The sequence below is a fragment of the Papaver somniferum genome, unplaced genomic scaffold (genome assembly GCF_003573695.1).
Source record: "Papaver somniferum cultivar HN1 unplaced genomic scaffold, ASM357369v1 unplaced-scaffold_0, whole genome shotgun sequence".
Taxonomy (NCBI): Eukaryota; Viridiplantae; Streptophyta; class Magnoliopsida; order Ranunculales; family Papaveraceae; genus Papaver; species Papaver somniferum.
In genome coordinates, this window is record NW_020618823.1 from 993,674 (window position 1) to 1,065,762 (window position 72,089).

General features: G+C 37.6%; 1 protein-coding gene and 3 long non-coding RNA genes across 6 annotated transcripts; 3 read left to right on the top strand and 1 right to left on the bottom strand.

Moving 5' to 3' along the window:
* Positions 1 to 8,014: 8,014 nt before the first annotated feature.
* On the top strand, positions 8,015 to 11,641 carry LOC113325837 (inositol-3-phosphate synthase). The gene is made up of 10 exons (XM_026573704.1): positions 8,015 to 8,349; positions 8,513 to 8,581; positions 8,711 to 8,846; positions 8,932 to 9,179; positions 9,267 to 9,493; positions 9,575 to 9,690; positions 10,185 to 10,361; positions 10,471 to 10,659; positions 10,752 to 10,814; positions 11,182 to 11,641. The coding sequence occupies exons 1-10, from the start codon at positions 8,162 to 8,164 to the stop codon at positions 11,299 to 11,301; spliced, it is 1,533 nt and encodes a 510-aa protein (XP_026429489.1). The 5' UTR covers positions 8,015 to 8,161; the 3' UTR covers positions 11,302 to 11,641.
* A 5,761-nt stretch (positions 11,642 to 17,402) lies between these two features.
* On the top strand, positions 17,403 to 19,400 carry LOC113325896. 3 transcript variants are annotated; one of them, XR_003348155.1, is made up of 5 exons: positions 17,403 to 17,662; positions 17,738 to 18,090; positions 18,225 to 18,371; positions 18,489 to 18,560; positions 18,880 to 19,400. It is a non-coding gene; the product is annotated as an uncharacterized LOC113325896 (long non-coding RNA). The 3 variants fall into 3 exon arrangements; XR_003348154.1 differs by having other exon boundaries at positions 18,892 to 19,400; XR_003348153.1 differs by having other exon boundaries at positions 18,489 to 19,400.
* Positions 19,401 to 21,335: 1,935 nt separating this feature from the next.
* On the top strand, positions 21,336 to 24,534 carry LOC113325833. Its single transcript, XR_003348138.1, has 3 exons — positions 21,336 to 21,621; positions 23,554 to 23,638; positions 24,381 to 24,534. It is a non-coding gene; the product is annotated as an uncharacterized LOC113325833 (long non-coding RNA).
* Positions 24,535 to 48,291: 23,757 nt separating this feature from the next.
* Positions 48,292 to 49,211, bottom strand: LOC113325888. The gene is made up of 3 exons (XR_003348151.1): positions 49,151 to 49,211; positions 48,701 to 48,750; positions 48,292 to 48,405 (listed from the first exon to the last, which is right to left on the bottom strand). It is a non-coding gene; the product is annotated as an uncharacterized LOC113325888 (long non-coding RNA).
* Between the last annotated feature and the right edge of the window lie 22,878 nt (positions 49,212 to 72,089).

Genomic DNA, 72,089 nt, shown 5'->3' on the forward strand with positions numbered 1-72,089 from the left:
TGGTGAAGATATCAGCGTATTGATGTTCGGAAGGAATGTGTAAGACACGAATATCACCAATACGAACCCGTTCACGAACAAAATGGATGTCAATCTCCACATGTTTTGTACGTTGATGTTGGACCGGATCACCAGACATGTAGACAGCACTCACATTGTCACAATACACTAGAGTGGCCCGTTGTAACGGCATATGCAACTCAAGAAGTAAATTCCGGAGCCAGGTTGTTTCAGCCACAGCATTAGCGACACCCCTGTATTCTGCTTCAGCACTTGAGCGAGACACCGTTGCTTGACGTTTGGAAGACCAAGAGACAAGATTGTCTCCAAGAAAAATGCAGTAACCGGATGTTGATCGGCGTGAGTCAGGACAACCCGCCCAATCAGCATCAGAATAGGCGGTAAGGCCAGAGATGTTCGAAACCGAGAGAGACAAACCATGATCAATAGTGCCCTGAAGGTATCGAATAATGCGCTTAATGGCTTGCATGTGTAGCTCCCGAGGGTCATGCATAAATAAACATACCTGCTGAACCGCATAAGAGATATCCGGTCGAGTGAAAGTGAGATATTGTAACGCTCCGGCCAGACTACGATATAAAGTAGGATCCGAAAGTGCTGGTCCAGAAGTAGCACTGAGCTTAGAGTTCGTGTCAACCGGAGTTGCTGCTGGTTTGCAGTTCGTCATGGATGCACGAGCAATGATGTCCTTTGTGTAGAGTGACTGAGATAAAAACAACCCTGAGGAAGAACGAGAAGCAGTAATACCCAAAAAATGATGTAACGGGCCAAGATCAGTCATAGAAAATTCCAGTTTCATCAGGTCGATAAACCGGGCTAGGAGAGCATCAGTAGAGGCAGTGAGTATGATGTCATCAACATATAGTAATAAGTATGCAGTTTCCCGGCCGGACCGGTAGATAAATAGAGAAGGATCACAAACACTACCCTGAAAACCACAACCTGTGATGAAAGTCGCAAACCTCTGGAACCACGCCCGAGGCGCCTGTTTGAGACCATAAAGAGATCGGCGAAGACGACAAACATAATCAGGTCGAGCAGGGTCAACAAATCCCGGAGGTTGATGCATATAAACTGTCTCAGATAAGTCCCCATGAAGGAAAGCGTTCTTAACGTCCAATTGGTGAATCGGCCAAGATTTTGATGTGGCAATGCTGAGAACGGTACGAATGGTGGCAGGCTTAACAACCGGACTGAAAGTCTCAAAACAATCAACCCCAACCTGTTGCGATTTACCATTGGCAACAAGACGGGCTTTGTATCGCTGCAATGTACCATCTGCATTAAACTTGTGACGAAATAACCACATGGAACGAATAACATGAGATCCAATAGGTCGTGGTACTAGATCCCAAGTGTTAGTTTTTAACATAGCAATAAACTCATCTCGCATGGCCTTGGTCCAGTTGGGATCCCTAAGAGCATAAAGGTGAGATTTTGGCAAGTTGGAGATGTGCTGTGGTGTCTGAACATTGAGGTTCAATCTGTGAATGGGACGGAAGATGCCACGAGATGCACGAGTGACAGGACGAGAGGAGTTGGCTGAAGTGCCAGGATGAGTAGAAGAAGAAGGCGTGACTGCCTGGATAGTGCAGTCAGGCGCTGAAGTGGTGCAGTCAGACGCTGTTGCAGGCATTGAAGATGGGCAGACAGGCGCTGTTGCAGGTGCTGAAGTGCTGCTGTCAGGAGCTGTGGAAGCTGACTGCTGCTGTGGGGGGATGTGGAGATGAGTAGTGCAGTCAGACGCTGTTGCAGGTGTTGAAGAGGTGCAGACAGGCGCTGTTGCAGGTGCTGAAGTGTTGCTGTCAGGAGCTGTGGAAGCTGACTGCTGCTGTGGAGGAATGTGGAGATGATGTGCTGTAGTAGAACGACGATGAGGAGGTGTGTAGAGCTGTATTGCAGGAGAAGGAGGATGTGTAGTGGCGGAAGATGGTGGAGCAACGTCAGGGCGTTGCTGTGCAGTAGAGGAAGGAATTGATGTAGCAGCGGAAGTAGGCTGGACAGTAGGATTAGAAGATGTTGGGTAACAGAAACGAAAGGGAAGGAGAGTGGAAGATGGTGTAGAGGAAGAGTCTTGACAGTTTGATGAAGTAGAGACAGTGTTCTTGAAGGGGAACACGTTTTCATCAAAGGTCACATGACGAGACAAGATGATTTTGTTAGTGGCTAAGTCGAGACATCGATAGCCACGGTGATGGGTTGGAAACCCAAGAAAAACACACTTAGTAGAACGAGGAGAAAGCTTATGAGTAGTGGTAGCGGAAAGATTGGGGTAGCAAAGACAACCAAAAGTGCGGATATGAGAGTAGGTTGGTTGACGTTGATAGAGAATGGACACCGGAGAAGAGAAATTTAGGATTTTGGAAGGAAGAATGTTGTGGAGGTAGACGGCCATGTGTAAGGAGTCGGCCCAATATTTGGGAGGGATAGATGCATGAGACATAAGTGTGCGAGTGATGTCATTGACACGACGAATCATTCGCTCAGCTTTGCCGTTTTGAGAGGAGGTATGAGGGCATGAGAAACGGAAAACTAACCCATGTTTTTGAGCAAATTCATGAAACGATGAGTTGTCGAATTCACGACCCATGTCACATTGAAAAGTTTTGATTTCACGTTCGAACTGAGTTTTGACGAAGGAACGAAATTCCAAGAACTTGGTATAAACTTGGGATTTTAATTTGAGAGGAAAGATCCATAGATAATTTGTGAAGTCGTCTAACAAGATAAGATAGTAATTAAAACCGGTCTCAACATGTAATGGTGAGGTCCATAAGTCGCTATGAATGATATCAAAGGGAGCAAAGGTAACAGAATTTGATTCAAAAAATGGCAGACGAACATGTTTACTAACTTGACAAGAATGACAAAGTTTGGTAGACTGAGTTTTATTACATTGAATGAAAGAGTTTGCACGTAAATTATCTAAGATAGCTGTCCCAGGGTGGCCGAGACGGCTGTGCCAAATGTCATGAGAGCACACGGCAAGGGATATAGGATGAGACAGAGACGATGTTGAAGGTGATACGGCAGAGGCAGTAATAGGATAAAGCTCCCCGGAACTGTTACATCGAAGGAGAATCTTCCTCGAATGCAAATCCTTCACAGAAAAACCAGACGGATCAAATTCAACAGACACATGATTATCAGTGGTGAATTTACGAACAGAAACCAAGTTTTTGATTATGTCGGGAGCAACAAGAGTATCTTTGAGTTTTAGGGTGCGGGACGGAATATCTATGAACTTGGTACCGGAGGCAGTGACTGGAATACTGTGACCATTGCCAACTAAGATGGAATGAATATTACTAGTGTTAAAAACAGTATTCAAAGTACCTGAATCCGCAGTGAGATGCGATGTAGCACCGGTATCCATATAGAAAGCATCGTCAGGTGAGTATAAACTCATGGAGCTGTATGCTTCGGCAATGTCGCTTGGTTGAAGATATTCCGTGGATGGAGTAAAGTATGCCTGTGCACGTCCAACGCCAGATGTTCGACCGCGTGACTGACCAGAACGGCCACGGTGATGGAAGGAACCGCGGCTGGAAGGTTGCTGCCAATGTGTTGCCGGAGGTGCTGTAGGATATGGACAAGGTGGTACTGCCCACTGTGGTGCACCGTAGAGCTGATAAGGGGACGGAGGTGTTGGCAGCAAGGGTGGTTCGGTGGCTGGTGCAGATGAACGATGACCACCACGTCTGGCATGACCACCACGCTGTGAGCGCTGATTGTTACGCTCTGTGGTTGGAGCTGCAGCTGCAAGAGCCGTAGGTGCAGACTGTGATTGCTGTTGAGAGCGTCGAATCTCTTCGGTACGCAGCTGGGATCGAGCGGTATCAAACGTCGGCATTGATTGTTGGATAAAAGAGGCTACCGTGTTGTATTCCTCCGGAAGGCCATTGACAAGTTGGATCACAAGGCGTTTGTCATCCATGGGAAAGTCAAGATCAAGTAATCGATCGGACAGGGATTTTAGCTTATCGCAGTAATCATCAATATTATTGCAATCAATAAACTTAAGATTGACAAACTTACGTTCAAGAGTCGCGGCGCGGTTACCTTTGTTGTCTTGAAAGAGTTTCTTAAGATGATCCCAAAGCTCTTTAGCAGTTTTGCCAGATTTGAGGACGGTAAGCATTAAATCCTTGGCCATGGTGGAGAACATCCACTGTCGACAGAGAGCGTCGAGTTGGAGCACGGTGTCGGCGTCAACATCTGCAGGGGGTTTGTCTTCATTGATGAGAAAAAGAAGGCGATGAGCTTGAAGATGGAGTTCAAACAGAAAAACCCAAGATGAGTATTCGTCCTGTTTGATGTCTAGGATAATGGGGATTAGGGTTTTGATGTTGTTGATAGCAAACGCCGGATGGATTGTCTTTTTATCTCCTGCCATTGTTGATTTTGGTGAAGAAGGTGAAGAAGAAGAAGAAGAAGAGGATCGGCTATTAGGTCGATACCATGTTAGGGTTTTTGGTATAATGCCTTCCCCTCTTTTGAGAGATAATGGCCATATATATTATTATTGTTTTGGTCAATTAAGGAGAATATCCTGTGACCGTAAATAAGGTAGAGTATCTTCTATTAACTAGAAAGTTGGAGATGCATTATTGGGGATGACCATGTGGTCTTCATTGCGCCAAAAATTGAATGAATTTTCTGCAAATGAGAAATTCATCATGTGGCCTTTCTTTTTCTTACCTTAAAATGGAACATGGGACCCCGTTTCTGAAATGAATCCAAACAAAAGAATGAAAGTTGATGAGACACACACACAGAGATGGATGGTTCTCGATTAATGCTGTAGCTTGAATTTAAACCCCATGGTTTCACTTGGCAGATTACCTTGAACTATTTTTACTATACTTACGTTAAGATCATTTTAACTAAAGCAGATTAAAATCTGCCATCCTTTCAGTGGAATAAGATTCATGAGGGCTGCGCGAAGTCATAACAGCTGATGTAATGTCGCAAACATGCTGATGCTAAAGTTGCAATGGAAGACTAATAATATCCTGTTTGTTCGGGTCTGACTCGTGATTCAGCATCTGACTCGGATTGACAAAACCAGATTCAGATGTTGTACCACAGTCATACAAGTCAGTTGAGTCAGAAACAAACAACCTGTAAGGATATTCGGAGAGCGAGGTGGGATTAGGGATGGCAATGCGAGCTGATCCTTGCCTTGTTGGAAGCTCTTATACGTTTTATTAGGCAACTTGCCGGATTGGCGGATTGCAGCAATATGGGAGGGGATTTACGAGATAAGTTGCGAATCCAACAAGTAGTCAGAGTGTAAATTCGCGAGGAATGAGTCAAGCATATTCTTCCCTTCCCAACAATAGATCAACCCATCACGTTTTTTCAGATTTCTTATGGCTATTTTATTATTTATGCGAAACGAAACGTTTAGACAAGTAAAACAACCACCTCCTTCCCACGTTATAATGTTATTATTAGGAACCATGTTTTTTTTTTTTGGGACCATGGTTTTTTTGGGTAAAGACATTAGAAATAAATCTAGGTCACCCCTTATCTAGATATTTATGTTAATACCTAAATTATCCTCTGATTAATTTTGGGTGGTGATTAGTTAGTGTTAATAATAGTTAGTGTGATGATTAGTGAGATAATTAAATTAAAGATAATTAGTGAGATTAAAAAATCAGATGGTTTTTTTTAAAGAAGTAAAATTATTGAGAGAGTAAAGTTAGAGAAGATGAAGAAGGAAAACATGAAAAACGATGGATTTTACCAACCACAACCGGAAGAAGGGTATTTGGGTACCCAGGTAGGCTTCAAACTTAGATAATGTTGGTTGAATTGCTCCAAACTTTCAAAAAATGAAATTTTTTATGTAGATTTGGGCCAGTTCGGTTACCATATGTCAAGAACATGTAACCGAACACACCTGAAAGTGTAGTTCGGTTACGTTTTCCAAACACACAGGTTATCGAACTCGCTCGTTAATGGAGGTTTAGGTCGTACAGTGTAATGTTCGGTTACCTAGGATAAAATGGTAGGTAACCGAACTTTGAACTTAACAATTTATTTGGGTACATCTTGTGTGTTCGGTTAGTTCGCAAAATTCAACGCAACCAAGTTCCCAACCGAACTGCAGGTTAAAAGTAACCTAGTGTTAGAAGTTCGGTTGGTTCGCAAACTTCAACATATTTTGCGAATCAACCGAACTGGGCTTATATATGCATATATGCAATTAGGCAAACGTTTGGTTACTACTAAATTCATTTCTTGGCGAATTAGGTAGAGTTCGGTTACGAAATTTCAAAGGTAGAGTTCGGTTACAAAGAAAACTTAACATTTTTGCGAACGAACCGAAATTGTGGACTTCTCATTATTTTCGTAAACTAAAGTTCGGTGATATCCTTATTTTGCGAAGGAACCGAACTTATGGACTTGTGTTGTTCTAATACAAGGAGTTCGGTTAAAAGTATTTTTTTGCGAATCAACCGAACTCTGAGTTCGGTTAAGAAAAAATTAATTCTTGATAACCGAACTTTTGTCTGAAAAAAAACCCTCCATTAAACCTCTCTGCAACTTCCATTTTCAACTCATTTTAATGATTACTTCTCATTTATTCAACCAAAAACGAATGACAAGTAATGGGTTTGTGAGAATATCTTTGTTAATGTTTCAAATTAATCTATATATATATATATATATATATATATATATAGTGGTGGTGGTGGTTGGTGGTGGTGATAATCGGAAGTGGTGGTGGTGGTAATCGGCGGTGGTGGGCGGTGGTGGTGGTGGTAATCGGTGGTTGGTGGTGGTGATAATCGTAGGTGGTGGTGGTGGTAATCGGCGATGGTGGGAGGAGGTGGTGGTTATATATATATAGGTGGTTATCGGATTGGTTTTAAATTAAATTAGGTTAAGGATAGGTTAGTCATTTCAATGCTTTAGGACATCCCTTATAACTATAGGGATGGTGGCCTAATAAAACCATGGTCCCCTCAAAAAACCATGGTCCCTAAAATATAAATACTCCCTCCGTCCCACTATTAAGTGACCTACTTGAAGTTTGCACAAATTTTAAGACAAGAAAGGGAAAAGAGATTTTTAATCATTTTTTACAATTATATCTTTATGGATAATAATTAATGAAATTTTGAAATGATTTATCTCTCAAACTACACCACGGATGTTCGCAAACTTTATACCATTGAAAAGCATTTTAAAACACCTACGAAACGAATATAAACATGCCTATCAAATGATGCATATTTTTATATTTCTTATAATCAATTAAAAGGGTAATTTTAGAAATATCTCTTTGTTTAGTGATATAGGTCATTTAATGATGGGACAAAATTAAAAACCAAATAGATCACTTAATGGTGGGACGGAGGGAGTAGTTATTATTAAGTAACCACTGAACTTTTACCTAGTGGCAATTAATCGACTTGGGCTTAAAAATCAACCAAATACGTAAATTCCAGTTCATCAGCTCGCATGACATTCATCAGCCAATATGTGTCCGATCACTGAAAGAGAAAAGAAACAACGATTCAGCAATCGTGTAGGTTTCAAGTGGCACCGTTTTATTGAGAAACTGATTAGATAAGACCGATACTAGAAGAAAACTACTTGGCACTTTCATGAACACTGCTTGGCTTGGCACTACCATGTGTCACATTCTCTGCATTTTCTTCCAGCACTTTCTTCACTCCTCTAGCTCACACAGTACTCCCACTCAACCAAATATACGTGGCACTCCTTCCACCCTTACCACGTGTAAAAGCCCCTCCACAAATGGCCCCACAAACGTAAAAAGTTACAGTTCTTGTCATCGATACGTGTGGTTATGTGGTTAATATCGCTACCGTTTCAACTCTCAGAGCTTTCACTTGCATGTCAAAAAAGATTCCACACAGTTCGGTAAAAAAACTGATTACACCAGTTATATGGCTCCAGGTGTCATCATCTCCTTATTTTTTTCATTATAAATATTTGTAACTCTGAACCATGAAAGATTCATCACACACAACACAGAGAGGTGGATAGATAGAAGCAAGAGAGAATTTTTCAGAGTGATTTTTCTGTGGTTACTCCTATCTTCTTCTTCTTCTTCTTCTACATTTGAGATCGTGGGGCTTGTTTGATTTTCTTGAAAATGTTTATTGAAAATTTCAAAGTAGAGAGTCCAAATGTCAAGTATACAGAGGAAGGGATTGAATCTGTGTACAATTATGAGACAACTGAGCTAATCCATGAGAATAAGAATGGTGCTTATCAATGGACTGTTAAGCCTAAGTCTGTTCAGTATCAATTCAAAACTGATACCAAAGTTCCTAAACTTGGGTAATTTTTTTTTTACAACTGATTGATTTTGGTTTTGTGTATATTTTGAAATCAAGGGTTTTACTAGTATGATGATGAGGATGTCTTTTTCTCCATATTTTGATCTTAAAATCAAAGGGTTATTTTAATTACTGATTTTGTTTGTCATTTTGATGTTGAATAGTGTTATGCTTGTTGGATGGGGTGGAAACAATGGATCAACACTTACTGGTGGTATGATTGCTAATAAAGAGTAAGTTCTTTTTTGCAAAATCTTTTTCTTTTTTGCTTTGTGATCTTTTGTTGCATTAGTCTTTTATTAATACTGTCATAATCTAATTAAGAAAATTGGGTTTTTTGTTTTTGTTCTTGTTGTTTATAGGGGAATCTCTTGGGCTACTAAGGATAAAGTACAACAAGCAAATTATTTTGGTTCACTCACACAAGCTTCAACAATCAGGGTTGGATCTTTTAATGGAGAAGAAATCTATGCTCCATTCAAGAGCTTACTTCCCATGGTAATTTGATTACATAAACCCCATCATCAATTTTGTTTTGTTTTGATTTTTAAGAAATGGGTTTTAATTGAGGGTTTAATTATAGGTTAATCCAGATGATATTGTGTTGGGAGGATGGGACATAAGTGACATGAACTTAGCAGATGCTATGTCCAGGGCAAGAGTATTTGATATTGATTTGCAGAAACAATTGAGACCATACATGGAATCAATGGTTCCACTTCCAGGAATTTATGATCCTGATTTTATTGCTGCTAATCAAGGCTCTCGTGCTAATAACATTATCAAAGGAACCAAGAAAGAACAAGTTCAACAAATCATCAAAGATATCAGGTATACCCCAAATTAAAATTTGATTTCAACTTTTAAGCTACAAATTTGGTTTAGTCTGGTTCTAATTATGGGTTTTGTTTAAATTAGGGAGTTTAAGGAAGCAAACAAAGTAGACAAAGTTGTTGTACTTTGGACTGCAAACACTGAAAGATACAGCAATGTAATTGTTGGTCTAAATGATACTGAAGAAAGCCTCTTAGCTTCTGTTGAAAAGAATGAAGCTGAAATATCACCTTCAACTTTGTATGCTTTGGCTTGTATCTATGAAAATATTCCATTTATCAATGGAAGCCCTCAGAACACATTTGTTCCAGGTTAATCTCTTTGCTTTCTGACTGACTAAACTTGTTTATGTTTTGAGGTTATTGACATGGGGTTTGTTTAATGATTTGCAGGGTTGATTGATTTGGCAATTAAGCATAATACTTTAATTGGTGGAGATGATTTCAAGAGTGGTCAGACTAAGATGAAATCTGTGTTAGTTGATTTCCTTGTGGGGGCTGGTATCAAGGCAAGTGTAGTACCAACTTGTGTCTTTAAATCTCTTTAGAATTTTTGTCCCTAACCATCATGTTTTGTAGATTTTTAGTGAATCAAATATCTTGAAACTTAAAAACAAATTTAGATTTTGGGTTATAGTGGTGTTAAAATATTCCAACTTGTGAACTTGGATTCTTTTATCGTACTTGGTTTTTAATTTATGGGCCCCCAAAGATATTCCAACTTCATGTATATAATAGACTTTTGTCTTCTTTGGATTCATTTGGGACCATTTTTTGGCTCATGGGGTCTAGTGTTATGAAGTATTGGATGCTGATACTTAAACTTTGAACTCCCAATAACTTAAACTGCTCTAAGCCAAAGGATTAAGTTTCATTAAGTTAGAATTTCAGGTCTCTAGCGTGAAAGCATCATCGTGCACCCCATATTTCTAGTAATAAACGCCTATTGTTAGGATTGAATTATTGATTTATTAACGTTTTTTTTTTTTTTTTGGTGATTCAGCCAACTTCAATCGTGAGTTATAATCATTTGGGAAACAATGATGGGATGAATTTGTCTGCGCCACAAACATTTAGGTCAAAAGAGATATCAAAGAGTAATGTTGTGGATGATATGGTTTCAAGCAATGGTATTCTCTATGAACCTGGTGAACATCCTGACCATGTCATTGTCATTAAGGTAAAAAACTAAATATCCCCGAGTGTAGAGAAAAGATAGATGTGTATGCCTTGTCAGTAATATGGTATTAACCTTGTTTATATTGTTTGTTTGTATATGGAATGAATAGTATGTGCCATATGTGGGAGATAGCAAGAGAGCAATGGATGAATACACCTCTGAAATATTCATGGGTGGAAAAAGCACAATTGTTATGCACAACACGTGCGAAGATTCACTTTTGGCTGCTCCAATTATCTTGGATCTGGTTCTTCTGGCTGAACTCAGCACCCGTATCCAACTCAAGTCTGAGAAAGAGGTTTGTTGTTTGTCTTTTAAAAACATTTCAAGTCATCTCAAGGACTTGTTTGGCTGAACTAATTTTCAATTGGAACTTGTTTGCTTATGCAGGGGAAGTTTCACTCCTTCCATCCCGTTTCTACCATTCTTAGTTACCTCACCAAGGCCCCTCTTGTAAGCACCTACGACTCTTTTTAAGTTTTATGTTTGTGAAATAATTGAGTTTAACCATCTAACTTTTTACAAATGAGATTGAACTTCAACAGTACAAAAATAATGCATCTGTTATGTAGTAAGGCTTGTAGGGTTAGAAAGGCTCAAGTTTGCTGATGGTTGTACCCTGCATAATTGGTTATTGCATTGACTAGCAACATACAAGTGTTATGCTAGTTACCTAGTACTGCCTAACAGTAATTGTTCACACTAGTTGAGTAACATCGATGCTGTGATGCAAGTAATGTGTGTACTATCATACTTTCTTGGTTCTTATCTATGCTATGCCATTTGAACTGGATATTGATGTTCTACTGGAAATTTACAGGTTCCACCAGGTACACCAGTGGTGAATGCTTTGTCAAAGCAGAGGGCAATGCTGGAGAACATCATGAGAGCATGTGTTGGTTTGGCTCCAGAGAATAACATGATCTTGGAGTACAAATGAATGGTTGCAATTGAATTTAGAAGTGGTGTGTGTGATATGTACTGTAATTGAAACTAATGTAATCACACTGCTCACCTCTTTAGCTGTTTAATGTAATTAGGGGGGTTTGGGTTTGTTGTTTTAGTTTGTCATCTTCTCCGGAAGGGCCAGAGAATTGATGTAGCAGTTCACAAGATGGATATCTTATGGTCTGAACTTAAGTTTAGGAGTTTGGGTTTCTATTTAATGGTTGTCATATGTATGCACTTTTCTCCTTTGTTTTCTTTAGGGTGTAGTAAAGACCAAGTGTTCTCCATCTGTTTGTCTACATTATGTTGATTCCTCCTCCATCTGCAGAAAGCTTTTCCTTGAATTTCTACGGGAGGCATTGGTTTAGTCTTTTAGATTGTCCCGAGTGTTATAGAGTACATCTCAAGTACTAAGCGAGCTGGTTCCCATTTTTTAGTTCTTTTACTAAGAAATCAATTTCACAAGTTCGAGCAAAACCAAATTGGATGCAAGTTTTCTAAGAACGATTTTTTGGGACCATGATTTTTCCGGGGACCGTGATTTTATTTTGGGTAAAGACATTAGAAGTAATCGCTTGGATTATGATGTGGTCGGGCTACATATATTGTCGGGCTACATATATTTTGTATGTGACCCCTCTTCATATTTTGACGCGTACTTATATTAAAGACCTGTCCCTTTAAATCCTCGTAATTGTTTTACCTTTTTGAGAAAAAGTAGGAAGTTAAGACAAAAAGTTAGGTGATTTATTTTTTTGAGAAAAAATAAGAAGTTAAGACAAAAACTTAGGTTATAAACTGTTTTGGAGAACAAAAAAACCATGTGTCACTATTTAAAGATGGGGTTTTGTTAACTTGTATACCCGTATACATGTTAAGGTTTAATAAATAATTGTTTAATGGTATTGGAAATTGTGTTTTTTGTCTTATTCTACTAGAAATTGGTAATTCTTGCACTAAAAACAACAAATCATGTCCCAATGCAAAGAATTGTTGTTTTCATTGCAATAAAACAAACAAATCTTGTTTCCAATGCAAAAAAATGTTAATTTAATGCACCTTAACATGTATACGGGTGTACAAGTTAAGAGGACCCTTAAAGATTGGCCACATACTTGAATGATGTGGCCCGACCACATCGTAGACGCACCGAGAAGTAATTCTAGGTCACCCCATATCTAGTTATTTATTTAATACCTAATCTACCCTCTTAATTAATTTTAGGTTATGATTAGTGAAATAATTTAGTTAAAAACAATTAATGAGATTAAATTAAAAGATGAGTTTATTATTAGTTGAGTAGAATTATTGTGAGAGTAGAGTTAGAGAAGATGAAGGAGAAAAACATGGAAAATAAAAAAAATATGCAATTCAACCCCTTTGAGTATTCAAGTGATGAAAACTCATCTGATTCTTCATCTCTATCCTCTCCTAAAATATTTGTTAATCTTCAAAATGATCTGGATTTGGCTTATTTCTTAGATGGTGATTGTATTCTTCCCCAAAATGAAACTCAAGATGAAAATGATGGATTTTATCAATCACAACCGGAGGAAGAGTATTTGGGTGAACAGGTATGCTCCAAACTTAGATAATGTATGTTGAATTGGTAAAAACTTCCCCAAAAATGTAAATTTTTGAACTGGATTTTGCACAGTTCGGTTACATTATATGAAGAACATGTAACCGAACTGTTCTGAAGGTGTAGTTCGGTTGTATTGTGAGATGAATAAGTAACCGAACTCATTTGAAGATGTAGTTCGGTTACTTTATCCAAACACGCAGGTTACCGAACTCCATATTGATGGAAGTTCTGAGATGCAGTGTTATGTTCGGATGGTTCGCAACTAACCGAACTTTACGTAAAAATAAAGTTTAACTAAGTGTATACAGTTCGTTTGGTTCGCAAACTGCATGTACCAACTATCTAACCGAACTTTGTTTAATAAGTTCGGTTGTTTCGCAAACTTGAACCTAACAGCATAACCAACCGAACTTAACAAACAAAAAAAATATGAAGTTCCAGTGTCTAGTTCGGTTATCTACATAAAATACAAAGTAACCGAACTCTGTTCCTGTTGCGATAAAATTCACATGTTATCGAACTTTGTTCCTTTTATTTCGGTTGCTTTGCAACTTGCTTAACCAACCGAACAATGAGTTCGGTTTTCCCGATAAAATTATTATGTGACCGAACTTATTTGTGATTGCATTGATGTTGTTACATTTCTTGTAGATGGAATCCCAACCTATACCAATGCATGATCAACCTTCTCCGATTGGTATGTTGTTCGAAGATACATCTACTCACTATGCGAATGAGTTGGTATTTGGTGCGAAGAATTGGGCTAGAGAACATGCCAAGAGAGTCAATTGCGTCTTGGTTTTGAATGGAAAAGAAAGCAACACTCGTTTTGAAATGGTTTGTGAGAGAAGTGGAGATCCCGATGTTAGTCACAAGAGGAAGGGTTATGAGTATAAAGGAAAGACGACGAGGAAGAACACAACGTGCTCAAAGAAAATCAAATTTCCGTTCAAGCTAGTATTTAGCAAGAGCAAATTAACGACGAAATGGTTTCTAGCTATGGATAAGGTGGTAGGTCGTCATAACCACCCTCGTCCGGATGATCTTGAAGGGCATGCAATGGCCACAAGGCTCACTCCTCGAGAAATGGAAAAAATAGCCGAGTATAGGAAATTGTGTATTCCACCTTCCACAATGCTTCGCTTATTAAAGCAAGATAACCCGGGTAACGTATCATCTTTGTACACCATTTACAATGCAATTGAGACGATTAAAAGGAATGAATGGAAGGATAGAAAAGTAATGCAAAAATTATTTTTTTTGTCTCAAGAGAAAGGCTACGCGGTTCAAAATAAGGTAGGCCCGGAAGAAGAAATAACTCATCTCTTCATTGCCCATTCGAAGAGTGTTCAATTGGCTCAATCATTCCAAGAAGTTCTTATAATGGATTGCACTTACAAGACAAACAAATACGAGATGCCATTATTGAACATTGTTGGTCGTACGTCGACGAAGTCACCGTTTACCGTTGCTTTTTGTTTTCTAAAAGACGAGCAAGAACCAAGTTACACTTGGGCGCTACAACAAGTGAAGGCGATCTACCAAGATGATGAGATCCCAGGGGTTATCGTGACGGACAATGACGTAGCATTGATGAACGCAATAGAGAAAGTCTTCCCATTAGCGCATAATATGCTTTGTACATTTCATATATGGTGCAATGTGATGAATAGGTGCAAGCCTCAAATTTGTCCACCTAAGAGGAAAGGATTGGAAGAGATAAGTAAGCTACCGGAAGATGAACAAGCGGATGCAAAAGAGGAATTCGATAAACAATACGCCATAAATCACGCTAAATAGGTTGCCTTCTCCGGGGAATGTGAGGCATTGACTTGGTCTCTCACCGAAGAATAGTATTATCTAAATCTTGCCGAATTTACAGAACATTGTTCTAGCCCCGAATATCCGGAGGATATAATAACGTATGTGGTGGAGCAATGGTTGGAACCGCACAAAGAGCGCTTCGTTTATGCTTTTACCAACAACTATAAACACTTTGGGAATCAAGCGACAAGTTTGGTAGAATCGGATCACCACCAAAAGGTAGATGAAAGGTATCCGTTTCTGGATAAGCCCTCTCGGCAAATGCAGTAACAGTGACAACATCAAATTTTTGGTGCGCATGTTGTATCCCGTTCCATAGTACACAATCAAATACCGCCAAGCGTACCTCATCACACTCATTTTCTATATTTCATACCTTGTTCTTTTGACGTTTCAAAACACGAACATCATTTTTATGATCCTAAAAAAACAACATCGTATCTTATATACTAATATATATGGAAAAGAACAATAGATGTCAAAATATAATAAAATGACTGAGAAATCTAAATCTTGAAGGTTAAGATTGAACCATACCTTTGTCGCAAAGATCTTGGTAACCCATGAGTTTTTGTAGCCCATCAATACCTCCCCGCCATCTCTTAGAGTACGATATGTTGGATTCTTTGGCGACAAACACAAATCCTTATGAGGAATGTATGAATATCTAGCACAAGGCTTTTTAGGCGTCTTTCTAGGTCTCTTTACCAATATGTCTGCTTGTTCCTCTTCATCCGAGTCCTCCTCTGATCCATCATCATCCTTATCTCCATCTTTGTCTCCGTCTTCCTCATCTTTTTCACCCTCATCATCTCCACCCTCATTTCCTCCTCCTTGAGCTAGTTCATCTTCTCCACCTTGATTATGTTCTTGACTGCCCATCTCTTCCACAATCTCTTCATTAACTTGTTGTCTTATGTTGTCAACATTATCTCTATTGACACCATCTTGGATGACCACACCCGGTAATGACCCACCTCCATACTTAGCATTTTTGGTTCAACGCTTACCGGCACCACAATGTACTTTGCCTCGAGGCGTGGCAGTTCTCAGATCTTCCAGTAAAGGTTGTTTTCCTCTAATCAAGAAAACAAAATATATTAGCTTAACCGATAAATGATTGATTAAATCAGATGCAACATAAGGGTTCTCAGCATAAGATTCGGTTTGAATAGGTTTTTTGCGAACACACCGAACTCTACATGTGTGCAAATACTGAAGAGTTCGGTTTGTCAAGGATTTTTGCGAATAAACTGAACTCAACATTGGTCACTAATAGTAAAGAGTTCGGTTTATCAAGGTTTTTTGCGATCAAACCGAACTCCACATGTGTGAAAATACTGAAGAGTTCGGTTTGTCAAGGTTTTTTGCGAATAAACCGAACTCAACATTGGTAACTAATAGTGAAGAGTTCGGTTTGTCAAGGTTTTTTGCGAATAAACCGAACTCCACATGTATGCAACACAACATAGTTGGACAAGTTCGGTTAAATCGAAACTCAACATATAGGGAAAAATAGCATAGTTCGGTTATATTGAAATTTGTTTTTTTTGGTAAAGTTCGGTTACTAAATAGTTCTAGAATATTATGCGAACCAACCGAAAAAGATAGCTTAGTTCGGTTACACAAAAACTCAAAATAGCGGGCAAAATTGCACAGTTCGGTTACAAGTGGAAAAAAAATTGTTGCAAAACTGGTGAAGTTAGGTTAGAAAAAGTTTTAGGTTTTTTTGCGAACTAACCGAACTGGCAGTTCAGTGACCCGGTTTTGAATCCTATAAAACCGAACTGTTCTTCGTGTTCTTCCTTTCAGGAAGTTCGGTTAACAAACTAGGGTTTTATAGAAATTCATCCTAACGGAACATCGCACTGTAACTCCCATTCGAACACTATTTTGATGATTAGTATTCAATTAAACGAATCAAAATCAAATTAAAAGTATGGGTTTGTTGGAAAATACCTGCGAATCGGTCCCATGGCAGAATCAGGCTTCTTACTGCGTCTATTATATTGGATTATGGATTCACTTGGCTCTTCCACTTCTTTATGAATCTCAAAATCACTTGGATGATTTGCTAGATGTCCTAATGGGGGACCTGTTCCTGAGAGTCTATTGGTTTTCTTTCGAAGAACCATTCTTATAGTTGATTAATTTCCTGTGCATTGGCTTGATGTTGAAATGGGGGAAGAGGAAAGAAGAAGAGGAGAACAGTTCCTCAAAACTTTTTTTTTTGCGGCTAGGTTAGAATAGGATTATATTTAGGTTTTTCTTTTTGATTAAGTTAGATGTAGTTATTAGGTTAGGGTTAATTTAATTAGGGTAAGAGTCAAATTAGTAATCTCATCTGATTTTAGGACATCCCTTAACATTGTAGGGTAGGGGGCCTAATAGGACCATGGTCCCCCAAAAAAAACCATGGTCCCTGAAAATCGTTCTTTTCTAACATTTAACGCTTGAAACTGAAATATTTTAATTTGCTTTTAGCTTGAAGTTTAACGGCCCAGCTTGTTTTATATTTGTTTTTATTATATACTGGGCCTGATCGACGCCATTTGAGCCATCAGTGTACCCCTTCACTAATTGTGAAAATTAAAGACAAACCCATTTTTCAGATTTTTCCTACTGTAAAACCCACCCCCAGAAATCCTCGGGGGCGCACCCATTCTGAGTGATAGGATTATGGACATGCCCATAATTTTGAGAAATTGTTTTTCTTCTTTCCGAACTAACTTAATGAGAAAATTTCCTTCAAAATTAAAAAGCCATTGTTATTCAATCTTCTCTTGAAGCACATACATACAAAGATCTCCATTTTCATCGTTGTCATCGTCGCCACCGTTTACATCTCAGAGGAAAATAATTGGAGACGGAATTGAAGACGAAGAGTAATGGTTAATGAAGGAATTGCAGGTCTTCAACAAAATTGTTTTTACATCGAGCCCTGGTAATTAGATCGATTCACTCCGCCAAAACCCTAATTCTTATTCTTATTTATTAATTTTCATTTAATTTCCTTCAGATTCATTGAGCTAGTTCGAATAAACTGCAGTCTGTATCATTTGCCGCAATCAAATTAAATTCCTATAATTTGTTATTGGGTTTCTGCTGCAATTACCAGTTCTTGAGCAATTGGGAAGAGATAAATCTTGGGTACGATTCCATTCATGGGATTTAGGGTTTACTAAGCGTGGAATTAATTTGAAATCGAACAATAAAGAAAATTAGATCAAGATGAGAATATGCTGAGATGTGTGGTTGTCCTGGTGTTGTTGAGTGGATGTTGGCTGGTGACAGTGCAGCAGAGATGGCGAATGGTTGAGCTGATAGTTGCAGTTGAATTGGTGAAATAAAATTGAGCTGCACCCCGTCCAGGTACGCTAATATGCCTGTATTTGCAATTTATGTACATCGTAGTGTAATGTTTGTCGAAGGTTCAGTTCCCAGCTAATATTTACCGTCTCTATAAATCCCACTTGCCTCCTCCGCATATATGGTTTTTTTTTTAGTCACTCGAAAATGTGTTGGACTGCAATTGCGGTGCTCTGATCTTTAAAGGAGAACTGGGAAAACTCACCACCAAATTGGAACACAGATGATCCTTGTGGTGATCAGTGGGATGGCGTTGGCTGCACTGGTGCAAGGGTTACTTCACTGTGAGATTCCTTAGTTTTTCTCAGTCACAGTGGCAGCATAAACTGTTTTTTTTTGTTCTTAGTCCTCTTCTTATAACTTAATAACCCTCATGTCTTTGTTTTATTTTGATCTTTCAGGGGATTATCCAACATGAACCTCAAAGGTACATTAAGTGGTGACATTGGAGTACTCGCTGAACTGAGATCATTGTGAGTTTGAGTTTCCTTTCTTCTTCTTCTTAGTATTTAATTGCCAGTGGAGTTCGGCACAGAAGTAGTAAGATATCAAGGGGCACTGTCCCAACGGAGATGATTGTGAAACCTGAAATATGAGTTGTCCTATTAAGAAAATGAGATTATATATTCAATAAATGTAAATATGAATTGGTTCTAGGCAGGTGCAGTGATAATGGTTAGATTTATGTCTAGGTTTTGCAGTTGGTTCTGGTAGAACTGATATTTGTTGTTGCTGGGTCAGTTAGCTGATACTAAAGAAGGTGATTATGGAACTGACAATATTGAAGTTAAGTTGGAATTGCAGGTTAGGATTGAAGGGAATATATGAGGCTGTTGTACCTGACTCGCAGGTGTTTGTTCTGCGAAATGATACAGTGACTTGAGCTAGTGAAGGACTGAGATTGTAATGGTGCTGGTGCTGCAATGGCTAGGTCAAGAAGATGGAAGTGAAGAATTGAGCTGAGAAAAAGTTAGTGTTGCAAGACATAGCAGGTCTGCAGGTGTAGGGTTTGTATGCTGCAATTCAAATAGTGGTTTATGGGTCAGATTGCGGTAATGTGTTTGTGATAGAAAATTGCAGGTAGTATTTGTGGTTATAGGTAAATAGAAGTTGAAGGAAGTTACATTGCAGCTGTAGAGAATGGGTGTGTGGTGTTGCTGAGTTGTTGTGTGACGCAGTAGTGGATTTGGTGGTTTGCAATGAAACTGGTTGTAATGGAATTTGCAAGGATATTCGAATTTTTTTTACATTAGGAAAGTATTTTGTATTCGTATAGTTGAATAATCTGTTATGCAGTTATGGAATTGGTTGCATAACCTGTTGCATCTACAAAATTTGTTGCATAACTTGATATGCAGTTTAGAAAATGGTTGCATAGCACGGTATGCATCAACTTTTTCGTCACTATTGAAACCAATAAAAACAAAGACTGCATAACTTGTCATGCATCTACAATAATATCTGCATAACATGTTATGCATCCGAAAATATGGCTGCATAATGCATTATGCATCGAGAAATTTGTTGCACAATCTTTTATGTATCGAGAAAATCGATGCATAACCTGTTATGCATCCGAAAATATGTTTGCATAATGCATTATGCATCAAATTTTTATGTACGCACTAAAATCAACCAAAACAATGGCTACATAACTTGTTATGGATGCATAACTTTTTTATGCAGGTGCATAATTTGTTATGCAGTCGAGAAAAGGGTTGCATAATTCGTTATGCATCTGCAGAATGTGTTATGCATCTGTTTTGGTGGTTGCATAATGGTTATGTATCAAGTTTTCGAAATTTTTTCCTAAAATGATGATCACCTCCGATTTTTCCGTGATTTCTTTTTAATATTGTTGTTTGTACTCGTTGTGTAGCTCTCTTAAAAAGATTTCCAACGATATAAAATTTGTAAAATTCCAAGGCCCGGATTTTTAAATATGTTATATCCAAGTTGCGTTGTCAATTATACCCCTGATGCATAACCCGTCATGCGGATGCATAAACCGTCATGCAGACATTTTTAATAATTTCAGATAATTATGAGTGTCACAGTACCTAAAATTAATTGTGGTCCTGACAATGAGAATATTATTTTTTTTGGGCCTGCGCCTAAGTTTCCCTCACTAATTTTCCCCGTGTACCCCTTCACTAATTTTCCCCGTCTACAGTGCTATCCATCCTACCATATCATTGGCTTTTCCTATGTTTTCAATTGCAATACCCCTTCATAAGATATTCAATAAAGAACAAGACTAAAAATTCACACATTATGTCGATGTCGTTTTTAGGAAGTTCCAAAAAGTAAGCATTTATACTTCGTAATATGTTTCTTTGATACTTTAATCATAATGCTATGACCAGGTCTAATCACTAGAGTATTATATACAAATATATACAGCTTCACATGTTACGTTTTTCAATATAACATGACTTGAAAGATACTTTAGGAATGGAAACAAGATCAAGTCAATATTACTAACTCAAGTGGAATGATGATGTCTTCAGAGTAATACTTGTATGTATCAACATCCCTAGACTTTCTAGTCTAACCTAAACGTAGTCGACTCTAGATGAGTTTTAATACTAATATATGACAACCAAAATTGACATACCAACACTTGGTGGGTTCAGCCGAGCTATGCTCTAACAGTATGTATGGGATCTAAGTTGTGGTAATGTATTTTTAGTTACTCTAACTAGTCATACATATATTATAATTTGATCTAAATTACTTGTCATTTTCTAATTGGACTCTTTTATGGAAAAAGCTGAGCGCTTACATCGTATAATAAAAATATGTTTTCCTACCAAAATGTACTAACTCATTAGCTATCAATACTTAATCTGATGATGTCACATGATGTTTATGGAATTATGGGGCGTTAAACTGTAAGGACCATCAAACTCGTCAACGATATTTGACCAGTCAAGAGATGATCAAGAGACGAATCAGCTGCTAATGACTCGATTAATTAAAGTAGATTTTAATTAATAGAAATTAGTCTAACAACGATCTAGATACGAAATTAGTATCACTAGATAGGTCTTGAAAAGTTATGCGAGATGGGCTACTCGAACGTGTCATTCGGACACCGGACGAAGAAAATATCATCGGAATCGTGTGGTTTGCGAATTAGCCAACCTGGCTGCCCTTATCCATTTTCTGGGCGCCTTAATAATTTTCTTTGGTCTTATCAACCCAGATCGAGCAGATAAGCTCATTCGTTCTTTCTTCTTCTCTTTCTTCTGTTCCTCTTCTCCTCTCTGTCGGGCTCAGATTTGGTGAATCGAGCTTAGATTTAGTGTTAGTGATCTACAGAGATTTGATAGTTTGTATAATCGAAGATGTAGGTGATGTTTCTTTGGTTGCTTGAACACGGGAAGGAGAAGATGGGGTTGCTTCTGTCAACTGAAGTTTGGGTTTGTGAAGAACTGATGGTGAGATAGTGTTGTTGATTGATAAAGAATCGAGGGGTTGTTATTGGATTGACTAGTTGATGCTGTTCTGATGATGAATCGATTTGAAAAGGTAAACACGGATTTAATTTAGGGTTTCTTATTTATCGTTATTGCTTTATGAAAGTGTTATGATTTGATTGATTATAGATTGGGTTTACTCTTAATTGAGGTTTTGATTAAGGAGTTAGAATTTCTGTATTGGAATCGAAATTAGGGTTTTCCCTTGTTCTTCCCCAAATTGGAAATTAGGGTTCTTGCAAATTAAGGTGTTTGAATTGGGAACTGCAGATGAAGAAGATGATTGGTGAGTTTGGAATTGTTGTTGGTGATTTAGAATTAGGTTTCTGTGACCAGTAGATGGAGGTGAAAGAGAGTATTTGTTGATGTTTTTGAATTGAGAGTGAGTAAAGCCAGGGTAGTGATTTAAAGAAGTTGAAGTTGCTGGGACTGGATGAATGAACTGGGATTGAGTAAAGGAAGATGGTGTTGTTGTTTAGGTTTGAGTGGATTGAAGTTTAAAAGTATGCTAGGATTGTTGGGATTGCAGCTGTAATTCGAGATTTAAGTGGTGGAGGCTTGTAACTGATAATTACAAGTTTAGGGTTGAGAGATATGGAGTTACAAACGTGGACTTTTGTTATTTAAGCATAAAGGGAGAAACAATGTTACATTGGGAAGCTAAAGGGTGATGTTGATAGAGTTAATGAAGATGAGGTATGTGTTGTTATGGGAGGACTGTATTGCTGGCAGTGATGTGGATGTTTGGTTCTGCAATGGATGATGATGCTGTCATGGTGAAGACATAGTTGTTGTGACTGAAAGAAGATGGGCTGAATGGTGTTGCAATTATGTAGATGGTGGTGTTGGAAGAACTGTGGCTGTGCTATGAATGATGAGATTTCAATTGCGTTCGATTGATACAGGGCAGGGAAGAGATTAAAGAAACGTTGATTGCCTAGAACTATAATTCCATGTGGTAAGGCTGGTACATGAATACTATACAAGGCTGTTGAGATGAAGTGAATAGTGTTGTTGCTGGAATGATTGCAGGTGGAAATGTAAATTATAAGGAGATGATAGTGAGTATGTGAATGGAGTTGTAAGGAATTATAGAAGTGGTCATATGTATGCGAATGAGTCTGAGTTTAAGACGTGTTTAGAATGTGGCTATAGTGGTGGTTTAGTTTAGATTTGAATAATAGGGAAGTTGCAAATGAAGTAGAGGTTGGTGGTATCACTAAGGTGGTGATTGTTGAGACTGATTTGATGAAGTTGAAAGAAATGTAGTTCGGAATGCATGTATTTGATGAAGTCTTGAATGAGAATCAAGATTGAGAGATGAGAGTAGTTTTGTTTAAGCTGTAGAGTTTGAAATTGAAGTTAGAAATGCATTTTGGGTTCTAGTCTGTTGTGTTGCACCATGATAGTGTATTAAGATCTTTGTCCTGTGCAATGGCTCAGGCCAGCACCCTTTCTACCAGTCTGATGCGTGACTGAATCTGACCTAGATTGACTCAGACATCAGACTGAGTCGACTCACCTGAATCAGTCTAATTGACTGAGTTGTTTCTTTTGACCGTTTTGACTCAGAGACCTGACCAGTTGACCTTGATTGTATGATTGACTTTGACTTGGACTTAGACGTTGACTGTTAGTTGACCTATGACCGTTAGAGACTGTTGGTTGACTCAGATGGACTGGACCTTAGTTAATGGGCTTGTTAGTGGACTTGGTCTTAGAGTTAATTTTCTTAATGAACATGGGTTAGACCCTTGTGGTCTGAATTGAACTTTGGTTACTTCTACAGAGTTGTAGTTATTCTTAAGACATATCTAATGGACTTTAAAATCAACCTAATTGGATTAGTAAACCCTTAGAAGTGCTAAAGGTAGAAAAGGAAAAGGTGTAGAACTATAAATGGGTTAAAACCATTAGATAAACTCGTTGTGAACCTTGTATGAGCCTTTTGACTAATTTCTTAGTGTGCTTGTGTGATTAACAGTTACTCTTTATTAACAAGGATCGATTGAAAGGATGAACCAGTGGATCATGGATCTCGAGGTACGCATGGCTTGTCATCAAATCAGGTGGGAACTCTGTAACCTTCTTGTAATCATTGAGCATTCTTTCTATTGCGAGCATGATGAGTCTTTATTACTTTTGGCATATTTGTGTGTTTTACTATCTATGTAAATTCTTGTATGTGTCTTGATGTGCGTGTAATATGCGTTGTATGATTTCCCCGCAAGGAGTGTTTGTGATTCCCCACGGCTCTTTGCTAAGTTAAGTATGACGACTTCTTCCCCGTTATAATATTATTTAGTAGAGCGGCTTCTTCCCCGTTTCGATAGTATATAAATAATATATAGTAGGGCGGCTTCTTCCCCGTTTCGATAGTATATAAATAATATATAGTAGGGCGGTTTCTTCCCAGTTATAATATTACCTAGTAGGGCGGCTTCTTCTCCGTTTCGTTATTATATATACTATTTTATTTTGGGGAAATCAATCGTGTGCATATTATACTTGTTCGACTAACTTTCTGATATTGATAGTAATATTCTGAATCATGGTTTGTATGAGCACTTTGTGTGGACGATGTTATTATTATTGATTAGGGTGGCCCTCGCGTCGTCTTCTCCAATGAGTTTGGCGAGGTTAGAGTGACACTTGCTTCATGATGCATGAATAGCTGAATGATTAGTTTATTCTTATTTCTTTCACGTTATTTTCTTTTAGAACTGTGAAACATGTTAGTGATTACTCGAGAGTTATGTGTTTTCATTGAGCACCCTTTTGGGATGATGTGCTCACTTGTTCCCACTTCAGTTTCAGTTACCAGAAGAAATGATGCAGGTGAAGATATCCATTTTCATAGTTTAAAGCGTTACCGAAATTGTGTTACATTTATGTATCTTTTTAGTATGTGTACTCTTCATTTATTGTAAAACAACACACTAATATATTAATATCATTTGAGTGTTCTTCCTTCATTAACATCAGAGCGTTGGGTTAAGTTTGGTTTAAGTTAACTCTATGCAATTAAGATTCTTAAGATCGTCAATATGGAATTGATCCTTCAGTTAGGTTGTAATACTGTTAGTTGAGCAGGTTTAGTAATTGGGGCGTCACATAAACCACGATTTTTTTCTTCTTTTTTTTTCCAGAATGCACTAGCTAAGACACACGTGCGATGCGAGTGCCGTTCCATATCAAATCCGTAAAAGTGATACCGTGATGCGAACTCAATCACTTACTTTCTAGCATTAAAACCATGAAGAAGAAAAAAATGATAGTGTACAACTAAGTACAATGTGCAAGCCATAATGATTGATGACTGTTGCATACATTTGCGCTCTGTTCAAATCAAATTTTATTTATTCCAGTAGGATGTTAGCTTGTTACCCAAGGTTTGGGATAATGGTTAAACTTTTTAGAATATAAATTATAAGCCTTCCACTCATAAAGGACCTGTATGTATTATTGATTAATCCAACCAAACGTTATATAAAGAACACTTAATTTGCCCAGAATTTATCTTCCTCATTTCAATAGGTTAAAGTATTAATCATTATAAAAGTAAAGTGTTACATCTAAATGTACATCATTACAAATGAATCAAGAATTTGGAATGAGATGTATAATTTTGGATGATATGACTCGCAACATAAGTTGATGAATCTATATAATAAGCATATGTTGTTAAACATATATGTAATAAGATTATAGAGTTATAATTTATGGGATGAGCATTAAAGAATCAGTAAGCTTACAACTTGGTTCATTAAGCCTTGTCTTGCGATTTTCATAAGCAGCGCGACATCTATCCTTCAATGCATGTTTTTCATGGTCTTTCATATTCTGTTGCCTTACTTTATACTGAGCACGATGTAATTGTTTTTTTTTTTTTTTAAAGTGAATCAAATCAACTCAAAAAAATTGAAAGAAAATAAGTTCAATTCAAACCCAAAAATGAAACAACCATCCGAGAAATGGCTAGAGCAACTTGATTTGAATGATCAAAGAAGTGTAAGTTTTGTTGATTTATCATGTTTATACTCTTGACTAGTCTGTACGGACTTGGTGAAGGTATCTAATTAATCTAGTTCTTGAATGGAACCTTAGTTATGAGAACCACAATCAGCTGGATTATTTTTTTGCTCCTATGATGCATGACCATTTTTGAACTAGCTGATTCTTGGTCGTTGGATTTGAAACGTTCTTATATCATCTAATTGGGAATTAACCCCGTTATCCACCAAGTGCTTATAGTGTTCGTGGATAGTAAATTAATATTTCATTTTATATGTTACCAAATACATGATAGCGCTCTGTTCTCCGACCTTAATTATTATATCCATGAGAAAATGAATCTCTATCGCCACAACAATAAAATCTTGATATCATGACCGGGTGATGAGCGTCTTAATCGCATTTGGAACAATGTGTCTGTTTTTATATTGTGGTGTATTTGAAAACAAAGAAATGCAAGGACTTTTAACAACAAAAATAAACACTTGGAAAGATATAAAGATTTAAACATAATTCTGGGCGGAGTCAAAACACTAAAAGTCTAGTTTTAACGACTAACATGGTGATATCCTTATTAGGGATACAAACCTTTATTGTTCTAATTGAATTGACTTTGATAAATAAGGTCGCAAGGATTCTAGGTTTCTTAGTTTTTTTGGCCTTTTCTCTTTTTTTTTTTCTCTTTGGATGGACGAATCTCATTTCAGTTTTCTTTTTATATCGGTTGTATCTTGTGGAAAGTATCCCCTAGAGCACCTTTTATTTAAGGAATTTTTCGTTTAATCGATCAAAAAAGAACAATAATTTACTTTTTCCTTTTCTCTTAAATCAATTATATGTGGGCGGCTAGCTGTTATCTGACAGATTTTAGAAAAGTGGAAAAAGTGATTTAAGGAAAGTATTGGCACAAGCTTAGAAGAATAGGATTGATTTATAAAATCTACCATACATTTGGAGTTACGAGAGTTGCTCTGTATTGGGCATACAATGTTAGAGCTGAAAGAACGACACTGGAAAGGTCTTTATTTTGATGGTGATGAGTTACACAAGTCTAGCCATGTTTGTGTGAGGTCATGTTTGTTTTACTTAGATGGTGCTCTAGAGTTACTATTACCAAGCTCGACCAAGATTATAGTGCGGATGGTTATACAACAGTCGCAACCGAGCATGCATGGAAAGGATACTGGGACGAAACTTGAAATTCCAGTACATTCACTCAATGATTCGTCCTTCCCAAAACATTGTGCATTACATGGGATATAAAAGAGCATCTAACACAGCATGAGCACTTTGGAACTAGAAGATGTATGACTGTCGGAGCAAGTTAGGTATGGCATCATTTGACTGTGCATTGGCTTGAGGAAAAAGAAAGACATACTTGATGAGAGGGAAAAGTGTTAGGATGTAGATAATGAGAAAAAGTGCTCCCAGAATGTTGTTTTGGGTTGGAATTCTATCGTTAAAAACACTTGGAAATAAATACAGTACTAAAGTTCCAATATCTCCATAAATAACTCCAAATTTTTGAAATGCTAACTTCAGTATAACCGCTAATGTATGCAACCTACATTGACAAACATCGATAAACACCCATATATATTTCAAGAACTCAAAGACGAACATTAGTAAGTTATCAATAACTTTGGACACAAGCTTATGATGCGTGATACTTAAAAATCAAGACAGATTTAAATATTAAAACATAAGGTAAAAAAAAGTACATACCTTGGCGGTGTTGGACATTTGAGATACTCTGCAAGCATCTTTCTCCAAAGAATCAAGTCTAGATAATATTTTCACCACCTTATTTTTTCCAACACCATCCATAATCATATTTTCTTTTGTTTCATCACCACTAATACCTTTACGATTTTTCCTCTCTAGGTCAACATTGAGAACCACCATGTCTTTACCATCGTTATTTGTTTCATGATGCTAATACCATACCATTAAGATTTTGTCTCTTCGAGTCAACAATGAGAAACAATGTGTTGTTTCCATCTCCATCCCTCATTTCCTCCGTATGTAATATATTATATATGAGGGATGGAGATGGAAAAACTCATTATATCGAGTGGAAATGGCGGATGAAGATCGAAAAATTCTATTATCACTGTAACATATAATATAATATATCATTTTTCTTATTTATCAATTAATATAACATATCACTATAAATTATATAATATATATATATATATATATATATATATGTGTGTTATGAACTCTCTGACACATTATAAAGTATATATAAAATGTTGTTTCCACCTCCATCCCTCACTTCCTCCACATGTGAATATGTTATACATAAAGTACATAATATATATATTCTCAAATATCAATTAAAATAATTACTTATCATTTAAATTATATCAAATCCATATTATAAAATATATATACAACATTGTATTTATATTATATTATATTGTAATATAAATATATTATTCATATATATAAATGTGTATAATATAATATTAAAAGATTAATTTTTTATAATTTTATTTGTTTATTTATTTATTTTAGTATTAGTATATCATATATAAATTAAAATATTAGTATTGATTATATTACTAATACCCTCCTTTTGCAATAAATGATAACTGAAGTCAATTCCACTAGACTACATATCCTCCCTCTACAAACACTAATCCGATAAATCATAGAGGAGATGGAACCAACACCAACATCAATACTAATCGGTATGAATTTCTTTATTTCGATTATTTATTTTTTTTGCAATCAATTACTTCAAACCCTAGCTTCTACTATTTGGGAAACATGAAAAATAGTTGTTGTTTAGTTTTTTCCTTCTCATTTGACTCGAATTTGCTTGTGTTTAAGTCGTTCCCACTTGAGATGTCTGTTGTTTAACTTTATTATGGTGAATATTGTTGCTTGCTTGGTATTGGATTTTAGGGTTCATTTTTTTTCCTTCCTGGTTACAGCGACATATAAGGGTTAGTTTTGTTGGAATTTGATTCATTTGTTGTCAGGGTTTATTGATATGGAAATTAGGATAATATTTTGTTGAGATTCGTAATGTTCTATGGTTAATTATGCTGGAATTGTTGTTAGATTTTTATGGATTCGCCTTTTTTGTTTCTGGGTCTTGTACCATACTTCTTACAATCACTTCACTAACTGCTTCATCAGATGACTCTACATCCGTTAGAATTGAATGAAACAAATTTTGGCTGAACAGTCATTCGTCTTTTTAACACAAAAACAAAGTGAGGTTGTTTTATGTATGTGTAATTAGGGTTGGGGAAATTGTCTCATGGCATATGGATATGGAATATTTGTTTGTCGATATTATTTTCGTTCTTACTTCATTTTCTGAAAGCTTTACTTTGGTTTCAAGGGAGGCGGTGGTGTAGGCTGCGCAGTTGTACTCACTAGTCGTACGGCTGAGCTAGTTCTCACTTATGTTGTTGGTTTATACAGAATGCGGAACATTAAAAGTGATAACTAGTGATTGCAGTAAATTCTTTCAAGAACTAACTATTCATCAAGAAGTAAGCTTGAGAAGAAAAGAAAAAACTAATCACGATATGGATATTAAGGCATGCATGAATAACAATACATAAGACAAGAACTAACTATTCAAGATCTCATTAATCATATTAATAATCAAATCAAACCTTTCAATCATTAATCATATTAATAAATAAATTAAAGCGAAAAAGTACACAAAACTTCTAGATTCCGTAAAAAAGATCCTCTGAACTACTAAAAGTATTTACTACACCATCGCAACCATTCACAAATTTTCACCAAATATGGTGTATACAAGATTACAAATTGCAACCTTTAGTTGTGTATTCCTAGTTCCAACTTCCAACTTCCAACGATAGTGATTGGTACTTGTTGTCATCTTTGAGTTTATATTCTCATCACATTCTTATTCTAGTTAATTAATATGTAAATCTCTTGTTCATTACTTATATTGTTTTTTAGTTTTCTCTAACATCTTAATATATATCGTACAACCAAAAGAGACATACAAGAGTATGGTATCACATAAATATGTTCCTTCTAACTTATATAAGCTTCCAGTCTCTCAAATTTTCAAATACTACTATACTTATAAGTTTATAACAAAACACATATTATTCACCTATGTTAAAATTAAATTTGGAATGCAACTAGTTTTAGAACCGAATGATATGTTCTTAGTTAACTAACTACACTTACCAGTGGTTGCTCTCCAACATAATTCGAAGAAAAAAAATGCATGAATACCAAGTAAAAAGACGGAGAAGCAAATTAAACAAACGAACATTGTTCCAAATCTATAAACAGTGAGGTCGACAAGGCTCTAAAGTTAAAGTTGGAGTGCAATTTTTTAAAACACATGAACAAAACATAGTCAGGACATGAGTATAGTTAAAATCGAATGACACAAATTTTAGCTGAACATTTTTTTTCATACAAGAACAAAGTGAGGTTGTTTTATGTACGTGTATCAAATTTATTGGATAATTAGAATAGGGGTAGTTTCCCCATGAGTATGTGTATTGACCACATTGACACGGTTGGTCGTGTTTGAAAAATGCGTTATTGGTTTCCACCAAATCGGCATTCTAGTTCATTCAGCTGAGTAGATATCCCCTTTCTCAAGGACTCTCATTTGGATGAACTAATGGTCATTTCATACTAAGGAAAGTTTTGAATTAGTTCATGATATATTAAAATTCTTGAATGAATTTTGTAGACACTCATTTAAAGACTGAACCACGACGGTTTACCAAACACCAAGTAAAAGTTGTTGGGAAAATGAATCTAAAATAATTTGAGTCTTGTGAGTGTTTGTAACAGGGGATGTAATCTGCAGTAGCAATCCAAATAAAAAGGTTGAGTGTGTAATTCCACTACTAAGTCATATGGGCTAGATTTGGCTGCTAGATTAGCCAAAAAGTGTAGCGGTTCAAAAAAAAGTGTTGTCTAGCTATCTGTTAACACTAGTTTTCTCTCATGTAAATTGCTCGCATGTGAACTAGTAGCGAGATAGTTGCGCTGAATGGTTCAGCATAATCAAAATCACCTTTTCGCGGAATGGTTCAGCGCATCTAGATTTATTTTTCGATCTGACATCTAAGATTGGTTGCGGTAAACCATTCAGTGTAATTTAAATTTACTTTTCGCTGAATGATTCAGCGCAGCTTCCTAAATCTATTTTTCGTTGAATAATTCAACGTATCTAATATGCTAGATTAGAACTACCATAGGACTTAGGAGGTTGTCCTAGCTGACATGGAATTCCAATTTAAATGTTAGATTAGAAGACCATAAGGCTAAGCCTAATAAGATAAGACCAAGCTAGCAAACGCAGTATATTGCTTCTATCAATATTATTAAAAGAAAAGTTGATAACACTTTATAGAAAATGATGAAAGAAAAGTATATACACATGTCACTTAATTGTCGTCTGGTGTTCTCTGCTTCCTTATTGTCTTTATGTTGTAGCTGGAGTCCTTACGGTGTATGTTGTAGTTTTATAATGCTCAAATAATGATTGATGTTAGTTGATTAATGCAGTTAAAACACATTAGTAACCCTGGAAAACGCAGATATCAATTGATTTTTTCTATTCATCATGATAAGTAGACATACCAGTTCTTTGACTTGCCACTCTGCAGTCCAGGATGGGTTTTTTAAACTTTAGTTTAACTATTTTGTGAATGGTCACTTGGGAGTATTATAATGCTCATATAATGATTGATGTTAGTTTATTAATGAAGTTAAAACACACTAGTAACCCCGGAAACTGCAGCCATCAGTTGATTTGTTATATCCCTTAGCTGTTGTTCATTTCTTTTAACTTCTAAGTCTTTAAGATATATTCAAAACTATATTTCCATCTATGCTCGGTAAGATAATAGTTCTCTATTTCTTAAAACTATTATAACCCTTAATGCTTGGTTTGATTTGTGAACTGCATAGGAAATTGGAAAGCAAGTATGGAAAGTGTAGTGGTGTTATTTAGCTGTTATGGAGACAATGTGGATGATTAGGTGGCACTATGATAGGTGTCTAAAAACACCTCTCTAAGTATCGATTGATTATGCTTTCTTATCTAGTTTTCTTGTGAAATTATATTATAATCTTTCTTTTATATTTTATGGGAATTTTGGAACTTATTCCCGAAAAGAACAAGAAATCGTCCAATTGGACACAAAAAAGGTAGAATTGTCAGTGCATGGAATCTACTACGGGCAGTCGCGTAGACATATCGGACGCTAGAGCTCGTGTCAACTGATGCAATTGTTCAAAGACCAAAAGACATGCACTTACCATATGAAATTTATGTACATGGGCTTAATATTAGCCATGGAGAATATAGGCCTGTATTTGTCGGCGTACTTCACCTCAAGGGTTATATGCACGTATGTGCTATGAAGGGAGAAAATTAGGTCCCTTTAGAAACCCAAATTCAGAAGAAGAGAAGGGAATTCATCAAGTCCGGTCTGAAATCGAGATTAAGAAGGAAGACATAGTGAACTTGCTGGCGTTTTAGGGAAGAAGTTGACAGTTTCTGGCAGGGAAGATGGCTGGAGTTCATGATGGTTTTAGCTCGAATCTGGAGCTGAATTGTGTTCGAATTGAAGTTGATTTTGGGTTATGAATGAATGTGAATTATTTGCAGGGAAGGAGTTGTGTGTGATCTCTAATATACAAGCAGCACACAACCTTCACCAGTGAGCAAGATGCCTATAAACTGTTCGAGCAGATGTCTGAACCACTCCGACTAGCTCAGTTACGATAATCGGTAGTATGTGTTGCTGCCATGGTTACGTGGGAGTGATCCAAGAGAACCTGAGCATGGCAATGACGGAATGGAGAGGAATGGAACACTGTATCGATGATAGAATGGAGCTACTGCCATTATTGGCAGTCGATGATGAAGTGGTGAAAGCAAGAGGTGATCACTGTTGTCCTTGGCAGTGACAATGGCAGTTGGGTTAATGATCACAATGGTGTCGATGAAATCAGTTAAGGTGGAAGGCCGAATATAGAAGATGGAACAAGGAAAGGTTGCTGTTATGATGATAAACTCAAGTTGGACAGTAAAAGGTGTTGAGGGTTCAGTCACGGCAAGATAGTGGCAGAGAATAGTGATGGAACTCGAAGCTATGATGGTGATTCAGCAAAGGCAGTGGTGCTAGTAATGGATTTGGTGCTGTTGCTGTTACCATGGGAAGATGCAAGTGATGACGAGTTTATGATGAAAGATGAATTGCTGCCGAAACCAAAGCTCGAGAGAAGAATGGACTGTCTGCTGTGAAGGTTGCTGTGGATCGAATAGGAAAGTGATGGAGTCGATGGATGAACCAGAAGATGGCAGTGACTGATAACTGGTGATGGAGAGAGCTCGACGGTATGGCAGTGATGAAGTGTTGTTGTTATCATTTCCAGTGAAGATGATGATAGATTTGAGCTTGAGTGGATCAAGGGCTTTAGACAAGACATGGAAGGTCCTCTGCTGTAATCGGCCATGGAAATGATGCTTGTGATGACCAGCGACTCATGGACGAGTTTAAGAACAACAGGGAACCAGTCGAGTTCGAGTTAGGGCATGGAACGATGGGAAGACTTGCTGTGATGATCAATGGTGATACGATGGAAGAGACGGAGATGGTTGTTGTTGGAGATTATCGCTGCTGCTGCCGAGATCGGCATGTGTGGTGGGGTTGGGTAGAGTCGAGAAGAAATAGAGGTGAGCTCGAGTTTGAGTTTTACGGGAAACAGGACGGAGAGAATATTTCTCGGAAGATGGAACAAATAGGTTGTTAGTTTGCCGAAACTGACAAGCCAATAACGAAAAATGGGCTGGGCTTCTGCCATACGCAAGCAACCTTGGACCTGACTTATTTGTTGGGGATTTTGACGACTTTGGTGACCAGCCTTGGCCGTGAGTTGTGCCAGGGACTTTTGGCGATATTTGGCAACCTTTTGCAAGGGACGTGATGCACGGGACACGATTCTTAAGGAGGTGCACTTTCCTATCTTAGCTAGGTTTTCTAGTTTCTTCAAGAAGAGGTTACAAAACTCTATATATAGAGAAGCCTAGATACAATTTGAGATATCTTCTACTCACCGTTTTCCTCCCCCTTAAGGGGGAGGATTATCTCTTTTCTATATTCTTTTATTGTACTGTGAAGCTCAATTATTTACAAGTTTATTTCAAGTTTTAAAGTTAATCATTGTGGATTGTTTTTACTATATCAAAGGTTTATGATTGATTCTTAAATTGGTTTGGGTGGCCAACTAGATTAGTCTATTAATCATTCTAATGCTAGTAGAGAGTTGAGTCGATCCGTAATTGTCGCTTACCTCCTACACAAGTAGAAATCGCAAGACCTTACGGAGGGATTCTGTGGAGCAATTGCTAGTAAAGACAACACCAGTAAGTGGACCGAGCATACCGAGTTTAACTGCTGGGATCAAACCTAAATTCATAAATCTTAATGCGTTCGGGGAATTACATCTTGTAAGCGAACCTCAAGGTGGTTCTTTTGAATAAAATCCGGTAGTCGAACGGTTCCGTATCCGGTGATACAAGGAGTTTTGGGGATAGCTAAGCGTACCTGCTATTCTACGGTTGGTGACAATTGATTCTAACAAGAGATAAACGGGTACAATGTTGAGTTAACGGTTAGTAACGACGAAAGATTTCTTCATTATGTTTTTCTTATTATCCTTTTTATCCTTATTTTATATTTTCGCTGATCTAGATAACATATCAATTGCATTAGTCTTCGTGGGAAGATCCTTACTACCGCTTTATTACTTGTTAATTAGTGGGAAACATCTTATTATTTTGTTGAGTAAACGACGCTCAATCAAATTTGCGCCGCTGCCGGGGAGTCATTGCTAATTGATTTGTTATTTGTTTTGACTTAAAGGTTTTGTGGGTATATCTCTCGTAAGCCCTCACGAGACTATAACTCGTCCACTAGGGACACTTAGGGGTTTAAAGGCTTGTTACACATGCTAAGTGTGACCGTATCCTCGACGACATGGATTTGTTGTATTTTGTTTCGTTTTGTTTGCTCGAGGACTAGCAAAGTCTAAGTGTGGGGGAATTTGATAGGTGTCTAAAAACACCTCTCTAAGTATCGATTGATTATGCTTTTTTAGCTAGTTTTCTTATGAAATTGTATTATTATATTTCTTTTATATTTTATGGGAATTTTGGAACTAATTCCCGAAAAGAACAAGAAATCGTCCAATTGGCCACAAAAGAGGTAGAATTGTCACTGCATGGAATTTAGGCCTGTATTTGTCGGCGTACTTCACCTCAAGGGTTATATGCACGTATGTGCTGTGAAGGGAGAAAATTAGGTCCCTTTAGAAACCCAAATTCAGAAGCAGATAGGGAATTCATCAAGTCCGGTCTGAAATCGAGAAGAAGAAGGAAGACAGAGTGAATTTGCTGGCGTTTTAGGGAAGAAGTCGACAGTTTCTGGCAGGGAAGATTGGCTGGAGTTCACGATGGTTTTAGCTCGAATCTGGAGCTGAATTGGGTTCGAATTGAAGTTGATTTTGGGTTATGAATGAATGTGAATTATTTGCAGGGAAGGAGTTGTGTGTGATCTCTAATATACAAGCAGCACACAACCTTCACCAGTGAGCAAGATGCCTATAAACTGTTTGAGCAGATGTGTGAACCACTGCGACTAGCTCAGTTACGATGATCGGTAGTATGTGTTGCTGCCATGGTTACGTGGGAGTGATCCAAGAGAACCTGAGCATGGCAGTGACGGGAATGGAGAGGAACGAAACACTGTATCGATGATAGAATGGAGCTGCTGCCATTATTGGCAGTCGATGATGAAGTGGTGAAAGAAAGAGGTGATCAATGTTGTCCTTGGCAGTGACAATGGCAGTTGGGTTAATGATCACAATGGTGTCGATGAAGATCAGTGAAGGTGGAAGGATGAATATAGCAGTTGGAACAAGGAAAGGTTGTTGTTATGATGATAAACTCAAGTTGGACAGTAAAATGTGTTGAGGGTTCAGTCACGGCAAGATGGTGGCAGAGAATAGTGATGGAACTCGAAGCTATGATGGTGATTCAGCGAAGGCAGTGGTGCTAGTAATGGATTTGGTGTTGTTGTTGTTACCATGGGAAGATGGAAGTGATGACGAGTTTATGATGAAAGATGAGTTGCTGCCGGAACCAAAGCTCGAGAGAAGAATGGACTGTCTGCTGTGAAGGTTGCTGTGGATCGAATAGGAAAGTGATGGAGTCGATGGATGAACTAGAAGATGGCAGTGACTGATAATTGGTGATGGAGAGAGCTCGACGGTATGGCAGTGATGAAGTGTTGTTATTATCATTTCCAGTGAAGATGATGATGGATTTGAGCTTGAGTGGATCAAGGGGTTTAGACAAGACAGGGAAGGTCCTCAGCTGTAATCGGCCATGGAAATGATGCTTGTGATGACCAGCGACTCATGGACGAGTTTAAGAACAACAGGGAACCAGTCGAGTTCGAGTTAGGGCATGGAACGATGGGAAGACTTGCCGTGATGATCAATGGTGATACGATGGAAGAGACGGAGATGGTTGCTGTTGGAGATTATCGATGCTGCTGCCGATATCGGCATGTCTGGTGGTGTTGGGTCGAGTCGAGAAGAAATAGAGGGGAGCCCGAGTTTGAGATTTACGGGAAACAGAAGAACGGAGAGAATATTTCTCGGAAGATGAAACAAATAGGTTGTTAGTTTGCCGAAACTGACAAGCCAATAACGAGGAATGGGCTGGGCTTCTGCCATACGCAAGCAGCCTTGGACCTGACTTATTTGTTGGGGATTTTGACGACTTTGGTGACCAGCCTTGGACGTGAGTTGTGCTCGGGATTTTTGGAGATATTTCGCAACCTTTTGCACGGGACGTGATGCACGGGACACAATTCTTAAGGAGGTGCACTTTCCTATCTTAGCTAGGTTTTCTAGTTTCTTCAAGAAGAGGTTACAAAACTCTATATATAGATGTAATGACCCGTCCCTCCACCGATATTGTCCCCACTTAGCCACTGCGGTTATCCTGCAGTGTGGGGTTTTCAACGGGCATCGCTGTGGTAATCCAGCAGAAAATTCCCGGATGGTTACCCATCCCTGGATTAATCCAGCCAGAACACGCTTAACTGAAGAGTTTTTTGCTAACTCTTGAGCCAATTATGCTGAAAAGGCCTCGGTATAATATTGTAGACGTTCATTTCCTCTTGTAAAAAAAGTATCCAGCTCAACGTCCTAACATACTCTGCTGAAAAGGCCTCGGTATAATGTAGACGTTCATTTCCTCATGTCAAACAAGTATCTAGCTCAACGACCTAGCATACTCTCCTATCCGAGCACAAGCGAACCGCCCCTAGTTGTATCCCAACTAATACCGATATTGTTCCCACTTACCCACTGCAGTTATCCAGCAGTGTGGGATTTTTTACGTCACTACTGCGGGTCATCCAGCAGCAGCTTCCCGAGAGGTCACCCATCATGTGACTACTCCCGGCCGAGCACGCTTAACTGAGAAGTTTTTTCCCACAACTCAGTCAAGTGAACCCATCAGGCCTCGGTATAATGTAGACGTTCCGTGCGTCCTTTGTGACCAGTATTTAGTATAACCGCCCAGCATACTCACTCACCCGAGGACAAGCGAACCATCCCTAGTTGTATCCCAACTAACACCGATATTGTTCCCACTTACCCACTGCGGTTATCCAGCAGTGTGGGATTTTTAATGGCACTACTGCGGTTAACCAGCAGCAGCTTCCCGAGAGGTCACGCATCCTGTGACTACTCCCGGCCGAGCACGCTTAACTGAGAAGTTTTTCCCACAACTCAGTCAAGTGAACTCATCAGGCCTCGGTGATAGGAAAGGACGAACCGTTACTTATATTCCATCCGGCCAACCACTGCCGAACATCGGGGTATTACAATACCACCACCTTAAATTGGAACCGTCCTCGGCTCCAGAATATATACTCAAGCCCAGATCTCCGACGTTCCTTGTCCCTCATGAGAAGCACCTGGAACAACCCTGTCCAACGTACCTTCTCACCCTCGGCAGGTGAATCGTCGTCGGCTCTGATACCATTTGTAATGAACCGTCCCTCAACCGATACTGTCCCCACTTAGCCACTACGGTTATCCTGCAGTGTGGGGTTTCAACGGGCATCCCTGCGGTAATCCAGCAGAAACTTCCCGGATGGTCACCCATCCCTGGATTACTCCAGCCCGAGCACGCTTAACTGAAGAGTTTTATGCCAACTCTTGAACCAATTATGCTGAAAAGTCCTCGGTATAATGGAGACGTTCATTTCGTCTTTTGAAACAAGTATCTAGCTCAACGACCTAGCATACTCTCCTATCCGAGCGCAAGTGAACCGCCCCTAGTTGTATCCCAACTAATACCGATATTGTTCCCACTTACCCACTGCGGTTATCTAGCAGTGTGGGATTTTTTAACGGCACTACTGCGGTCATCCAGCAGCAGCTTCCTGAGAGGTCACCCATCATGTGACTACTCCCGTCCGAGCATGCTTAACTGAGAAGTTTTTTCCCACAACTCAGTCAAGTGAACCCATCAGGCCTCGGTATAATGTAGACGTTCCTTGCCTCCTTTGTGACTAGTATCTGGTATAACCGCCCAGCATACTCACTCACCCGAGAACAAGCGAACCGTCCCTAGTTGTATCCCAACTAACACCGATATTGTTCTCACTTACCCACTGCGATTATCCAGCAGAGTGGGATTTTTAATGGCACTACTGCAGTTAACCAGCAACAGCTTCCCGAGAGGTCACCCATCCTGTGACTACTCCCGGCCGAGCATGCTTAACTGAGAAGTTTTTCCCACAACTCAGTCAAGTGAACTCATCAGGCCTCGGTGATAGGAAAGGACGAACCATTACTTATATTCCATTCGGCCAACCACTGCCGAACATCGGGGTATTACAATAGAGAAGCCTAGATACAATTTGAGATATCTTCTACTCACCGTTTTCCCCCCCTTAGGGGGGAGAATTATCTCTTTTCTATATTATTTTATTGTTAAGGATGAATTCAAAGTTCTAATTGTTAAGCTCAATTATTTACAAGTTTATTTCAAGTTTTAAAGTTAATAATTGTGGATTATTTTTACTATATCGAAGGTTTATGATTGATTCTTAGATTGGTTTTGGTGGCCAACTAGATTAGTCTATTAATCATTCTAATGCTAGTAGAGAGTTGAGTCGATCCGTAATTGTCGCTTACCTCCTACACAAGTAGAAATCGCAAGACCTTACGGAGGGATTCTGTGGAGCAATTGCGAGTAAAGACAACACCAGTAAGTGGGCCGAGCGTACCGAGTTTAACTGCTGGGATCAAACCTAAATTCATAAATCTTAATGTGTTCGGGGAATTACATCTTGTAAGCGAACCTCAAGGTGGTTCTTTTGAATAGAATCCGGTAGTCAAGCGCTTCCGTATCCGGTGATACAAGGAGTTTTGGGGATAGCTAAGCGTACCTGCTATTCTACGGTTGGTGACATTTGATTCTAACAAGAGATAAACGGATACAATGTTGAGTTAACGGTTAGTAACGGCGAAGGATTTCTTCATTATGTTTTTCTTATTATCCTTTTTATCCTTATTTTATATTTTCGCTGATTTAGATAACATATCAATTGCATTAATTTTCGTGGGAACGGTCCTTACTACCGCTTTATTACTTGTTAATTAGTGGGAAACATCTTATTATTTTGTTGAGTAAACGACGCTCATCACACTAGCTTAGTATTTTTATTATTTTAAGTTTTTGGTGAAATTAAATGAAGATGTAATGTTTATATTTTGAATTGTGTTTCAGAATGTTTATGAATTTGGAATGTTTTTGAAATATGAATGTCTGCAAGTATATGTTTAAAAATCTTTGAACTGTGAGTTTTTTTTTAAAGATTTGAACTGTCAGATTTAGGAAACGGTTAATGGAAACCCACTAGAATAAACCGAAACCATCTAGAAACCGAGCCAGTGGTTAATGTGATAATAAATCCCCAATTACTTAGAATTCTCAATTAAAACTAGGGTTAGGGTTAGAAATCCATAAATTCTCTTGTTTTAGGCATTAGTTTATTTTTGGAAATTGTTTTGTTTTAAGAATTTTATTTTAGATTCCTAGTTATAGAAGTAGTTTCCTTTCTAGGTTACCTTTCCTTAATTTTATAGTTCAGTGGCCTATATAAGAAGGTCTAGTGTTATTAGTTTGATTATCTATGAGAATTATAAGTTTGTTCTAAGTTTCTGTGTTCTTTCAAAGTCTACTACGCTGGCCGTGGGTAAGAACTATTAAGTTCTTATCAATTGGTGTCAGAGCAGGCGTATCCTGTTTATGACCAAAACTCGAAAACATAAACACGTAATTATGGAGAAGCAATTAGGTGAGCTAACAGAGAAGATGGCTGAGATGACATCAAATCAAGTTTTGTTAATTGAGAGGATCGGTCAGCTTGTGGAAAGCAAACAGTTGGGAATAATGAGGGACAAAACCAATCAAAAAGAGGAGGTGAGCGATTATATTTTTCCAAGTTTGATGGATCTGATGTAGAAGGTTGGCTCTTTAAGGCTGCACAATATTTTGAGTATTATGAAACACTTGCGAATCAGAAAATCAAGTTGGCAACATGTAATTTAGATGGTAAATCTTTACAATGGTATAGGTGGTTGAAGAGAACTAAACCTGTAGTTACTTGGGGAGAATTTGAGAAAGTCATTATTAGTCGTTTCGGTATTACTTCATATGAAGATGCAGGAGCAAAACTCGCTAAAATTAAGCAGTCAGGTTCATATGTAGAATATTGTGAAGAATTTGAACGATTATCAAATTTGGTGGATAATTTACCTGAAGAATTTTTAGTGAGCTGTTTTCTAAGTGGATTAAAAGACGAGTTAAGACTAGGAACTCAATCCCACACTCCTATTAATTTAGATGATGCAATGGCAATTGGAAGGTTACAAGATGAGAAGGTAACATTGCAAAAACAATTATATAGAATAGCACCAAAGACACCTAGTGTTGTTAATACTAGTAGACCTTTTAATTCTAGAGCACCTATATCATCTTCAAAACCCATGACAGAAACTCCAGTTGTTAGAAGATTAACTCAGGCTGAAGCTGAAGAAAGAAGAAAGCAACAACTATGTTATAACTGTGATGAAAAGTGGCACCGAGGTCATCGCTGTAAAACTCAGACATTGTTCTTAATTGATAGATATGACAATCAGGATGAAGATGAAGGTACATATGAAGTTGCTATAAAAGAAGAATCTGAAAAAGAAACCGTCGAGATTTCTATGCATGCACTCGATGGATCATTAGCTCCACAAACCATGCGGGTACAAGGAGAAATTAAGAAGGCTAAAGTTACCATACTTATCGATTCTGGAAGTACCCATAATTTTGTTGATTCTGCGATACCTAAAAGAATGGGAATTAAGATAATTAAAGATGAGACTTTTGAGGTGTTGATAGCTGCTAGAATGACTTGTGAAGAAAGATGCTTGGATCTGGATTATAAGTTAAATAAATATGGGTTCAAAGGAACTTTTTATGTATTGCCACTTGGGGGATGCGATGTGGTTCTGGGAGTCCAATGGTTAGAAACGTTGGGTCCCATAACTTGGGATTTCAAACATTTAACCATGTATTTTAAGAGGGATGGTGAACGTATTCGACTAGAAGGAGATAAGAAAAATAAAGTAAAGTTAGCCAACATCAATAGCATCCAAAAACTCTTAAATAAGGGATCAACTGGGTTCTTTTGCAAAATCAACCAATGTTCAGAAGCACAAATTAGTCAAGAGACACCAGGGGAGATACAAGAATTAATTGAAGAGTTTGGTGAGGTGTTCTCGGTACCCATAATGATGCCACCTGTGAGAAGCCATGATCACCGCATAACGTTACAACCTGGGAGTGCTCCAATCAATGTACGACCTTACAGGTACGCACATTACCAGAAAGGTGAGATCGAAAAGATTGTTAAAGAGTTGGTAGACTCAGGATTAGTTAGGCCAAGCACGAGTCCTTTCTCTTCTCTTGTTTTGTTAGTTAAGAAAAAAAGATGGCACTTGGCGTATGTGTGTTGATTATAGAGCTTTAAACCAGGCTACTGTCAAGGATAAGTTTCCTATTCCAGTTATTGATGAGTTATTAGATGAACTACATGGAGCTTTATTCTTTTCGAAGCTATATTTAAGATCGGGTTATCATCAAATTAGGATGTATGAACAAGATATCTACAAAACAGCTTTTCGAACCCATGACGGACACTATGAATTCCTAGTGATGCCGTTTGGATTAACTAATGCTCCATCTACATTTCAACATCTTATGAATGATGTGTTCAGAAATCAATTAAGAAAATCTGTCTTGGTTTTATTTGATGATATTCTGATCTATAGTCCTACCTGGGAAGCACATTTATTGCACCTTCGTGAAGTATTCCTGATATTAGAAAGCCATCAACTTAAGGTCAAATTAAGTAAATGTTCTTTTGGTACTGAGAGGGTTGAGTATTTGGGTCATATCATCTCAAGAGGAGGAGTGGAAGCTGATCCTAGCAAGATACGTGATATGTTGGACTGGCCGTTACCAAGAACTGTTAAGGCATTACGAGGATTCCTAGGTTTGACAGGATATTATAGGAAATTTGTACAGGGTTATGCTAATATTGCAGCACCACTTATAAAATTGCTAAAAAAAGACGGTTTTTTGTGGACAGATGAAGCAACAAACGCATTTGTTAAATTGAAAAGTGTAATGACATCCACACCCGTGCTAGCATTACCTTACTTTACAAAGACCTTCATTATTGAAAGTGATGCTTGTGGAGTAGGAATATGTGCGGTTTTGATGCAAGAAGGGAGGCCAATTGCTTTCACAAGTAATCCACTTGGACCTCGTCATATGGGTTTTTCAACTTATGAGAAAGAGCTGTTAGAAGTAGCTCATGCGGTTACTAAATGGCGACCTTATCTAATTGGGAGAAGATTTCTTATTCGGGCAGACCAACAAAGTTTGAAGTATTTTTTGGATGCTAGAGCTGTAACACCGGCACAACAAAAATGGTTAACAAAATTATTAGGCTATGACTACGCGATTGAGTACAAGAAAGGATCGTCCAACAAGGTTGCTGATGCACTTTCTCGAAAATTTGAAAACAGTGAAATTTGTTCCGTACCTTATGTTAGTTGTGCTTGGATGGAAGACCTATTGGCTGAACTAAAAACAGATCCGTGGATCACAGATTTCATCTTTAAAGTGAGTCAGCCTTCTTTCGGAAAGAATAATTTTACCGTACGAGATGGTTTAGTTTAATATAAAAAACATCAACTAGTGATAAGTCCTACTTCAAGGTGGAAGGCACTACTACTAGCTGAGTTTCATGACTCTCCAATTGCTGGTCATGCCGGATATTTGAAGACAGTAAAATATTTATCTAAGTTGTTCTACTGGCCTAGAATTCATAAAGAGGTGAGTGACTACATTGCTTGCTGTGATGTTTTCCAAAGGAATAAATATAGTACTCTTTATCCATCAGGATATCTTCAACCATTTCCGATTCCTACTACAGTATGGACAGATATATCCATGGATTTTGTTGAAGGGTTTCCAAAGTCTAAAGGGAAAACTGTGATTCTTGTAGTGGTCGATCGACTAACTAAATATGCCCATTTTCTTGCATTAAAACATCAATATACAGCCACATCGGTAGCCCAAACGTTTTTAGAAACAGTCATCAAACTTCATGGATTTCCTCAGTCTATAGTTTCTGATAGGGATGTTGTATTTACAAGTAATTTTTGGCAAGAGTTGTTTCGCCTACATGGAACTCAATTAAGAATGAGTTCCTCCTATCATCCGCAAACCGACGGTCAAACTGAAGTGGTTAACAAACGTTTGGAAGGTTACTTACGGTGTTTCGCTGGAAATAAACCAAAAGGATGGTCATCTTGGTTACCATGGGAAAAGTATTGGTATAATACATCCTATCATACTTCAACTAATACTACACCGTTTGAGGCTTTGTATGGCATTCATCCTCCGGTATTAGCAACTTATTTACCAGGAGAAGCGAAAACCACAACTTTGGATGAGGCAATAACCAAGAGGAATGAAGTTTTATCAATGCTTAAGGTTCAACTTCAAGTGGTGCAGAACAAAATGAAGCTAAGGGCAGATGAAGGACGTCGGGACGTTGTATATCAAGTTGGGGATTATGTGTATCTGAAGTTGCAGCCATATCGGAAAAATTCTAATGTGCAAAGGAAGAACCAAAAATTATCTCCACGATATTTTGTACCTTATAAGATTTTGGAGCGTATAGGACCTGTGGCTTATCGATTAGACTTGCCTAAGGAGTCAAAGATACATTCGGTATTTCATGTATCGTTTCTGAAGAAGGCTTTGTTTCCTAACACAGTTGTTGGGGATAATCTACCAGAAGAAGAAGATGAGGTTGATCCAGTAATCTCCATGGTTGAACTGATCCTTGAGGTCAAGGAAAATCTTAAGGGGGAGAGAATGATAAAAAATCTCCAATTACTTAGAATTCTTAATTAAAACTAGGGTTAGGGTTAGAAATCCCTAAATTCTCTTGTTTTAGGCATTAGTTTATTTTTGGAAATTGTTTTGTTTTAAGAATTTTATTTTAGATTCCTAGTTATAGAAGTAGTTTCCTTTCTAGGTTACCTTTCCTTAATTTTATAGTTCAGTGGCCTATATAAAAGGTCTAGTGTTATTAGTTTGATTATCTATGAGAATTATAAGTTTGTTCTAAGTTTCTGTGTTCTTTTAAAGTCTACTCTGCTGTCCGTGGGTAAGAACTATTAAGTTCTTATCATAATGGCTCGGTTATGGTAAGATTTTCAGAAACCAAGAGTAATGGTTTCGGTTTTGATTTGGCTGGAAACCGACAATGTACAACCCTAATCATAATACCCTGATTTGGCATATATGGTTCGTCAAGTAGAATGTAGGTAATTGTTTGTCCTTTCTTAACACCGAGGCCTTTTCAGTACAATTGGCTCCATAGTTGGCGAAAATTTCTGCAGTTAAGCATGCTCGGTGCCAGAAATCCTGCGATGGATGGTCTCATGGGAATCTGCTGTTGGATGATTGTAGCGGTGCCCATCGACAATCTTACACTGCTGGATGACCACAAAGGCTAAGTAGGGATAATATCGGTTGTGGTTTGGGTTATTACACATCATGCCCTTCTTATGTGTTACTAGAGGTTTCTTGTTGTCAGGCATTTCCTTGTATAAAGAGTTAACTATGAAGTTGTCATCTCTAGTTAGGGCCAAGTCACTTTATCCTCCTTAGTAACGTTGATGCAAGTGTTTATATTTGACAAGAGATATTGCAATAAAAGGTATTACTTTCCAGAGTAGTATTCCATTAAACATTCTTAGTCATCAAATTAGCAACACATTCTATATTTCCAGGACAATTATCAAGTTTTAGGATTGGCGATGCCATTCCTGAAATCCAGTTATACAAGTACAACTAAGGTCACAGATTATTTGGGTACACATTGAAAATTTACTTTTCTACTTCTTTTTGCTTCTGACTTATGAGATTAATTTCTGCTTCTGATTTCTGGAGTTTTCCCAGACTTGCATTTTTTATATACTCCTACTTCATCTGCTACTTAAAAAACACACATATAATTTCATTACTTACTCTATCTAATTCACTTCATACCTCTACGAGTATGGCTCTTTTGACTCAGCTGAAGATTTGTCCATAATTAAAACTTAATATAGTGAAACCAATCATGAAGATATCCAAGTTGAAGTAATTGAAACCGAAACGTTTTGGGGGAGGGTGTGTAACTAATATGTATGGGATTACGCAAATACAAAGGTAAGATATGTGCAATAAATTCTTAATAGATACCTAATCTTCAGAAAACGGATAACTGATTATGTAGCCATACACAACGGATTTTTAGCCGTAGCCATTTAGGCTTGTCGACGAACAATTCGTAAGTATGTTCGAGTTTCTTTTACATAAAAAACAAAAGAAACACTGATAGAAAATTTAGCTAAGCTTTTTGATCTTCCAATTAAAAAACACTGATAAAATTTGTGTTAGTTTTCGTGTAGGAGGGAACCACAAAAAGGAAATACTTTGAGATAAAGGAATAAAATTCAAATGACTATGAATTTATGATGTCAAAACTTCCAGAGGTAGATCCAAGGTAGTTAATATCGCGTATCGGTATCGTATCGGTCGGGTCTTATACACCTATACAAATGATAATATCTGTTTCTACAGGCGATACATCATTTAATATAGAATTTCAAATTATAAAACCATAGTAGAAAATAATAAGAATCATACACATATCTCAATTTTTTATTAAATACAAGGTGGTTTATTAGCCAACATTGTGATTGTTGTCCCATTATGCCGGTAAATCTTTTTTATTATCCTTCATATTTATCTTTTATATTTCTCTGCCTTGCAATCAAATATGGTTTCCATCTTATATCCTACCATATAGTCATTGATTTTATATTATAAATATATTAGGACTTTTTACCTTCTCCAATCGACATTGTACTTGTCTGTAAAGACTAGATGCATGTTGATGAAATTTTTTTTCACGAAATCGATATTATCGGTTTACAAGTAAAACCGATATATCGGTATGTACCGGCCTGTACAACCGATAATATCATTTCGTCTTTGTATCGCCGATATTTTTGATATTGTATAGGTATTTTCCGATATCCGATAAAAACCTGTAATATCGGCATGTACAACCGATATTGACTACCTTGGGTAGATCGGAACTATGTGTCATTCATAGATCCGGACGAATCGTCAGATGAAGATTGACACATATAGTATCTTTGATTAGATTTTGTGGGCTCATCTCTACGTAAAATCTCACGAGACACAACTCGTCCGCTAGGATTGCCTATGGGTTAAAAGGCTTATTGCACATGCTAAGTGATGCCTACGAAAGTGAGTTAGATCGATTTTAAATGAATAAAATTTCATGAAACTATTAATGTTTCTTAATGAAGGTATAGAACAATCGGTTTGAATGAAATCCCACAATACTTATATATAATCAGCCTACGTACCCATAATCGGCATACGTGCACCATCATATCCACCGATTCTTAATTAGAGTTCTTAAAAAGAAATTCAACTTATTTTTTCATGTTTTGAAGTTTGATTACGATTCATCAATTTCACAACAAACACAGTTGTAGGGCTGGCAATGGATAAATATCCGCCGGATATTGGCCATACCGATAAGGTTAAGGTTAAGGGTTATCGGATATCTGATATCCGATAACATCCGACGGATATAAAAAATCCAATTCGACAAGGTTAAGGTTAACCTATCGGATATCGGATTTTTATCCGTTAATATCCGGTATTGTTGACAGAAGCAAAAGCTGAAATTTAACTGACTTTTCAAGTGTTTCGTGTAACTGAAAGACAGAAAAACCCACACAAACACTACTCCAGTGTCTCAGTCACATCACACATGAAAAAAAAAACTACAAACACCCAATCAAACAGTCTGCAAACTAAAGTACACGACAACAAAAAAGAAAAAACCATGTCTTCTTGTAATGTCAAACAACTTGCTACTGATGATCTTCCTTGGCTGCCTGGTTACATGTTGCATCAACTTCAGTCGATGACTTCCATATCTGCATTCACAAACAATCAATTAGAAAAGAAAAAACAAATAGTCTTAAACATGAGAGACATCTTCTACATTGTAACACCAATAGCTCTAAAATACAAATTAACAACAATAACATCAATATTAGTAGCAAGTGGAATTGGTGTTTGTATACGAATTCTGGTAAAAGAGTATCAGCATTAAGACCAGAAAACAATATATTCTTTATGATAAAAGCGCATTTGCAGGTGGAGTTATACTAGCAACAGGGTTTATACATGTTTGTCCATACTCATGCTACTCATGGTCACGCTCATGGTTATGATTTCCTTGGTTGTTGCAGAAAATAAAAGATTCAATTGTTGTTCGATCAACTAATGGTAAATGATGCATCACAGAAAAGCAAAGGAAAAGAACTAAGCAAAGGAAAAGAAGATTTACCTGCATCAAAGGAGCCTGGCAGCCAATCACTTAAGCATAGAAGTGCTTGGACTAATTCTGGACTTAATGAAGCTCTGTGTGTTGTTAGAACCCTTCCACCATCGCTGAACATGGACTCTGATGCTACACTGGTCACCGGAACAGCCAACACATCCCTTGCTATCTTTGATAGAATTGGGTACTTAGCGACACTTAGCTTCCACCAACTCAATATATCAAAATTGTATTCATCTTGGGGTGACACAGTTGGAAGAATTGGTTCTTCTAAGTACGTCTCTAACTCAGATTTTTGAACATCATATTCATCATTTTCCAACAGAAAAGTAGCATAATCTGGGTTAGTTGTACCTGGGCCTCTTACATCCATGCGAGAGACAGAGTTGCTAAAGAAAGCAGGAGCTGAAGTGTTGTTTTGAGATTCATATGCCTTGAAAATTTTGGTCAAGTCTATTCTGAACTTCTCATACTCAACTGATGCACGTTCATTATCCCCAAAAATTATCTTATATGTGAACCTAACCCATTTTGCTAATGATCTCTTATTACTCGAAGAAGGTGCTGTTGAAGCAATTGTTGAAGCAACACTTTGATCTTCTTGTTCTGGCTGTTGGGAAATTGGTTGACTGCAGCTTGGAGTTCCAACTCTATTGGATGCTTTTTCACTTTGAGACATTCTGAGAACAACGACAACCCAGAAATAAACACACAGTTCATGAGTTCATTAATGTACATATGACATAAAAAAGGATTAAACAGAAACAATCAATTAGAAAGAAAAACAAATAGTGATTCCAAATAGTATAAAAATGAAAGTAGCAGGGGCAAAATCTCACAAAGATTTCTTGAAATCAGTTGACATATTAACATAGAAATGAAAAAATTAAACTAAAAGGAAGATTCAAATTCAAAACAGTCGATTAGGCATTAACTTGCTTTTACAGATAGAAAACTAACAGATAGAAAACCTACTTGATATGTGCCAAGAAGATGATCCTCCAGACGATACAAAAGCTTTAACCCTTGGATCAACAAAAAAAGTGTATTGTTAGATATTTACATTTTGCTGTAACTTGCTAACAATCAACAAAATTAGTTCTCAAATACTTTGATTTTTTGATTCCAGACAACAAAGAATTTCAAATTCATATAAATCCAATAGAAACTCAAACAGTTATTTCCCTTCTAAGTTCTTCTTATAAACCCTAATTTCTAGTTTAGGGAAGAACATCACAAACCCTAACTCTCTAAAATCAAAATTAAACATCATACAATTTTATAATTCAAAATATACATCAAACCCACCTACAATCCGCTATTCGCAACAATAATAGACAACAAAAACAATTAAATACGCAATCGATTTGGGGAAAAAAAACCTAAACTTCGAAACAATAATAGAAAACACAAACAATGACTTACTTCTTGATTGAGAGTCTCTAATCATCAATATTCTCGACCAAATCACGATCAAATCGATCGCTCAGTCCCCCTCTCTCGATCAAATCACGAACCAGTGAATCACTGTTAGAGAATGAGAAAAAACGAACTTTTGGTAGAAACCGTAGAATGAATGAAATGGGTTATTCTCTCCCGACATGCGACACATATACCTAGGGGTAGGAAATTACAAGTACACCCCTAGACTATCGGATATCGGATATTAACCTAACGGAAACAACCTATTCCGATATCGATATCGTTAAGAGGAAATATCCGATAGCATAACGGATTCCGATATCCGATATCCGATATGTCGGATTAAATCCTATAGGATGTCGGATTTCGGAAATGGATATCGGATATCGGTTATCCATTGCCAGCCCTACACAGTTGATTAACAACTAACATATCTAATTAACACTAACTAATCAGGGACGTATCAGTCATTAAAAAATAAATGGATAAAAAGTCAATATGACCCCTTTTAACTTATAGGATATATCTCAAACAATTAAACATTTTGAGTGGGTCTTAAACTAAGTAGCCAAGTTTTAGGGAAGAAAAAAAAACGAATTGACACTAAGGGGCCTATTGATAAAAAAAAAAAGTCAAACCATCAAGCAGAAAGTACACAAAAATTCTAGATTTATTTCAAGGTGCACAAAAATGCTGAATCAATGATCGTTCGGTGATGTTGTCTTTCACTTATTTACCATCTTGGTATGGTCGCGGTCTAGTTAGTTGATGTAACTCCCTTTAGATGCATCAAGATGGTATGTTCTCAATTCAGTTTTCTCCACTATCTCAATAGATCTCATACAATCAAAAGATGGGCATCAAAGTACGGTATCATATGAGATGTGCTTTGCAACTTCTGTTAGTCCAGTCTCTCAAATTTGTATATACTACTACTAGTTATAACTAAGACATAGATTATTCATCTATTAAAATTAAAAGTCCGAATGCAAACTTAAAATGGAATGATATTAAATTTCGAATGCAAACTAGTTTTAAGATGAAATGATACACTATTTGTTTACTAATAAACGCTTACTAGCTGTTGCTTTCTAGCATAATTCAAAAAAGTGCATGAATACCAGGTAAACGGATAGGGAAACAAAGTAAACAAATGAAAATTGTTCCCCATTTATACAGTGTCATAGTTAGACGACAAGACTCTAAAGTTGGGTGCAGGTGTAGCTTTTTTCATTACTAAAACACATGAACAAAACGTTGCTATGACGTGAGTACCGGTTGAAATTGAACAATACAAATTTTAATTGGAAAAATCACTCTTTGTCACACAGGTAAATATTTTTAAAACACTTTGAGAAGTTACTTTTTGACTTAATTAATTTAGCGATACAATTTTAGAATGCTTTCAAGAAACAAAATAGTTTTAGTTTGACGGTATAATTTCAGAATGACTTCAGTAAGCAAAAAAGTTCAGATATTTGGATATCAGAAGAAAAAGTTAATCCCAAAAGTCAGAAGTAAAAGTAATATGTTTCAGAAAAAATTAACTTTCTTACTTCTAGAAATCATTTTAAAACTGTACACCCAAACTAGCTTCCCTGTAAAAGCAATTTCTGAAATTTTTTTGCTTCTAGAATCTAGATTTCAACTCTGGTTCTGATTGATTATGCTTCTGTTAGAGCAAGTCTTATGGTGGAAGAATTCCATCTTCCATCTTCCATGACACCTCAGCATTTGAAATTGATCATGGAAGCTCAAATCTTATAGTGGAATTACAGAAACGCAAAACTAAATAGTGTTTGACACGAATTAAAATAAAGTTAAAAATTTTAGTGTGATGTTTTTAGTTTTAATGTTCTCTCTAGAACAGGTGGAAAATTGAGACATATTTTATCGTTTACTTTTGTTTTAATATTCTCTCATTATCTTTTTTTTTGTCTGCTAGTTGAAAGCTAGCGAATAATAAACTGACATGTCATACATATAGGGTCTAACCTCGATAAATGAATGCTCTCGGGACCAAGAAAAAATATTCGTTTAGCGGGATTATTTATTTATCGATAAATGAATATTTTATTAATTTATCGATAAACAAATATTAATTCATTTAAACAATATTTCCTTAATTAAAAAGTTAAATTGTATAAGAGAAGATGTACAAATGTACTTAGAGGGTAGTTGAAGGCCTGAAAAACGTAGAGTTATTTTTCTTTACCCCTAACACAACATCTAATATTCAACCACGTGTTAATGTGATTATTCAAGCATTATTCATTATCGGCGTCGTTTTTATTCAAGCATCTTGCAAAATCTTGAAGTTGACTCACCAAATCTTGAAAAGATTAACATTTTGGATGCTATTAATTTTGCTACTATTGCTTGGAGATTTGATGTGACGGCAAAAAAAATTGGAAATTGTTTCTGTTATTGTAAGATTCGGTCTGAAGATATTGATGTTCCCGAACCAGAAAATGGTCAATTAGAAGAATATATCCAAAGATTAACCGAGAGAATATGTATAGAATCTATTAACAATTGGACTGCTCCTAGAAATATATTGCATGCTAGAGCGCTAACATCTTTTGCATGCCACATTGTTCCCCGATTATGCACAATCAATATTCAAAATGAGTATGATGCTTCTATCATCTCATACTTCATTCTCGAATAAACTCGCTCCTAGACATATCGCATGCTAGTGTAGAGCAATTCATGGATTAAATTCTAGCGCAACATCAATCAATCGAATTTTTAAACAAATAATCTATTTTATCTCATTACCCTGTCTCATAGCCTATTCCCGACTGAATTCCATGAATTAGTAATAGATTATCAATCTATCTCATTACTCCGTTTCATGGCTTATTCCCGACTGAATTCCATGAATTAATAATAGATAATCAATCTACTTTATTACTCCGTTTCGTGGCTTATTCTCAGCTGAATTCCACAAATAAGTAATAAATATTCACTGTTCGGCCATATGGGCCACCACCGAGTAAGCCTCGAGAAAATGGTGCGAGTGTACTTAACAATAATACACGAACGAGCACCCAAATGAATACACGAGCATTCAAAAATATGGACGAACGAGGAAACCTATGCAAAATTAGAAAGGAAAATACTTAAAAATAATAAAGAAGCGTGCACGGGACCGAGCCCACCGACCGTCCGGACATGCCGCCGTGACAGGTCCCACACCTCTTCCTTTTATTCTTAACCTATTTTATTATTTCCTTGAAAACTCCTTGTTTGAACAAACTTCCTCATTCGATCAAAACTCTTAGTTCTTCCAGATTTCCTCAAATGATGAAAATAATAAAATAAAATAGGAAAGAGCACGAGAACGGGCCTAATAGATGGCCGGCCATGCCCTAGTCGTGGACGGTCCCACATATCTCAATTTTTTATTTTATTATTATTATCATTTTCTTCATCTCATGAAACTCTTTCGTTTGAGCAAAAACCCGGGTTTTTCCATACTTTCTCAAATATTGCTCAAACTATCAAAAAACCAAAAATTTAAATGGTCACATGACCATCAGGCTTTCCACAACAAATATTAAAATATCATCTATTTTAATATACTTAAAATATCATTTATTTTAATATACATAAAATATTGGTCGTGCAAGAAAAATTTAACTTGCTCACTCAAGCAAAATCGAGAGTTTCAGTCAAGATCAAACTCTTCTGAAAATCCAAAATATTGGTCAAACGCGCACCATACAATACCAAAATTCTCAGGATTGAGTCACGGACAATGTGGTGACATGGGTATGCCACCTTGACCGACCGAGGTCGGCCCTTGGGCTTGCAAAAGCCGGTCCCACATTCTGATAACGATTTTGACCTAATTAATCTTCTATTGTTCATATTGGGTTCAAACTCTTTCCAACCAACTTGGAACTTGATCAATCGACCACCAGCTGGTCCCACGACCATCAAGGGACGGTTTCACACCCCTTGGTCGGTCCCTCCTCTCTCCATAATTAGGTTTTGCCACTTAATGCTCAGACGAGCACTATTTTAATAATGATTAAACGAGCATTTAATCATCCTTTCATAAACGGGCCTGGACTTTGGTGCACGCTCATTCGAGCATTTGGGCGCTACATGGTCGGCCATCATCCCATGTAGTCGGTCCCATATCAATCATTGATTGATTTTCAATAAATCATCAATTGATCAAAATTAGGTCAAATCAAATGCTCTGCAAAGCATAATTCTGAACATGTTTAAACCCAAACGGTTTTATGTTTATCCAGAAATAAATATTCTAACTAATAATATTCGGTCCCGCTGCCAATATTTTAATTAATTATATTATTTGGTCCCGCTACCAATAATTCATGAATCAAGCGATATTGCTTAAACGAACAATATTTGCTCAAACGAGCAATATTTGCTTAAACTAGCGACATTTATTTTGCTAATATATCAACACTAAATTGCTTAAGCGAGCTATATGCACGATCAACTGGGTTCAGAACTCATTGATTCAACTATCAATTGCTTGACCGAGCAATATTTCTCATATTGATTCAAATATCAACATTCGAAGATTTTATTGATCCATCAATCAATATTCTAATTTATATTTAATGTTTGGTTTTGCTTCCAACATTTTTGCTCGATTGAGTAACATGGTTCGAATGGACGACCATCCAATATCTTTGATTTCCTGTCGAAACTCGACATATCAAAATAAGTCCTTGATTGAGCAATCTCATCGGACGCTCGATCCAAATATCATTATTATTTCGACTAGTAAAATGATATATCACAATTCATCAAGACTCAACGTCTTTCCATTACTGTGTCCCAGCAGACACCTTATGATCAATCCATGAATCTCAGAGTATACCGCATTCGTTCATTATGCTCGACTCATCACGGCTAAGACTCATCGTTTAGTCAAGTCAATAATTGACTAACCATATACACATCTTCCATGCAGACTCCACATTCGTGAGACATCAATCACGTCACATGGGGATAATCACTAGGGTTCTGGTCTGGCGGCCTACGGCACGTGTGTACACCCACGATAAGAAATGTGAGTAAGTCGTGCAAGCGGTTGACGAAGTTAGCAAAGTAGTGGATGGACAATCAACCAAGCCTTCACACAACATGAAACTGGTTTACCCACGATTTTCCACTTTTCCACTCTTTCACTCGAGAAACCGTCACGCTTACTGGGATCAATGTGTCTACTATTCTTGCAATATAAATAAGTTTATAGATCCACGATTGAAGAACACAATTTCTACAAACAAGAAATTATCGCTCGACCGATCAAAAACTTATCTCATCTGAACTCAACAGTTCACCAACTTGAAGAAATCATCGCACATTCACAATCCTTGATCTTCATTGATCTCATACATACTTCTCAGCTTCCCTCCTACAGATTGACCCTCTTCCCTCTTTGTGACCGAATCGACTCTGGAACGGCCATTGTCTTGGTTTAGGCCGGAGTCCTACAGATTGATCACTCGAACTCAAAGAACTCCCGTGTAGTGCATATGTTAGAAGCAGGTTTATGCAATTTGCTCGGTCGAGGAGTCCCCGCCCGCACGGTTGTCTCTTCACTTTCCTAAAAAATCAACAAATCGTTTTGCCGTATCTACATATTGGCGACCACAGTGGGAGATTAATCTCTCGTCTGCAATCTCAATTCGTCAAAATGGTTGATCTTAGGTCAGGTTCAGTTGTAAATCCTAATCCAAACGGTGCTAGCACTAGCAACAATGTTGGTACTTCAGTCACTCATGCTTCCAACATTAACGCTACTGATACTACCCCTCCTCAAACCAACATCGGAAACAATCCTCCGTTTGTCCGATCTTCCAAAGAAATCATAGAAAATCCGCCTACCATAATTGATCTCATGAAGGTTCAGGAGGCTCTCTCCAAGAATCAGACAGATATGACTGCAACACAGAAAGAATTTTGCACTTATGTCAAGACTCTCGCGGACAGACTGTCGTCCGAGAAAGCTCAGCCCCAACGTGAAAAAAGAAAAGCCAAAGAAGTATCCTCGGCCGCTGATCCAGACCCCCCCCCCCCCCCCCCCCCCCCCCCCCAATCCAGATTCTGGAAGATGATGAAGTTGCTGCAGACAACCCACCAACGAAGGAACCATCAAATTTCATCACTCGTAAATATTTGGAGCGTCTCTTGGAGAACCGTGGAAAATATAGGACGTCATCTATCCATCGTCATCAAACTTCATACCCTGCTGCTACAAAGAGAATTCCTCTTCTGAAGGGTTATACTTCTCCAATGTTCACGCTTTATGATGGAATGGGCAATGCTCGTGAACATGTTTCTTGATTCCTGAACATGAACACAATCATGTTGTTCGTCTGAAAGAATTTTCAAAATATCTGACCGGACGAGCATACATCTGGTACAATAACATCGCGCCAGGAAGCATCACCAGTTGGGGAGAAATGATTAGTGCTTTCTACCGGAAATACTTTTTCGTCTCGGAACAAGTTACTCTCTCTGATCTAGGAAGGATATTTCAGAAGAATAATGAACATCCGAACGACTATGTGAAGAAATTCAGAGTCCAAGCTTTGGATTGTCATGATCCAAATGTCACCGAAAAGCAACTCGTAGATTTATGCATCAATGGAGTAATCCAAGTCTATAAAGCTTTATAGGAAAATCTCATATTCCAAACTTTCTCAAAACTTCATGAAGTAGCGAAGCGATCAGCAACCACCGCGCCTGCTTTATTAGAAAAAGCAATGTCTATAAAGATTGAGGAATCTTGTGGAACTCGTGACAGCCAACGCCTGGTCAACGAAAAATAAAATCTCCAACCTTCCACAAACATTGTTGCTGAAGGAAGCAAAAGGAAAGCCGAGTCACCACAACATAAGCATGCTTCTCCAATCTCTCAAGATCTTCCGAAAGTGCAAAGAAAGGATAAACAATCCTGCACAAATCTCATCCAGCATCAACAAACGGGGAAATGATCAGACAGACTTAAACCTCCCTCTTCACATTGAAGAAGTGATCGAGTTACTGGAAGTCTGGATTCAAGATGGTGCAATCAAATTTCCATTCATCAGGAGAGAGCCAATTGAAGGAGAAACGGAGAATCCTAGGTACTGTCGCATTCATAGGTCCATCGATCATCCAACAAGTGAATGCAATGTTTTGAAATGCATCTTCAAAGAGAAAGTTAATCCAGGAGAGCTTGAACTGGGGACCGAAGGAGTACACATGACCCTCTCCCAATCAAGACCTCCACTCTGTTTTAACAACCTGTCAAAGACGCAGTTCAATCTTTGGTCGAATATGTGAATTTCTCTATCTGTCGAAGGAACAAAGGAGAGACATGTTCACAATACTGAATCACATCGTGTCAGGAAGTCCATTCTGGAAATACTTCTTGAGCCTCCATTCACAGACAAAGAGATGTACGACTGGAGACTGCTTACCACAGTCAATGTCAAAGGAAACGAATTTGGGGGAATGTTGATCGATGCTGGCACCGCTATCAACATTGTTCCACTGAAAACCCTCAGAGCCGCATGCATCAATTGAAAAGAAGCTACTCATGCTCCCATCTCAATCAAAGACCATGAAGGAACGCTCAGAGATGCTTATGGCTACATCAAAGTGAAAATATGATCAACCTGGATAGAAGTAAGATCCAGGATATGACATGATCCTCGGACGAGCGTGGATCCATGCAGAAGACATGTCTACTGACAAAGCGCCTTGATTTCTGATCCAGAAGATTTGGCGGAAATTACATCATCAGGGAACTTGGAGGAATTTCGAACTTTGACAAGGTTGAAGCAAAAACCTGCAAAAGATGCATAAACATTCATCAAGAGGTTCTACACTCAGGCAAGTCTCATTTCTCCCATGTATATATCATTTATTTCTTCACATGTTATCCTACCATGGGGATTTCATTGTGCTAGAAACTCTGCTATTTTGAGACGTTATGAATGGGTAGCTTCACCACATTAATATTTTACCAAGTGGATGAATATGACACCTCTCCGAATTGAGCATCGCACTGGGATATTCAGAGATGATGTCCAAGAATGGAAAAGAACACCTAGGGTATTTCTCCATAACCTTGCAGGAGTGTCCATATGTGCCACAAAATCGGAAAGCTCTGATGTTTGCACAAGTGTGAGATCCTGCTACTGCAGTAAAAGGAATGCCAAACCAACAGAAGATACTCAGGGCCGAGATGATCAAGCCTAAGACATTCGACGCTTAAGAGATGTGACGCTTCAACGCTCAAGCATCTAAGAACCCTTCAAGTTGTACTCCCAATCAAAGAGTACACCTTCTATAATAAAACCTTTAGCTTCAGCATAAATATCTCGACGATGATATGCTGATTCCACACCAACACGATCAAAGTGTAACTGAACTACAATCGATAAGTCTTCACTATCCCATGATAATAATTCTGAAGCAGATGCAATATCATTCATCCATGGATGGCCTAAACTCCTTCAACATATACTGGGGACTTATCTTATTGGAAAGATTTATTCGAATATATTTCAATAAATGTTATCCACATTACAAGTTATTGCAACCTAATGTGATTCCAAGAAACTTCATCAATGGGACCTCCCTACATCACAAATCCCTGAACGACTGAGGAACTTCTTCTCTCCACCGATCACATCCAGAATGAAGACTGCTGCTGTTATCTGCCGCAACAACGTCGATTCATTGATGAAGCCAGTTCACAGTAAATTCATAATGTTCAAGAGAATTCGGGTTGAACTCCCAGTACACTTTCATCTTAGGAATGCTCAACCTACCAACTAGTTCGTGAATGTAAAGGTTCATTGGATGGAGGATCAAAGACTATGTTGATAATCATGGTTCTAGCTTCTTCGTTTTTGGATCTCTGGAGGAATTCCATACATGGTCTCAACATCAACAAATATCTCTGGAACAAAATCAGTCGTGATCTCAACGTCAACAACGATCTCAGGGGCAACATCCTCATGACCGACTTTATCAACTATCCATTCTCTGAAGTGTTACTCGATGGATCAGACTTCTCCAATCACTAATGATTCATATAAATATGTGTAGACATGAAAAAATGTTAACATGAAAGTGTTCTCAAAGCTTGCACAGACGGGCACAAGCCAAAGTCTTCTACAAGATGTTCTCATCACCTATACAAATGAGATACAACGCACTCCAGGCCATGGATTTATAAAAATTTACCAATAGGTGAGCAATGGTACAATGCTTCCCTGATAAAAGATGTTCATTTATGTATCTACTACAACATACCAAAAGGGCGCATCAGTCGGACATACGAGCTGAAAGATATGGCATTTACAGTCAGGTCTAAGAAATCTGAAAAATTTGTACGGGATTACAAATTACAAATGTGCATGCTTCGTTGGCCGACCTAGATAACTCCAAATTGAGTGATTCTTTTCTCGTATGATAACTCAGTCTCTTAGCTTCAAAAGTTGGGGTCAAGCGCTGAATTCCGACGTCGCATGAGGTTCATACAGCTTCCAGAGCATACAATATGCAAGCAGCAATTCCTTGATGGGATTCATAACCTCCACAGTCAATCGATGTCCACCAGGTCTTTCCACTAAGTCCTTCATCAAGGTACCTCCAACTTCGATCACCTAGGTCTTTATATCAAGTTTTTGTACTTGGGTCCTCTATCTAGGTCTTTCCAGAAGAAAGAAAAACGAAAAGGAGATTTTACAAGAGGACTGACAGACCTTGACCAGACACGGTCATGGTCATTCCCAATTAAAATTGATCGTTCAGTCAAATGTTACTCGTTTCTTCATCATCTCAAGGTCTTCCAGCATAATTATAATTTTCAGAGCATGGGTAAGCGAACATTAGCAAACAGGGTCCCGGGCCGATGAAATAGATCATTCGTGCATACGGACGTTTGTCCATTTCATTTGATGAGAAAGGCAGAAAAGACACAACGAAATGATTATCACTCAAAAATCCTAATTCAATATCGATGAATCAAAGTTGCTCAAATGATCAAGACAATATCTACAAAAATAAATTAAGAAGATGTTCAACTAGTCAGGAAGATTACAAATAAGACTAATCATCATATTTACCGTCATCTTCACGATCATCATCCTCCATGGAATCTTCTTCAAGTTCTTCTTTAAAGTCATCATCAGAATTCTTATCAGGAACTTCTTCCAAGTGGTCTTCGGGATCATCATAAGTTGCATCTAAACATTCATCTTCTTCATATTCGGCTCGGAAATCATCCTTATCTAACCGCTCTGCTCTCATACCAGGTGGATATGGCTTAACTTTACGTTTAATAGGCTTCTAGATGGATTCAACTTCCTCCGCGTCTGAATCAGAATCTATGACATCGACACGAGCCAAGAAAGTATTGATTTCACCACAAACAACCCTCAGATGATCGAGAGACATACCGCGTATCAGATTTCCAGCATTTCTGAAAGGCCGATTTACTTTGGTATGAATATCTGTCGAAGTTTTCATCTTTGGACTGGTATTTCTGGAACGTTCCACAGAAGAGCCAGAAGAGTGATTGTGGCTGGGAATCACCATTATCTAGAGCGCAAGATATGAAGTCACACATACGTCAAAACTAACACACGACAAAAACGGTAACAATCAAACTTTACTTTTTACAGTTTCACTAACGGTAGTGACTATAACGCAAAACTTTGAAAACTTGCTCGTTTCGTTAAACCTGCAAAGATGAGCAAAATTCGTTATTGAAAAATCAATTTTTTTTTTTTTATAAAACCGTGAACGACTCATGTAATACTCTACCGTGTGAGCATATAATAATTTTCTACTGTGTGAGCATCCACTATCAAATCACGAAAATTCATGTAAATATTATTTTATCACAAATCAAAAATCAAAATTTAATTTTACAAGGACATGAGTTAACAACTCACGTAAATAAAAAAAAAATCTCATTCGAACGAGCATTCACCTATGAAACAAAAGTCTTTTCTATTTTTGTGAAAATCCATATATTCAAAATAAAGTTTTGTTTTCATAAAAGCTCATAAACAAAAGTTTCATCACTACTATTAGACCGTGTCTATTCAAAAAATACAGATATTTCTCTCATATTCGGGACTATTGTTTGTTTCTTAAACTAACGGACGGACGTCCGTTTCCTAAAGAAAATTCTATGAAGACGTGTGCATACATATACACATATGTAAAATTTTTATTTTTTATGAAAATAAATCACAGATGTTAACAAACAAAAAAAATAAAAAAATATTCGGACTTACCTAGTCGGCGCCGGCCAGAACTTGGCCGAACGGTGGACAGTGACGGTCGACGGCGACTGGAATCCGACAGGAAATTTTTCTTTCTTCCTTTGCTCGAGTGTGAAGAAGAGAAGAGGAGAGGTACTTTGTCGGTCAATTGAAGGAATAATTAAAAAAAAAATTCTTCCCTTTTGATGCGTGTCGTGAGTGCAATCAAATTAAATCACTTATTTCCACACAATTAACTGGTAATATAATGGAAGTAGAGATTGTTCCCACGAAGAGCAGGGAGTTTAGTTGTCAAAAAGGTCACAAATGGTTTTTTTTTTTTAGATTGTAAACAAAGTAAATAAAGCAATTGAAATTGAGTTGCAAGCAATGGAGAGAAATATGATCAGGGAATCCTTCTTCGTTACTAAACCGTCATCAATATTATATTCATCCATTAATACAATTAATCACAGATTATTACCAACCGTGGAATAACAGCTAGCTCAGTGCTATCCCTAAATTCCTTAAATCACTGAATACGGAAGCTCTCCAATACCAGATTCTATTCGTCGAAACCACCTAGTAGTAGCTCACTCAAGGTGTAATTTGTTCGAATGCTTTATCTTTTGTGAATTATAGATTGATCCTAGTAGTTAGACTCTTAGCTCAAGGTCCACTTTCTAGTGTTGTTTCTACACACAATTGCTACATAGAATCCCTCTGCAAGGTCTTGTATTCTCTACTTTTGTAGTAATTATTCGACTATTACTTATCTCCTAACTCAATACTAGCATTTGATTGATTCAACAAATTAATTCAGTTGGCCACCTAAACAATCATAAATATTATAATTAGTATAAACAATCAATAATCATATGAAGAACTTCAAAATAGATTTATATAATAACTCAAATCATGTCTGGAACTTAGAAATCATCCCCAATCACTAAGAAGTTTAGCTACTCATGGTACTAACAAAACCCATGAGTTTCATATGATAAAAGTAAGAGAAATAATTACGGTGATGAAAATAGCTCCAAAACCCTAGATTTGTCCTCTCCAATGGCTTGATAAAAGATTAAAAGATATCTCAAAAATATTAGAAGAGTCTCTTACATAGTACCCAAGTTGTAGTTGTGCCCATGCACGAATCCCTGTCGAAATAGGTTGCGACCACTTGCCAAAAATCCCAAAATAATGCGCATCCACAATCTGGCCGTGAGTAGAAATGGCTTAGTCAGACAAATATTAGAAGAGTCTCTTACATAGTACCCAAGTTGTAGTTGTGCCCATGCACGAATCCCTGTCGAAATAGGTTGCGACCACTTGCCAAAAATCCCAAAATAATGCGCATCCACAATCTGGCCGTGAGTAGAAATGGCTTAGTCAGACAAATGGGCCTTGCCCATTGACAGTAAAGTCCAGCCCATTAATCTTTCGTGACTTGTCATTGAACTATCGGAAAGCCAAAACTGACAGCCTATCTTTTCTTCTCCTATTGCGGCCAGGACTTCCCGTCCGTGTGTTCTCCTGGAACTCTTCAGAATTTTCTTCTTTTCTTCTACGGCTAGGACTTCCTAGACGTGTATTCTCCTGGATATTTTCTCTATTTTCTTGTCAGTTTTACGGCTGAAACTTCTAGCCGTAAACTCTCCTGTAACTTTTAGTTTCTCGGCTTCTCTAACTCCACCAACAGCTACCCAAACTTCGTCCATGGCACTATGGCAGCAGCATCGTCTTCTCGTCGCCATTACTGCCAAACTCAAATCATTTCTCTTTCTCACCTGAGATTTCTCATCTTTCCGTCGATCCATCTCCAGCTTCTTTTTCATGCATGAAAACATAAGCTCCCTGTAACATAACTCGAGTTCTCTCCATTTCAACACTATCATACAGTTGAGCTCGTTTCCAACTTCCATTACTCGATCAACCATCAGTCACCGTAAATCCCGACAATGCTCAATAGCTCCCGTTCTTCCTCTTCCAACTGCAATCACGGTTATCTCTTCATTGAATTATCAGTCAACAGCTCGAGCTTCAATCCCAACAACCAGCCATCACCGATCATGGAAGTATCTCCTTCTCGACCAGTTAACTGCCATCTGGTAATATCAGCACACTTCATTCTCGAGCTAGCTCCACTGGCAGCAAACTAGGTTTTTATCATGGCAACAACGACCTCTCTTTTCATCTTCCTTTCTCGTCTGCCAGCAACCTCTCTGTTCCTTAAATACTCGAGCTCGTCATATTACTGCCAGCAATCCTGTCGACTGCAATATTCTCCCCGAGTTTCTCACCGCAACTCTTCTCCATTGCTAACAGCGTCAATGGAAGCCGCTTCCCATCGTTACATATACACCACTACCAACACCTACAGTGTCATATTCCACGTCCTCTATCTTCATAGGAAACTCCATCAACAATGGCCGAAAGCCATTTTCTGTCGGGCTCTCCATTCTCGTCGTGCAAAACCAGCTACGCTGGTTATAAACTGAAGTCGAAGAAATGCTCCCTGCTGAAAGATGAAGAAGGTGGCAGCCCCTAACAGAAATAGGGGTGCCTTTATAAATTCTGTGCTGCGACAACTTCGCCCACTTTAACTTACTTCAAATGCCCATAAAATCTTCATACGATGTCGGAATGACTCTGTTCTTTCGCCGTTGACTTTGTCTTTTTGTCCTCTTCGAGATGATACCAAGGACTCCTAGATTCGAATGGGTTCCACTTGGTCTTTGGCTCTTCTCCGCTTGCGGCTAACTTCTTTTATTGCACAATTAAGTGCCAATTCGCTTCTTTTGGATGATTCACCTAGCAAAACACAAATAGAGAAAAACAAACGTAATATACAATAATTCGAAAGAATATAAGCAATTACTAGCATGGATTCGACACTAAATATATGCAAAATATGGACTTAACACCTTTTATAACAATTTTATTTCCAAAAACCTAACCAAACAAGGATTCCCTTTTGGGTCGGGCCCGTGATTCCTAAACCGACCAAATCAGCGATGCGTCACCTTTCCACGCTCACTGGACGACGCTCTATCATACTACCAGAATCCTCATTCAAGCCATCGCTCGTACATGACATCATTCGAGCAAAATTGAGATTTCTGGTAACATCTTTTACGACTAAGTTCAACTACTTATCTCGTTTACAGGAAAATCACCATCCAGTGCTTACTGTGAAACATGACTGTCCCTCACTAAGCAGGGGACTTAATGTTGATAGTGGATTTTCAACAAAGGCTAAAATCGTAAAATCATGATATCGCATGTTTCTGACACGGCTTCAGAAACGTATGTGAAACTCATATTTTAGGATTCGTGAAAGCTCATTTCACAATCTCTGACTGAGCGTACACCCTCTCAGAGCTCTGTATGAATATTTTATTTGTAAAGCCTCCCCAGCTAAGCTTTTCAAAACTTCGCGTATTTCATCAACACTTCTATATAAAATCGAAATGATTGGACGATTCCTATACATATTGCATGCTAGTACAGAGCGTTAACGTCTTCGGGATGCCACACTGTTCCTTGACTATGTAGAGAGAATATGTATAGAATCTCTTAACGATTGGACGGATCCTAGACATATTGCATGCTAGTATAGAGCGCTAACGTCTTCGGGATGCCACACTATTCCTCGACTATGCACAATCAATATTCAGAATGAGTATGATTCTTCCATCATCCCATACTTCATCCTCTAATAAACTCGCTCCTAGACATATCGCATGCTAGTGTAGAGCAATTCATGGATTAAATTCTAGCACAACATTCATCAATAGAATTCCTAGAAAAATAATCTATTTTATCTTATTACTCTGTTTCAAGGCTTATTCCCGACTGAATTTCACGAATTAGTAATAGATAATCAATTTATCTCATTACTCCGTTTCATGGCTTATTCGCAGCTGAATTCCATGAATTAGTAATAGATAATCAATCTACTTTATTACTCTGTTTCGTGGCTTATTCTCTGCTGAATTCCACGAATAAGTAATAAATATTCACTGTTCGGGCATCTGGGCCACCATCGAGTAAGCCCCGAGAAAATGGTGCGAGTGTACTTATCAATAATGCACGAACGAGCACCCAAATGCATAAACGAGCATTCAAAAATATGAATGAACGAGGAAACCTATGCAAAATCAGAAAGGAAAATAATTAAAAATAATAAGGAGGCGCGCACGGGACCGGGCCCACCGGTCGGCCGGCCATGCTGCTGTGACCGGTCCCACGCCTCTTCCTTATATTTTTAACTTATTTTATTATTTTCCTTGTCTCTTGAAAACTCCTTGTTTGAGCAAACTTCCTCGTGCGAGCAAAACTCTTAGTTTCTCCATATTTCCTCAAATGATGAAAAATAATAATATAAAATAGGGAAGATCACGGGACCGGGCCTACTAGCTGGCCAGCCATGCCCTAGCTGTCGCCGGTCCCACATCTCCCAATTCCTTCTTTTATTATTATTATTATTATTATTTCTTCCTTCATCTCATGAAACTCTTTCGTTTGAGCAAAAACCCGGGTTTTTCCATATTTTCTCAAATATTGCTCAAACTATCAAAAAACCAAAAATTCAAATGGTCACACGACCATCATGCTTTCCACGACAAAAATTAAAATATCATTTATTTTAATATACTTAAAATATTGGTCGTGCGAGAAAAATTCTACTTGCTCACTCAAGCAAAATCGAGAGTTTCAGTCAAGATCAAACTCTTCTAATAATCCAAAATATTGCTCAAACGTGCACCAGAAAATACCAAAATTTATTGAGTCACAGACAATGTGGTGACACGTCCATGCCACCTTGACCGACCGAGGTAGGCCTTTAGGCTTGAAAAAGTCGGTCCTACATTCTATTAACGATTTTGACCTAATTAATCTTCTACTGTTCATATTGGGTTCAAACTCTTTCCAACTAACTTGGAACTTGATCAATCGACCACCATATGGTCCCAAAACCACCAAGGGCCGGTTTCACACCACTTGGTAGGTCCCTCCTCACTCCATAATTAGGTTTTTCCACCTAATACTCAGACGAGCACTATTTTAATAATGATTAAACGAGCATTTAATCATCCTTTCACCAACGGGCCTAGACATTGGTGCACACTCATTCGAGAATTTGGGCGCTACATGGTCTGCCATCATCCTATGTAGTCGGTCCCTTTATCAATAATTGATAGATTTTCAATAAATCATCAATTGATCAACAATCGACCAAAATTAGGTCAAATCAAATGCTCTGCAAAGCATAATTCTGAACATGTTTAAACCCAAATAATTATGTTGATCCAGCAATCAACACTCTAGTTAATAATATTTGGTCTAGTTGCCAGTATTTTAATTAACTATATTATTTGGTCCCACTACCAATAATTCATGAATCGAGCGATATTGCTTAAACGAACTGTTAGAGCACTGCTCGGTCGAACTTGCAAGCGTTGCTATCTCAAGCTTGTTTGTCAAGTTTAGTTTCCAAAACTATAAGTCTTTATTTCTAGTCTACGTATAGCTAAGTCTCGGATTAGGATAGAAAGTGTAGTTGAGCATTAGACTTCACGGCGTTCATCGATTGAAGACGAAGAACTACTACGGGGAGCTTGTGGAACTTCATCAACAAAAGGTATGTGGAGACTTGAACTCATCTATCACTCAAAAGTCTATCTACTTTATCTCTTATTTTGAGACAAAAGTCGTATAGCTATACAGACTTCAATTATGCACATTAGATATTTCGAGCTAAGTTTAACTCGCTTACATATTTCTCGAAATATGTGTTGGTAAGCTTTCACTTTAACCAAGTTCATCTTATATTCTTAACGAAAGTCAAAAGATGATCATGTGAAAATCGCCTGGTAACATCTTACATGATTTGTGTGAGACAAACATTTGATGCAAACTCAGAATGTTTCGTATTGATCATTCGATCGCTTGAAAATTTCTTTGAAGCTAATAGTTTGTGTGAGACAGCTATTATCGTCTTCCGAGAATGTTTCAATGGTTGAAATGAGAGTTTAGGATAATTGTATATAAGCACAATATGTGTACTTGCATATGTGTAATCCAAGTCCGGGAACCATGGTATGCATACCCGGTCCGGGAACTAGGTACGCATACCGGTAGGCGTACTGGCGTGGGATTCAACTTCCGAGACTTTACTGAGTTTGGTGGTATGCCTACCCGTTCGCATACTGACGAACCCGAACTTAGTCCGGCCACTAAGGTATGCGTACCCGTTTGCATATTTGAGTGGGTTATGTTCTGAAATCGGTTTGTTCATGAACTAATACATTTATATAATAAGGAATGCAATCTTTTGCAAACCGTGGATGTAATGTTCATGACTTGATTCGAGCGAATCAAAATCGATTTTGCTTCAATTGTGTCTTGTATACTTCTATGAGAATATAAACAATTGAACAACTCTAGAACTAGTTTCATTTGAGTCATTTGAACTGGTTATGGTTAAGATGAATAAGGTTGATATAAAAGTGTTCATATGGATAACTTCGGTTAACTATTGTTAAGCCAACAAAGGTGTACACGTTTAGGTACGGTTACTCATATCTTAATGAATTCATTTTTCATTTATGTGTAACAGGCTAAGTTCGATCTAACGGTTGAAAGATAGTAGCTTGAGTCTAATAAGGTTTTCATCTAAAGGTGAATATTGAATGTTTTATTACCAAGGTAACACTGATTACAAACCCTGATTTGAAGACTATACAAAAGGAGAACTATAGCAACTTGGAAACCTAATCCCCACACCTCATGTGTGATACTAGTTGCGAATAGAGTCTATTCTGCTTTAGCCTTAGGTTTTTCCAAATCCCTGTAGGTTAACGACTTGAAGTCTTCATTGGGGTTGTGAAGCCAGACCCAATTATTTTCTCTGTAGTTGTGTGTTCCGATCTTTCCCGTTTCTATCGTGATTGATTACTATCTTCTCTAAGATTTTCTCGAGATTTAATCTCCGATAGGCAAGATAAGTAGTCTCAAACATCTTCATCTCATCGTTGGTGATTCTACGTGTTTCTATACCGTACGATTAAGATTATTGTGAGGTGATTGATATTTCTAGGATGTTCTTCGGGAATATAAGTCCGGTATATCAATTGGTTCCTTTCACCTTGATTTATCAAAAGACGGGACAAAACTCATAGGTTTATCCGTGGGAGACAGATTTATCTATTCAATAGACTTTTCTGTGTGAGATAGATTAGTTTATCAAGTCTTCGACTTTGGGTCGTAGCAACTCTTAGTTGTGGATGAGATCAGCTAAGGGAATCAAGCGCGTAGAGTCCTGCAGGGATTCAGAGATGTAAGGAGCGCAACTGTACCTTGATAAGTGTGGATTGGTTAGGGCTCAACTACATTCCAGTCCGAAGTTAACTTGGAGTAGGCTAGTGTCTGTAGCGGCTTAATACAGTGTGGTGTTCAAATCTGGACTAGGTCTCGGGGTTTTTCTGCATTTGCGGTTTCCTCGTTAACAAAACTTCTGGTGGCTGTGTTATTTCTTTTCCGCATTATATTTGTTTATATAATTTAAATATCACAGGTTGTGCGTAAGTTCAATCAATTGTGAATCTAACCTTTGGTTGTTGATTAAATTGATTGACACTTGGATATTGGTTTTTGATAACGTCCAAGTTATTTCTTATATTCAATCGGGCTCGCAAATTCCTATTTGTTTGATTGCAGATTGAATTGAGAAATTGATATATAACTCTTCGATGTACTTTTGTTAAGTTTGAGTCTGACTGTCTAGTTGATTCTCTTGAAAGTATATTGGAGTTAGTCCATACAGTGAATACGGTTGATTTAGGGTTTTCATCTAACAGTGAATATTGAATGCTTTGTTACCAAGGTAACTTGGATTGCAAACTCTGATTTGAAAACTATATAAAGGAGAACTCTAGGAACTAGGAAATCTAATCCCCACACCTCCTGTGTGTTATTAGTTGCATAACTAGAGTCGATTCTCCTTTAACCTTAGGTTTCTTCTCGAGACCCTGTAGGTTAACGACTTGAAGACTTCATTGGGATTGTGAAGCCAGACCCAACTATTATCTTTGTAGTTGCGTGATCTGATCTTGTTGTTTCTATCGTGTTGAGTGAAACTGAAATAATTGGCTCGAGATTTTATATCTCCGATAGGCAAGATAGAAAAGTAATCACAAACACTTCGTCTCATCATTTGTGATTCCACAATAACTTGTTTCGCTAGTCGATTAAGTTTATTGTGAGGTGATTGATAATACTAGGCTGCTTCGGGAATATAGGTCCGATTTATCAATTGGTTCTTGTTCACCTTGATTTATCAAAAGACGGAACAAAAACTCTTGGGTATTTCTGTGGGAGACAGATTTATTCAATCCTATAGACTTTTCTGTGTGAGACAGATTTGTCTATCAAGTCTTCGACTTTGGGTCGTAGCAACTCTTAGTTGTGGGTGAGATAAACTAAGAGACTCAAGTGCGTAGTATCCTGCTGGGATCAGAGAAGTAAGAAGCGCAGTTGTACCTTGAATCAGTATGAGATTGATTAGGGTTCAACTACAATCCAGTCCGAAGTTAATTGGTAGTAGGATAGTGTCTGTAGCGGCTTAATACAGTGTGGTGTTCAATCTGGACTAGGTCCCGGGGTTTCTCTGCATTTGCGGTTTCCTCGTTAACAAAATTCTAGTGTCTGTGTTATTTCTTTTCTGCATTATATTTTGTTATATAATTGAAATATCACAGGTTGTGCGTTAATATCAATCAATTAGAATATCCAACCTTGGGTTGTTGATTTACATTGATTGACACTTGAACATTGGTCTTTGGTACCGTTCAAGTTACTCCTCTTATTTAATCGGGCTCGCAGATTTATATTTGCTGATTGCGGATTGAATTAAGAGTTAGAGATATTAAACTCTTTGATATACTACTCTAGATTGAGTCTGACTGTCTAGTTGATTCTCTAGAAAGTATATTGGAGTAAGTCCTCTCAGATTTCCAAACGAATTGTTGGGTGTGGTTGTTAGACCCCCGCATTTTCAGTTGCAGTCTACTTAAATAAGTTTCGCTCATTAACTTAATATTGAATAAAACAAACGACAAATAAATCAACAGTTTACACTAAAATACATAACTTAATAATTACGCCACCCGTTCTTCCATTCCCTGCCCAAAGATTCACTTTCATATCATCTCTTAAACTGTCATACAAATTCTGGTTCTGAATGCAATTAGTCATTTGAGCATAATTTCTTGCAGGCACGCCTCTTTGTGGTTGAATCTCAGGCCTCATATTTTCATTTCCATAGTTAGTCCACTCCTCATCGCGACGGGTTTCTTGAATTACCATGTATGAAGAATTATGCAAGTGGGCATAGTCTTGTGCATTTCACGAGGACTCAACCCACGGTATGGCCCAAAAATGATAGCGAACTTTCTCTTCAAAATTCCAAAAGCGCATTCCACATCCTTCCTTACCGCCATTTGGCGTTCGTTAAAATGCCGATATGAATAGCCCAATGCACCGACAGGGGGCTGACGGTAACATTGCACCAAGGTTGACCATTTTGGGTGGATACCGTCCGCAAGATAATACCTCATGGGTGTACTGATGGTCGTTGATCATGAAACGGACTTGGGGACAAATTCCATACTTCAGATCTTCAAATAGGGGCTATTTGTTCAGGACTATGACCTCTAATATTCAGTGCATCAAACTGATAATGAAATTGAGGTCCTACCCGACAAAGTTCTCCAATAATCTTTTTCACCAGATGCCGAGGCATGCGAAATCGACCTTGAAATTTTTTGTTAGAGCATAGCTCGGTTGAACCACTAGCGTTGGTATGTCAAGTTAGTTTCCAAAATGCATTCTTGATTTAGCATACTAAAGATAGTTTCGGACTAGATTAGGTCTAAGAAGTTGAATCGAAGCTATCCTTAAAGGATGAAGATAAAAGACTACAAGAAGACATCAACAAGTACTTCATCAACAAAGGTATGTGATTGGTTTCATTTGGATTCTTGTTCAATTATACCTTTCTAATCTATCAAGATAAATGCTCATTCTATTGAACAATTCCTATGACGGTAAATGTTCATTTATGTATATATACTTGAGGTTATTTGATCCATGACTTTGGTGACAATAAACTTTATCCCTATAGAGGATCTCATGTTATAGTGAATGAGCTTACGAATTCAACGAGCCAAGAGTCACTCAATTCCGAGTTCTAACGATGAAGTTATGAGTGATTTATTAAAGTAACAATTATAAGTGTTGATGTAATGTTACAGTTTGTTAGTAGGAAACAATCCATGGACTGTTTGTAACGGTTCACGGACTTGGGCCCAATTACGTGACTAGAAGTCTTTTTTAGTCAAGTTGGTGATGTTTCCTTATCTAGGCAAGTTAGCTATTACTCCAAACATCTTTGATTACCATATTAAAGTTTTTGTGATTCCTTCCTAATTTAATTTGTGATTTATTCACATAAATATAATTTTCTAAATTAATTATTTATTTAATTATTTTGGCAAGAGTTGTAACTTAGGAAAGACTCACAAAATTAGGAGAGTCTTGAAAAAGGAAAATAGCTATGCTTAGATTTCAATCTACATTTCACTATAAATAAAGGGTTCGTGAGTGCTACACGTTTTTATCCCCTTTGGAAAATTGGTGTTAGCTTCATAAGGTTGTTTTCCATGTCTTCTGTTCTTCGTGAACAAGAGTGAGATAAAAGTCTTTGTATTGGGGATCACAAAGCCGAGTTGAATCTAATCTTCGTGATTGATTATACAACTTGTAATCTAGGTTTTTCACCTCTTGTCTATTCTAAGGTTTTCTCTTATGATATAAAACCATTCAAGAGTTGTTGATCATAAGATTTCAGTTTCCGATCGTATACCAACACTTGTTAGTCGAAATCGGAAGCTAGAAAGAAAACTTTGATTAAGGCATCTCGTAAAAATCCTTAATAAGTTTTAAACAAGATATCTATAGATTTATCTAGTTGTTATTGTTGTATAATTATTAAGGTTCTCTTAACTTGGAAATTGATCTTTGGAATCACCCAAGTTCACTTACGAAAATCAGGTTCACGGACTTCTTGTGAGTACGCATACTGCTAGTAAGTTAAAACCCTAATCTACAAGTTTGTTTTGATATTACTTTTACCTAGTGATTGTTTTTATCAAAATAAATACAAGATTTCCAAAACCTTGATTCACATCTAAAGGGAAATCAAACCGATGTTTTGTGCAAACAAAATATCAAATCATATCAATCGTGTTGTTGTATCTTCTAAAGAGAACCTTGGGTTCTGCTAGAAGATTTGCGTGAAGAATTTATAAAGAGAATCAATATTCTTCTAGGAGTTCTACAAGTGCTGAAGTAGGTATTACATCTAGTCCGAATAGGTAGTAGGAATTTGGTGTAACAGCTTATAATCAGTGTGTGTTTATTCTGAACTAGGTCCTGGGGTTTTTGTGCATTTGCGGTTTCCTCGTTAACAAAATTTCTGTTGTTTGTGTTATTTCTTTTCCGCATTATATTGTTTATCTTTATAATTGAAATATCACAGGTTGTGCGTAAGTTCAATCAATTGGGAATCCAACCTTTTTGGTTGTTATTTAAATTGATTGACACTTGGATAT

Excerpts from the sequence above, each read along its gene's own strand:
- LOC113325837 (XM_026573704.1), top strand. The coding sequence starts at position 8,162 with ATGTTTATTGAAAATTTCAAAGTAGAGAGTCCAAATGTCAAGTATACA. Across the intron at positions 9,691-10,184 it reads TTGTGGGGGCTGGTATCAAG|CCAACTTCAATCGTGAGTTA; the intron begins GCAAGTGTAGTA and ends TTGGTGATTCAG. Across the intron at positions 10,660-10,751 it reads AACTCAAGTCTGAGAAAGAG|GGGAAGTTTCACTCCTTCCA; the intron begins GTTTGTTGTTTG and ends TTGCTTATGCAG.